Source organism: Triplophysa dalaica, chromosome 5 (genome assembly GCF_015846415.1).
Source record: "Triplophysa dalaica isolate WHDGS20190420 chromosome 5, ASM1584641v1, whole genome shotgun sequence".
Lineage (NCBI taxonomy): Eukaryota > Metazoa > Chordata > Actinopteri > Cypriniformes > Nemacheilidae > Triplophysa > Triplophysa dalaica.
In genome coordinates, this window is record NC_079546.1 from 20,372,143 (window position 1) to 20,433,316 (window position 61,174).

The 61,174-nt window shown below is 39.3% G+C and overlaps 2 protein-coding genes and 1 pseudogene across 2 annotated transcripts; all 3 read right to left on the reverse strand.

Moving 5' to 3' along the window:
* Window positions 1-97: 97 nt before the first annotated feature.
* Window positions 98-3,436, reverse strand: LOC130420951 (C-type mannose receptor 2-like; annotated as a pseudogene).
* A 19,343-nt stretch (window positions 3,437-22,779) lies between these two features.
* On the reverse strand, window positions 22,780-35,096 carry LOC130420415 (C-type mannose receptor 2-like). Its single transcript, XM_056747699.1, has 4 exons — window positions 35,060-35,096; window positions 30,224-30,577; window positions 23,264-23,605; window positions 22,780-23,150 (listed from the first exon to the last, which is right to left on the reverse strand). The coding sequence occupies exons 1-4, from the start codon at window positions 35,094-35,096 to the stop codon at window positions 22,780-22,782; spliced, it is 1,104 nt and encodes a 367-aa protein (XP_056603677.1).
* A 12,751-nt stretch (window positions 35,097-47,847) lies between these two features.
* Window positions 47,848-56,313, reverse strand: LOC130420416 (macrophage mannose receptor 1-like). Its single transcript, XM_056747700.1, has 4 exons — window positions 56,278-56,313; window positions 55,973-56,011; window positions 55,536-55,889; window positions 47,848-48,218 (listed from the first exon to the last, which is right to left on the reverse strand). Exons 1-4 carry the CDS (start codon window positions 56,282-56,284, stop codon window positions 47,848-47,850), a joined length of 771 nt encoding a protein of 256 aa, XP_056603678.1. The 5' UTR covers window positions 56,285-56,313.
* Between the last annotated feature and the right edge of the window lie 4,861 nt (window positions 56,314-61,174).

Here is a 61,174-nt window from a genome sequence, read left to right on the forward strand (position 1 = left end):
TAAATACATACAGAATAAAAGTCCCCTTCACCAGATTTCTTTTCACATCCAGAATATTCTGTGTCAGAGATCAAGCAGACATTTATAAATATGAGAAAGTGCTAAAATAACACAATGAGCTGAAAGACCTAAAGCAGTAAACACACACATCACTATCATCTGTTATTAAACTCATGTCATCCTCTTGACATCCACAAATAAATGTCAGTAATGTAAACACTGGTCCAGAGACATTCATTTTTTCATTTTTATTTATCTCTTTATAAATCTTATATACACATTTAAATCTTAAAGATATTAGTTTAACATTTTGGTTTATTGATTATAAATGTTCTGTTTGTTGTGTTAAAAAACTGAGACTGGAAGTTCTTCTGGACCAGCGTTGTTTACATCATCTGAAGTGATCTACATCACAGAAAGTGACAGACACACATGATTTAATTTTCTTTATTTCTGGTGCAGATGAAGTTGAGTTCTTGAGATCGAGGAAGGCTGATCCACTTATGATCTCCTCCAGACTGAACCGCTCCAGCTCTGTGTTCACCGCTGCAGTCATTCAGTTGAATCTGAACCCCTGGAGCCCAATTCTGATAGCAGACGACCTCTCCTCGTACCCAGATCCAGAGATTCATGAGACAGTAATAGTGTAACCCCATCCACACCTCAGCAGTCCAGATGAAGAACTTCAGTCACCATGAGCTGAATCTTCTCTGAATCAACTGAAACCAGATCCACATGATTCTCTCTGCAGTATCTCACAGCTTCAGTCCAGCTCAGATTCTTCTGGATCAATATCAGCTCATCTGAACACACAATAAACACAAACAACTGAACATGAGAACAAAACACAAACACTGAGACTGAACTGAGATCAGTTTCATCATGAAGAAACTTCTGTCGTCAAACACACACATTGACTTTTATTAACTCACCTTCATGACACACAAAAGTGTGAGAGTTACTGCAAGATACATCATGCCATTTCCCCTCATTATTCACTTTGGTCACTGTACAATCAGTACCAGTATTATTAGGTTGATCAGAGTCCCAGTATCTGAAGGCGGAGTCAGTGTTATCTGACCACTCCCACCAGTCTCTGAACAGACCAATCCAGACAGATGTGTGAGGATCATTAATGATGTTGTGGATCAGTTGATGGTCAGTCTGGTTCCTCACACTGATCAGATCAGTATGATAGTGTCTGCAGAAACTCTGAGCTTCACTCCATGTTGTATTAGAAGTATTAATGATGTATGATTTACTGCTGTCTGTTGAAGAAAAAGGAGTGATGTCACAGGTTACAAACAGTGATGAAAACAGCACACTACTTCCAGTGTATCATCAACACAAACTGACTCCATTTACAATAAAACAAACAATCACAACTAACCAACAAACACATTAATATAAGAGAACAAGAGTCAAGAGGTCCACTGTGTTTTATTAGAATATCTGATTGTGTATTTATATGACATGAATCTGTGTGGCTAGAGTCTTTTTTTCCTGTTCCTGTTCACTTCTTCAGTGGACTCTGATCATGAACAGCAGGTGTCATCACTAAAGATCAATTATCACTTGTAAAGTCAACTCAATTGATTCATTAACTGCATGAATAAATTATCCTTTCACACCAGAAAGACTCTTCTTCAGTGTAAATTTGTACACCCGTAGTGATGGATTCATATATACACCATGCTGTACATTTTTACACCAGGGACTTTGCTGTGCTGAAGGAAACACTAAACACGATGAGGGTATTTCTTCCTATTGTTCATGTTTTCTTCAGTAATTGTGAATGACTCAATCTTCACTTCATTATCTCATTGACTGAATCTGATTTGACTTATTCACTCGTTCATGTGTTCAATAGGGAGACATCTAAATGATTCTGTGCGGGGAGACCCGAGGACTGAAGTTAAAACCCCAGACTTAAACTTAGACTACACTTAAAAGTCTACTTTCATAAACTAGAAGAGGTCAGTTTAGTCCCCAGCAGTATTAAAATAATACACCTACAGGTTCACTACTAGCAGACTGTTAATGATATACTTACTAAATAAATAAATAACACTTAAATACACTTAAACTTTACTCTTGTATAGTGTTTTATAAGGTTTGGTGTCAGTTGGGTGTAAAACTCACTTGGTGGTGCTTCAACACACTCATAAGACACATTCAGGTATTTGTAAGTTCCATCACAAGGATCAGTGAAAAGTGCATTGTTCACAACCATAGAACAATTAGTTTCTCCATCACATCTGTGACAATAAATACAAAAAACAGAAAAAATATATAAAGATGATCTGATAATATCTGATAACTCTTTAATAATGTTTTCTGTTCTCACCGAGTGGCCACCGTTAGAGATGTGTTCAGACTGCACTGAACATTTGAGATCTGGTTATCTGGTCTTCCAGTAGAGCAGGTCTGTCGGTCTGTACGCCCATAATTGGCTGAAAGGACTTTAATAGTTCCCTGATCTGTTGATAAAAAGTCACATTACAGACAATTGTGTTTGACAAATCTTTATTTTCTCATCATGTTATGTGGCCTTTAAATCAGTGAACATGTAAATGATGAACCTCAGAGAACTCACCACAGCTGAGAAGAAAAGTCTGTGAATCACAGATAATGAAATCCTTTGAAACACCTGAAGTCAGAGATGAGAAGTGAATCAGATGTAATGATGCTATTGTGTTACATTGACTGTCTTTGTGTATTTGTTTAAATCAGAAGTGTCCAATCCTGTAGAGTTCAGCTCCAACCTGTTCATCTGACCCACATGTGTTCTGTTTCTTAACTGTGATGTTTATTATTGTTGTCTTATGATCATGTTTTGTGAAGTGAAGGTTTGCTGTCACTCACCATTGTAGCAGATGAATCCCAGCTTATCAATACACTTCTGCTGATGCCATTTTCCATTTCTCATAACAGCACAATTATTTGTGTCAGTTGATGGTTGAGTTTCCCAGTTCAGATATTTCACAGGATCACCCAGAGACCACTTCCATTCATCTGTTCTCTTCAGTCCAATCCAGACAAACTCCAGATTGTTATTCACAGTCTCCTTCAGCTCGTTCATGTCATTGATGTTGTTGACTGTGGCCAGATCTGTGTATTTCTCTCTGCAGTATCTCTGAGCTTCAGTCCAGGTCTTATTAATGTTTATATAGTGATAGCGGCGCTGAATGCCTTCAGATAATGAACAGAGAGCTGAAAGAGAGAGTTTGAGTCTTTATTAAAAACACAGAATCTATTCACATAAATCAAACATAAAAGCAGAAACACAAACTCACCAATGACAAGAAGACTGAAATATAGAATCTGAGCCATTTCTGAGGAAGAAACACATTGAAAACATTAAATGTAAAAAAATTGGTAACCACAATAAATAAATAATAAAAGAATTCACAAAATGTTACTTGTTTAAACTATAATATAATATGTATCAAGTACATGTGATATAAAGGTTATAACACTGTGTCTGTTATGTTTTATAAATATCTCTAAGTGTTAAAACGATCACAATGTTTATAAAACAGAGTCACATCAAAAGGATAATATAAATAGAAATGAGAATGTAAATAGTTCTTAATTTTCATCTCTTGTGTGTTTCTCTCCTGAATCTGCTGCTGTTTCTCTCTCTCTCTGTGTTTATATGTCATTATATTACATCTGATCTTCAGCACCTCACATCATTTGGATATTTCTCTAGGAAGTCTTGTTTCATATTTCATTTCCTGCTTATTTGTATATTTTCCACCTGTTGTGATAATAAACAGAACTGAAATGAGGATAAATGAGGTGTCTGTTCTCATCTTGTTTGCATAGTGTCACATACGAGTCACGAGTCAGTAAAACACAGTGAATAAAAGATATTAGGAGGCTGGTGTGATGTGGGTCTTCAATACATATATTTAAAACACTTATAATTCACTTGAAATAAAATAATTTCTCTAAACATCTTTTATGACCTACAGGTGTAATACAGGTTCACAGGATCATGAGAGAAGTGAGCTGTCTCTTTAAGGGAATGTATGACAGAAATAAAGTGAAAGTGGTCTATAATATGTGAAGGTGAAGTTTGCTTTTTGTTGGTTGTCATCATTGTTGAGTCTTTGTGTGTCCGGGTTCAGATGTTAAAAATATTTGAGGCTTAAAAATAACTAAACCAAGCACTGATCATAATAAGGGTAATGTGTTTTTATATTAATGATTGCAAACACAAAAGTAATATTGATTCAATGGTTCTCATCTGCTCTCTTGTGGTGGTTGTCACGTGTGATGAATATGTAAATATCATTTTCTAGTGAAATTCTGTTTAAACCAGAGACAGAAAACACAAATGAGAAAAGATAACATCAGATGTTGACGTCAATGTGGAAAGTTTCAAAACACATGTTCCCTAGAACCTGAAAAGATGACAAATAATGTAAATATCAATATCCACAGCAACATCTTCACTATTTCATCATGTACATTTTGTGCATTTCCCACTGACGTCATGTAAAGCTCAGAGAAAGAGATTCCAGTTGAAGAGATTTTGAGTTTGTACAGTATCTCAAACAAACACTCTTTCTGTTATCTGCAGATCTGAGCTCAGCTACTACTGGAGGTTCTTGCAGCAACATTAAAGATGAGTTTATCTAAAGTGTTGTGCTCATAAAGTTCATAATATATTGGTGAATAAACACTGTAAACCTCTGAATTAAAAATGTTCTCCTATCAAAGGAGATGATGCGACTTGATCAAAGAATGTTTAGTGTAGAGTGTATTATATTGTGTACACTCATAGGTGCTCGATGTGAGTCCTTTTTCCCATCAAATGTCTTCTTCCTCTCTGGAGATGAGATCTACCCATGAACATTTTGTCATCATTTGCTCACCCTCCAGTTCTTACAAACAATAAACATTTATTTGTTGAGCTGAACATGAAGATATTTGAATGACAGTTTGTAACTAAGCTGTTTTGGGTCACCATTGACTCTCATTGACAAGGTAAGTTTATCTATATAGCACATTTCATAGACAATGATAACTCAAACTGCATTACATAAAAACAATTAAAATAAGCATTTCAAAATAACCACAACAATAAAACATGAAATATAACATCTGTGAATTTAACCATTTAGGAAAAAATATATGTCCATGCAATGCAGTCTATTAACATTGACACATCTGATTATAATATTGATTCAATGGTTTCTTGCTATCATAGTTAGTGGTGAAGTGTACGTGATACACATGTTATACGCCGTATACCCACTAAAGGTCAAGGATTTCCTCATACACACTTAAAAAAGTGTGAGGATACGTAACATCAACGTTTTGTGTCAGCAAAGCACAACGCACTGACTTTTGGACCATTGGTGCATGAAACAAAAGCAGATCATGAAAGGCAAGGATCTTAACTACAGTTTCAGTTTTTGGAAGAGGTGTTACAGAAAATGAGCCCGATGAGTCTGATGCTATACACAGTGTCCCCCTCCCTCTCAATAGTGTCCCGGGGTCACAATTCTGCTCTCTGTTCACCGGTGTATTATACTTTCTGCTGATAACTCACACCACCTTTAAAACCACTGTGTAGTCTTTAATAAAACGAGCACAATTGATATCATAAACATAACTATAAGGGGATTGTTGGCATATTAAATTGTATCTAACTATGTGTGGTGAAACAATACATGAGGGTAAATAATGTTCATAATAATTGTTTTAGATTATAATATGCGTATATATGTATGTATATATATTATATACTAACGTCTCTGTGCTGAGGGTCTCATGCTTCCAGAGGGATATTGAAGCTTGTGCTGTGACTTCCCCCGGACTGACCTGAGGTCATATTTGAGTAAGGAGGTCACATTGAAGAGCGGGTACGGCCCTGCGTGTGAAAACAGATGTGTGGCGTGAGAGCGTGACACCAGAGTTAAATGAGTTAGTCTTACGCCCAATGTGTGACAGCCGGCGGCCCTGAAACATCAAAGTAAATATTGATGTCAACATCTGATGTTATCTCATCTCATTTGTGTTTTCTGTTTCTGGGTCGAAACAATGACGTCAGAGAAGCAAAAAGTGATGATTCTTATATGATGAGGCTCTCAGATCGTGTCCCTGGACTCACTTAGCTTTATTTCTCTTTATTCCATCAGTCCATTATTAATATATTAACAGAAGTTTGAGGTTTCATTATTTCATATGACAATTAATATATTTTTAAATGTCTTACAGTGAATAAATTTAATGGTTATCAAGTATTGCTACCAAACATTAAATCCTCCTCAGACCTTCAATAGAACATATATGTGTCTTAGAAGTGTGTTTATAGGTTGTGGTTAGACTATCTTAAATGCAAATAGCTAAATGTTAATAGGTTAATATTTTTTATCTTAACTCATTTATTTGCTCGAAATTTAAAGGGACATCTCACCTAAAATTGAATGTAAGTTTATTTTAAAAAGATACGTTCACGTGTTCAGCTCTCTTCCTCATTCAAATGAAGTTTGCCTGAAGCTCATTGTTAACAAAAGTGTTGTGTACTAAAACTCTTTCCAGGATATCTGCACTCCTCCTGTATCCAAATGTTGGTGTGACAGGGGTCCTTTCATGCTTATTTTTGTGATGGTGGTTTAAATTATAATCTTTACAAATGTTGTTTCCAAACAAACTAAGAGCACATGTATCTGTGCACAAATGTCTTATATTGTGGTATTTTGTTGTTTTAAACCGTGAAAAAATGTTTGCTTATCTTACATTTTGAGGTTACCTTATTGTTTTGACTCGTTAGGTTTTATTTACTTAATCTTCTAAGTAGCCACCATCATGGTGTTCTGTGTTTCCTTGTGTTTTGCTGTTTTTTTGAGCATGTTATAACTTTGTCTTAATAATGTACTCCAAGTTGTGTCAACTTTAATAAGGCCATCCATCCATCCATCCATCCATCTTCTTCCACTTCATTCTGGGCCGGGTCGCGGGGGCAGCAGTCTAAGCAGGGATGCCCAGATTTCCCTCTCCCTAGACACTTCCTCCAGCTCTTCCGGGGGAACACAGAGGCGTTCCCAGGCCAGCTGGTAGACATAGTCCCTCCAGCATGTCCTAGGTCTTCCCCGGGGTCTCCTCTCGGTGGGACATGCCCGGAACACCTTCCCGGGAAGGTGTCCAGGTGGCATCCAGTAAAGGTGCCCGAGCCACCTCAGCTGGCCCATCTCTAAGGGATCGCCCAGCCACCCTATGGAGAAAGCTCATTTCGGCCGCCTGTATCCGGGATCTTGTCCTTTCGGTCAGTACCCACAGCTCATGACCATAGGTGAGAGTAGGAACGTAGATTGACTGGTAAATCGAGAGCTTCGCCTTGCGGCTCAGCTCCTTCTTCACCACGACAGACCGGTACAGCGACCGCATTACTGCAGAAGCTGCACCGATCCGTCTGTCAATCTCCCATTCCATCCTTCCCTCACTCGTGAACAAGACCCCCAGATACTTGAACTCCTCCACTTGAGGCAGGGACTCTCCACCTACCTGAAGTGAGCAAGCCCTCTCTTTCCGACTGAGAACCATGGCCTCAGATTTGGAGGTGCTGATTCTCATAGTCAATCATGTTTATTGCTCTATCAGGGGGTAGTTAGAGAGATAGATAGCACTACATGGTCTAGCGCCGCAGTATTTGAATGAACTTCTATTGTATTACTGTCCTCCACGTGCATTACGTTCTCAGGCGTCCTGTCAGTTGGTAATACCTAGAATTTCAAAATCAAGTGCAGGTAGTAGATCCTTTTCTTATCTAGCGCCTAAACTTTTGAATATTCTTCCATGCTCTGTCCTGGAGGCAGACACACTCTGTCAGTTTAAATCTAGACTAAAGACGCTAATGATACTAAAGATCTTTTTAATCTTGCATACACTACACTTCCATAATATTAATCCTCAGAGGATCTAGGCTGCATTATTTAGATCAACCGGAACCAGGAACACATCCAACAACAAATGATGTACTTGTTGCATCAAAGAGTGCAGAACAGCACTCTACTCTCAGCCAGTCTTGTCTCTTTGTTCCAAGGTTACCGCAGGATGCAGTTCGTGCCCAGACCTGATGGCAGAGCTGAGAATGGGAAGCGGTGACCTGACAAGTGCTAAGAGGATAGAGCTGGATAAAGGACGCGGCAACTTGACACGGTTTTTCCTACAACATTTCAAATGCTATTAGATCGTTAATGATAATCTTAAATCTATAATTTACCTTATTAAGTTTATTTATTTTTTAGTTAGCCTTGTTGTGCAAGCACTGTTGAGCTTGTGCAGAGGCAGCAGCTTGTGCCAGAGGGGAACTGGAATCCCCTGGTTGGGCCTGGGTCTCCTGAGTTTTTTTTTCTCGATTGGAGTTTTGGGTTCCTCACCACCGTTTGCATATTGTTTTCCACTATTTGCCTGGCCGGGGGCGCTGCTTTAGAATTCAGAAGTTAGACATAATTAATATTGCATTAAAGAATTTATAGTCAGTTTAATATTTGACCTTTGGTTCTCTCTCCTTTATCTCAAATGTGTGCTTTCACTCTGTGTGTGTGTGCGAGAGTGTGTCTGTGTGTGTGTACGTCTATGTCAATGTGTAAGTATGTATGCATATTGGGTGTGTGGAGCATTTGTATGTCTGTCTTTGTTGTTTTCACATTTTTCTTGTTTTTACAGGTATATGCCTTTAGTTGTTTTACTTGTATTCAATCTGTCTCATGTACAGCTGCTTTGTAACAATGAAAATTGTAAAAAGCGCTATATAAATAAAGTTGAGTTGAGTAGATAATACTTTTACTAGAGTAGACGCAGTTTCAGGGACCGATCGGGTAGTGACACGCTTTCATCAATGTTAAAATGGAGGCAAGCAGAGTCCAGCATTGCGAAAGTGAGATTGTTGAATTTCAACAGTATTCTTCAACCCAGATGACCGCAGAAGACCTGGGGGGACAGGAATCTTCATCCACGAGATGTGATGAAACCATGGATGTACAAAAGTCATCTTCTAAGAGCACCAAGGAAACTCTTGAGCCACAGGAGTCTGAGGAACTCAACGAAAAAACACAGTGGCCAAAACACCAGATTCCAGATCTAAGAAAAGTGATTTTCCAAAAAGATTACTGAAAACACGACTTGTGTCAAGAAAAAGACAGAGATTTGATGAAACCATGAATGTGCAATAATCATCTTCTAAGAGCACCGAGGAAATTCTGGAGCCACAGGAGTCTGAGGAATGCAGCGAAGACATAGCGGCCAAAACACCAGCTTCCAGATCTAAGAAAAGTGATTTTCCAAAAAGATCACTGAAAACACGAGTTGTGTCAAGAAAAAGACAGAGATTTGATGAAACCATGAATGTGCAAGAATCATCTTCTAAGAGCACCAAGGAAATTCTGGAGCCACAGGAGTCTGAGCGAGTGAAGATACATTCAAAGTCATCAACTCGACGTCATCAAAGCAAAGCTTTAGGCCTAATCGTCACGATTTGTTTACTATTATCGGGAGATATTCATCCCTGTCCCGGTCCACACCACGCCAAACCAGCGAATATATTGGATTTTACGTCGGACTCTGCTGTCTCTCAGGTACGGACTCCGGGTCGCGGGACTTTGCTGTCTGGTTATGTACAACAAACTAACCTCCCTTGCTTTGGTTCACTGGGTTTTGGTGGCGACGTCTTACCCGGGTGGAGTGCCGTGGCGAGCGGGGAGGTGGTGGTGGCCCAGCGGCTGGGCACTGGCATCGTGGACCGGTGTCGCGCCGTCCCGGTGGATTCCATGTTGGATCCTGCTATCCTTCGGGATGCTGGTGTGGATGCGGGGAGCTTCGCGGCGGAGGAGGCCGAGTTGCTGGGTGTTTCCAGGGCCACAGTTGGTGTTCCGCGGAGTGTCCGTGTGGGATTTTTGGCGTCGGAGGCAGGCCTGGGTTCCCGTGCGGCGAGTGGGAGTGACACAGACTTTCTGACGAGATTGTGTATTACACGACTTTTGGGGAATGAAGGGAATTCTGCTCCGATGGGGTCACCAACTAGTTCAATTTCTATGAACTCTGGTTTAGGTACTTCACAAGCGTTTGCATAGTCTATGCAAAAAGTAGAAAGTAAAGTTGTAAATCAAGGTATTTTAAAAAATAAGAAATGGGGATTTTTTCAAACAGTAAATCAATCAAGAACAATTTGGGATCCTAAAGTCAAGCCTAAGGGTCTCTTAGGTTGGCATTTGAACATACGGAGTATTATATCAAAAAGTGATCAACTTCATCATCTTTTACTAGACTCTAATTTAGATTTTCTTTGTTTATCTGAGACATGGCTTCATGAATATTCTCCGTCTGCAGCATTAGAAGTAGCTGGTTTTAAATTGTATAGGAGAGATAGAGTTGGTTTTAAGGGAGGTAGAGTTATGATTTATGTGAAATCTGGCATCCAGTGTAATGAAATCGCCTGGGCAAATTGTAAAGATTTGGAATGTATTGGTCTGAACCTTGTATTATTACCACAGATGTCTTTTGTATTAATTGTAATCTATCGTCCACCATCTTCTAATATTAGTTTTTATGAAAATTTTAAACAATTACTAAAGCAGTGTGATTTCAACAAAGTTATTATAATGGGAGACTTTAACATTAATTGGGATGATAAAACCGTAAGAAAGAATCTCAAACAGATAACAGATCATTTCGATCTGAAACAAATGATTAATGGGCCCACAAGAATAACTAATTCAACAAGGTCTCAAATTGATTTAATTTTTAGTAATCGAGCAGAGAGAATTTTAAACACTTTTAATATGTTAACAGGCCTTTCTGATCACAATTTGATTTTAGTGGCCAGAAAATTATCTAGCAAGAGATTCAATTCATCCATAAGGAAATATGACTCCTATGGCAAGAGGAGTTTCCAAAACGTAAACTAGATGACTTCCGAAAGGCAGTCCATCAGATTGAATGGGGTGATTTATTAATCGGAATAGATCAGAACGAAGATAGTCAAACATTCTCCAAAGAATTAGAGAGTACCATTAAAGATTTCAGTTTTAAACTTAATCCTCAAAATAAAAAACATACTGTCTGTTACGTCACCATTGAATGCACAGAGGAATGGTATAACATAACACATAAAGAGACCATAGAGACGCAATAGCGGTACCAAAAGTTTGTTTAATGACACAGAAGATTTTGACATAAACAGAGCATGGTGAGAAAATAACAAAAAAACAACACTGACTACACATTTGTAAAGGAACAGATAAACTTGCCTACCTCCCGTCCAAAACAAAAGACAAGTCCTCGGTGAGTCTTCCGGTTCCTCTAGCTGCTTCACTAAACTACCGCTAAAATAAACAATGTGAAACCCATCACCAAAGTCCCACCAGCTCTCAACACAACCCACGAAAGTATAGCGAGACGTAAAAGTCTACCAGTTGGAGCTGATAGTGAGTATGAGCGAGCCCTCCTCTTCCGGACATCAAATAGGGCGTCTTTATAGTGATTGCCCAACCCCCCAATCAGCAATCAGCGGGACGCAGCACGGCCCCTAAGGGAATAGAAAGAACAGCAGCACTTCACGCTGCATGGCGTAACACCTTAAAAAATAAATTTGGGTCAAAATTAACTATATAATTAACAAATTAACACATTTTTTAAGCCTCCACCACCTGTTAACCTGAATAAAATACATATATATATACACACACACACATGTACTAATGTGCAATCAGTACATTTTATATATAAATCCCACAATTTATTTAGAATAATATTTCCCTCAAGCACGAGACAATGCATCGGCAACTACATTGTCACGTCCTCGGATGTGTCTAATCTCCAAACTGTAACCTTGAAGAATCAAACTCCAGCGCATTAAGCGCTGGTTACAATTGCGCATGCGATCAAGAAAAACCAATGGGTTGTGATCTGTATAAACCACAACCGGGCAGGCAGCACCTCCGACATAAACTTCAAAATGCTGGACGGCGAGTACAAGAGCAAGGGCCTCCTTTTCTATTGTCGAATAAGCACGCTGATTTCGATTAAATTTGCGCGAAAAGAAACAGACGGGGTGTTCAAGACCATCCCCGTCATTTTGCAAGAGGACGGCTCCCGCTCCCAAGTCACTCGCATCAACAGCGATGGAAAAAGGCTGGGAGAAATCAGGAGCGGCCAGCACAGGCGCAGTAGTCAGCAGAGCTTTAACAGACTCGAAAGCAGCATGACTTTGTGTAGTCCAGTTGAAGGCGACTTTCAAACTGAGCAAATCAGTGAGGGGTGAGGCAAAAGTAGAAAAGTTTTTGCAAAATGACCGATAGTAACCTACCATGCCCAGAAAACGACGGAGTTCGCGACGGGTTGTTGGAGGAGGATAATTCAAAATCGCCTCAACCTTAGACTGGACAGGACGCACCTGCCCATGGCCAACCACTTTTCCCAAATATACCACAGTAGCCTGGCCAAACTCACACTTAGCCAGGTTAACGGTTAAATTGGCTTCCGACAGCCTGCGAAACACAGTTGCAAGATGGGTCATATGCGAAGGCCAGGTGGCACTATAAATCACCAAATCATCCAAATAGGCCTCGCAATTTGGCACACCATCAAGAACGCCATTGATAAGCCTTTGAAAGGTGGCAGGGGCATTTCGAAGGCCAAAGGCCATTGTTGTATATTATAAAAAGTGGTCTGGAGTCACAAAGGCGGAGACCTCTTTGGCACGGAGTGTCAGCGGGACTTGCCAGTAATCTTTCAACAGGTCAATTTTACTGACAAATACAGCTGAACCCAGGCGATCAACACAATCGTCAATACGCGGTAATGGGTAACTGTCAGGTTTTGTAACGGCATTCACCCTTCTAAAATCTGTGCAGAAATGCATGGAACCATCACTCTTTGAAACAAGTAAACATGGAACAAAGATGGAACACGACCCTCATCCTCCAACAAGGCGCTCGCCACATCAACCTGCTGTGCAGACAGAGAGACATCTTTAGCTGCTTTCACCACCACCAATGAGGGAATAACTTCAACACCACACGTCTTGGACAGCGCCACTTCTATTTCGCGAGCATCAGTTTTGACAGTAGAAGTGCAGGGAGATTTGAGTTCAAAAATGGAACCTTCTCGATCACAATACAATTTCAAACGATTAATATGGCATAGTGTGGTCTTTCTCCTTCGATCTGGAGTGGAAATTACATAATTCAAATCATTCACTCGCCGTTCCACACAGTAAGGTCCACTGTAGCGAGCCTGCAGAGCAGAACCCATCCCAGGAATCAACACAAGGACTTTATCCCCCGGACTGAAGCTTCGAGAAACAGCCTTCTGATCAAACCTCTGCTTCATCCTCTTTTGACAAAGGCCTTAATTATCTTTAGCCAACTGGCATGCACGACTTAGCCTGTTACGCATGTTGGACACGTAATCAGACAGACTAAGACACTCCTTAGGCTCCGTGAGCCACGATTCTTTCAACATCTTTAAAGGGCCACGAACTGTGTGCCCGAAAACAAGTTCTGAAGGGCTAAAACCCAAACTCTCCTGCACTACCTCGCGCACAGCAAAGAGAGCAAGCGGAACACCTTCGTCCCAATCACACTGAAACACGAGGCAAATACTCTTGAGCATGTTTTTCAAAGTTTGATGGAACCTCTCGAGTGCACCCTGAGTTTGCGGATGATACGGGCTGGATGTAACATGGTGGACCGCAAGCTGGCGCATAGCCTTAGCAAATACCCGGGACATAAAATTAGTTCCGCGATCTGTCTGAATGGTTTTCGGAAGGCCAAAAAGAGAGAAAAAACGCATCAAAGCCTTAATGACGGCAGGAGCTGTGATTTTTCGGAGCGGAATGGCCTCTGGAAAACGAGTCACGCTGCACATTATGGTGAGTAACCATTGATTCCCAGACTTTGCTCGAGGCAATGGACCAACACGATCTAAAATAACGTGTTCAAAGGGATCAGACAAAACAGGAATTGGCTTTAAAGGCGCAGGCGGAATCACCTGGTTAGGTTTACCAATAACCTGACATACATGACATGTTCGGCAATATTGCACAACATCTCTCTTAATCCCTGGCCAAAAAAAATGGCGTAAAATTCTGTCAGTGGTCTTATTTACGCCAAGATGACCCGCATAGTGATGATCATGAGCTAGACTCAACACTTTATCACGAAAAGAGCCTGGAATAACAATTTGCGAAAGAACTCTCCACTCATCTTGTGCTGAGGCCATAAGAGGTCTCCACTTGCGCATTAAGACACCATCTCGTAAAAAATAGCCATACGGCGAATGCTCAATGTCTTCTTCAGACTTAGCTTCTGAAAAGAAAGAAGACAAAGATGGGTCAGTTTTCTGTTCCTTAATAAGCTGCTCTCGACTCATAGAAAAATTTGGAACATCAGAAGGAAACGACAATGAAACAGAATTCAAGAGTAAATCACTGTCGTTAGAGAGTGAAGGTCGAGCCATAAAAGTATCGCTAAGATTAAGTTGATCCTCAATTTCACTCTTTTTTTCATTTCTCGCCATAGCACGCGTAACCACGTTAGAGGAAAAAACCTCGGGGAAATTAATTGACAAGTCATCAGGACATGTTTTCAGAGATGCCTGAGACACTATTGGGCAAGGCAGAACTTTTCCACCACACAAATCGTTACCAAGTAGCACTGCTACATTTTCAATAGGTAAGGAGGGGCGTACACCCACGGTAACATTGCCAGTAACTAAGTCCGATACCAGACAAATCTCATGCAGAGGGACATCAACATAACCCATTTCAAATCCACGTACAGTTGTGTTCAAAATTATTCAACCCCCAATGCTGTAAATGGTTTTAGGGAATTTAGTGTACATTTGTAATTGTATTCAGAATGACATCCTACAAGGACTTCTTAAAGAACCATATGCAACTAAAATGACATCAATTAGTTTTGTAATACAGTAGTAGATGTTTCTTTTGTGAATTCTTCATTGACATAATTATTCAACCCCTTAAAGACTACCACTCTGAAGAACAGAGGTTCAATGAAGTGTTTTCAATCAGGTATTGAAAAGACCTGTGGATATCAGGGAGCAGCAATAAAGCCTAATAAGCACCAATTAGGCAGCTTTAAAATGACTGTGATACTCAGCTCCTTCTAGACATTTACTGGTGTGGTTACAAACATGGTGAGGTCAAGAGAATGGTCCAGGAAGACAAGAGAACAGGTGATTACTCTTCACAGGAAGGGCAATGGCTATAAGAAGATTGCAAAGATGTTAAACATACCAAGAGACACCATAGGAAGCATCATTCGCAAATTCAAGGCAAAGGGCACTGTTGAAACGCTACCTGGTCGTGGCAGAAAGAAGATGCTGACTTCGACTGCTGTGCGCTACCTGAAGCGTAGAGTGGAGAAAAGTCCCCGTGTGACTGCTGAGGAACTGAGAAAAGATTTGTCAGATGTGGGTACTGAAGTTTCTGCTCAGAAAATATGGCGCACCCGGCGTAATGAAGGCCTCCATGCCAGAACTCCCAGGCGCACCCCCTTGCTGTCCCCAAAGAATAAGAAGAGTCGACTGCAGTATGCCAAAAGTCATGTGGACAAACCACAGAAGTTTTGGGATAGTGTTCTGTGGACTGATGAACCAAAATTAGAACTGTTTGGGCCCATGGATCAACGCTATGTTTGGAGGAGTTCTATGAAGAAAAGAGCACCATGCCTACTGTGAAGCATGGCGGGGGGTCAATCATGCTTTGGGGCAAGTTTTGCTTCTGCAGGTACTGGGAAGCTTCAGCGTGTGCAAGGTACCATGAATTCTCTTCAGTACCAGGAGATATTGGATGACAATGTGATGCAGTCCGTCACAAACCTGAGGCTTGGAAGACGTTGGACCTTTCAACAGGACAATGATCCCAAGCATACCTCCAAGTCCACTAGAGCATGGTTGCAGATTAAAGGCTGGAACATTTTGAAGTGGCCATCGCAGTCACCAGACTTAAATCCGATTGAGAACCTCTGGTGGGACTTAAAGAAAGCAGTTGCAGTGCGCAAGCCTAAGAATGTGACTGAACTGGAGGCTTTTGCCCATGATGAATGGGCAAAGATACCCGTAGATCGCTGCAAGACACTTGTGTCAAGCTATGCTTCACGTTTAAAAGCTGTTATAACTGTAAAAGGATGTTGTACTAAGTACTAAGATTGAATGTCACTTGGGGGTTGAATAAAACTGATAATGATGTGAGCTCAGAAAAGACATTTGTGGTTATTTCATTATAAATGTTATGTTATATTTGTCTGACCTACACGTGCCTCTTTGATTTAATTGTAAGCAGGATAACTGAATGATCATTATCAATGTCAAACCGACCAAAACGATCAATTTCAGTGGGGGTTGAATAATTTTGAACACAACTGTACAAGAAGACTATCACCAGTAGCAGTCTTTTCACTGAACGGCAACATATCTTGCACGATAAAACTCTGTGAAGCGCCAGTATCACGCAGAATTTTTACTGGAATTTTTAAGCACTCACCCGACCCACCAGGCAAAGAGACAAAGCCATCCATTATAAAAGGCGCAAAACTGTGACGGTCAGTATTAGCATCGTCCCCAATTACGGGTAAGTTCGAAACACACAAACCCACCTCCGATCGATAAGAAGCTGGTTTACTCGCAGACTTATTTTTACGCTTAAGAGAATAACACTCAGCCAGAACATGACCACGTTTCTTACAGTAGGCGCAGGTCGGGACTGTAGCGTTAGATACCGACGAACGCCAGTCTGGCGAGCGGGCAGAAACAGGCGCGTTTTCTCTAAACATCTTAGAGCCATTTGGTGGGCTAGAAACATTTTGTAAAAATTTAGGAGTAGAAGGAACCCGCTTATGTGTGAGTACATACTCGTCAGCAAGCACCGCCGCACGAGCAGGAGTCAAGTTCTTATGCTCACTAACATAGGTAGCCACTGTTTGAGGAAGACCATTTTTAAAATCTTCAAGAATAATTAAATCACGAAGAGATTGGAAAGTTGTTACTTCCTGAGAACTAAGCCAGCGATCAAATAGCATTTCTTTCTCTCTAACATACTCGACATAGGTGAGAGCTTCCGTTTTATAATAACTACGAAACTTTTGTCGATAAGCCTCTGGCACAAGAGCATAGATGTGTAAAACAGCATGTTTAACTTTATCGTAATCTGCTGCGTCTTCAAGAGTTAGTGAGGAATAAGCTTCCTGCGCTTTCCCGGTGAAAACACATTGTAACGTCATAGTCCAAATTTCTTTGGGCCATTTGAATGTTGTCGCTACGCGTTCGAAATGTGCAAAAAACTTATCAACCTCGCTCTCACTAAAAGGTGGAACGAGGCGAATGTTACGAGTTATATCAAATTGATCTGACTGGAATGAAACACCAGCCTCACTGGCTTTCAGCTAGAGTTCTTTAATACGTAATGCTTGCGCAAACTCAAGATCTTTCAATCTAAACTCGTGTTCTCTTTTTTCTCGTTCTCGTGCTGTCTGTCTGTCAGTCTCCCACTTAATTTTTTCGCGTTCCCATTCAATTTCCTTTTCCCTTAACTGTAAACGTTTCAATTCTATTGCTGCTTTACTAGGTGAAGGATCAATAAAAGGACGTTTACCCTGCTCGGGTGACGTAGATACATCCGGAGACACTTTCCCAAACACTCCAAGTTCTCGCAAACCTTCAATAAGTTTTTCCTGCAGATCAGCCTTAGAAGGGCTACCACTCACCTCAAGCTTATAGTGGCCAGCGATTCTAACAAGGTCATCACGTGTAACATTTACCAAAATCTCCTGTGAAGGAGCAAGAATAAACGCGTCTAAATCAAACATTGCAAATGACAAAAAATTCCCTAAACAAGCAAAAAGGGAAAGGAAAAACCACCAAAAAACTACGGCCATAAGGAACAAAAGGGCGATTCAAAACAAATGCGCACTCACAGCACGCAGTGCGACCACCACGGAAAATATTTTCAGAAAAGGAAAATCAGACCAAAACCCTGAACGAAAATGTATTTAATATGGTTCAAAACCCAAGTAGACGAGCCCCCATTTATATGTTACGTCACCATTGAATGCACAGAGGAATGGTATAACATAACACATAAAGAGACCATAGAGACGCAATAGCGGTACCAAAAGTTTGTTTAATGACACAGAAGATTTTGACATAAACAGAGCATGGTGAGAAAATAACAAAAAAACAACACTGACTACACATTTCTAAAGGAACAGATAAACTTGCCTACCTCCCGTCCAAAACAAAAGACAAGTCCTCGGTGAGTCTTCCGGTTCCTCTAGCTGCTACCCTAAACTACCGCTAAAATAAACAATGTGAAACCCATCACCAAAGTCCCACCAGCTCTCAACACAACCCACGAAAGTATAGTGAGACGTAAAAGTCTACCAATTGGAGCTGATCGTGAGTATGAGCGAGCCCTCCTCTTCCGGACATCAAAAAGGGCGTCTTTATAGTGATTGCCCAACCCCGCAATCAGCGGGACGCAGCACGGCCCCTAAGGGAATAGAAAGAACAGCAGCACTTCACGCTGCATGGCGTAACACTGTCCCTTGGATGAATTTAGATAGTTTAGAATTAATGAAAAAAACAGGATCTTGCTATAAAAACTGCAAACAGATCAAAGTTTAGTCATGATAGACAACATTTCGCTATGTTACGGAACAAGGTGGTAAAGACTTTGAGAAAAGCAAAGGCTGATTTTTTCCTGAGAATAATTAATGAGGCCAGAGGTAATTCTAAAACTACTTAAAAGGTGATAAAAAAAGATAGGTCATCACTTGAATTGATGGTTAACGGGAAGCTGACAAACAATCCAGCTGATGTAGCCGAAGCACTCAATTATTACTTTGTTGACTCGGTAGTCACAATTTCACAATGTTTTTCCCCTAAGTATTCAGAAGTTTATACAGTTAATACAGTGGAACAAGCCCTTAATCTTAGGGCAGTCTCTGAATTAGACGTCACAAGAACAATTACTGCTCTTAAACCATCCAGAGCAAAGGATATTTTTGGTATGAATGTGATAATGTTTAAAGAGCTTAGTGAGTCGTTAGTTAAACCTATCTCTAAAATTATTAATCTTTCAGTTTCTCAGGGGATGTTCCCATGTGCCTGGAAGTCATCTGTTATTGTGCCTATATTCAAAAGTGGTGACCCTCACTCTGCTAGTAATTACAGACCTATAAGTAATTTACCTATAGTCTCAAAGGTTGCAGAAAAATTGATGGCTGCGCAAATCACTAATTATCTAAATATTAGTAATTTTGCTTTACATCCTATGCAATTTGGCTTCAGAGCAAACTACTCAACTGAGATGGCAAATTGCTACTTCACTGAAAAAGTCAAATCTCTAAGATAAAGGAGGGGAGATAAAAGAGGTGTTTCTTGACCTCAGGAAGGCCTTTGACACTAAATCATAGAATTATTTTGTCTAAATTACAAAGTTTTAATTTCTCTCCACATACTTTAAGATGGATCGAATCATACTTGTCAGGTCGCACACAACATGTTAGTATACAGAATCATAATTCAGTTGCCCCAAGTATATCCACTGGTGTTCCACAAGGATCTATTCTGGGTCCTTTACTTTTTACGTTGTACATCAATGATCTTCCATCCATCTGTCCCAACACTAACATTCAAATGTATGCAGATGACACTATCATTTATATACACGGAAGTAGTGTGTCACAAGTTGCAAATGAACTTACAGAATCCTTGGTTCATGTTACAGCTTGGCTAGAACAATGCTGCTTACAGTTAAACACCTCTAAAACAGTCTGTATGTTTATCACCAAAACTAAGAATTTCAGTGTAGTGCCCGATGTATTTGTATCAGGGGAAAGATTATAAGTTGTATCTGAATATAAGTACCTTGGTGTTCTGATTGATTCCAAACTTTCATTTAAGGCGCAGGTTAAAAAGCTCTGTAAACGTGTTAGATTTAGTTTATCAAATTTTAGATTTATTCGTGACTATATGTCATCTGAATCCCCTCTGATGTATATGCATTCCATGATTATTTCTCATATTACTGACTGTTTAACTACATGGTCACACGCCAGTATTACTACTTTGAAACCACTAGAGTCTTTGTATAAACAATCACTAAAAACTCTTGATAAGAAATCAGTTCAGTTTCATCATTGCTCAATTTTAAAGAAATAATTTGCTAAGATGGGATAACTTGATCAAATATGTACATATTTGTCTGCTGTTTAAGACTATGCATAGCTTGTCCTCACCACTTAAACAGTTTGTAGATATTAGAACAACTGCTCACGGATCTACAAGAGACTGTATTATTCCTCTCAAAGAAGTAAGTTCAGTCAAAGCTGCAAGGGAATGGAACTCCATTCCATGAACAATTTTACAGACGATTACATACTTTTGGCTCTTTTGCTTTTTTTTATAGATAATTCACTTTTCTTTTGTATTTTAGTAGGGATTTTTCTGATTGTATTTTTAGAGGTATATGTGGGATGCTCTGTCTTTGTTTTTAGGGTGACCTTTTAACATTCTGTCAAGGGTCTACAGATGAAAAATAGCCTTTTCGGCTAATTCCATTCCATTCCATTTTCTACCGCTTATCCGAACTACCTTGGGTCACGGGGAGCCTGTGCCTATCTCAGGAGTCATCGAGCATCAAGGCAGGATACACCCTGGATGGAGTGCTTTTCGGCTAATTGATTATGATAAATTAATTTTCATTTGTAAATGCTCTTTAGATTGCAACAAAAGAGAAGCCTGTAGTGGAAGTAGAATCAGCTGAAATAACTATCAGTGACGATGACACACCTCAATGCATTCTGACTTCTTTACAATGTTAAACATGCTGTCTTCTCATGCTTAACGTGGTCCACTTGTCAAAAAACGAGTTGAGCGTATTACGTATTATTTTTGTGCTCAATACACTCCCCCAGCGATCGTACGGTTTCTGAAAGCTTTTTTCGAACATATAAAACTGATTCCTTTGCATTTTTCTTAGTCCCTTAGACCACCTATTTGTATGTTTTGATCCACAAACACATTCCAAAGTGAATAAATGGTTTAAATGAGGAAAGCTATAACCTAATTGTTGTAAAGCAGTTAAAGTACAAACTAAATAAAATGCATTAACACAGACCTCTGGTCACATGTTGACAGCTCAACCAATAAGAAGTCAAAAATGTTTGTAAAAAATATTCCATGGCTTAAGGATACATATCTTAATTTTGTCCTTTTCAATTATTTCTTTTCAATTATTTCTACTTTGATAAAACAGATACAATATTGGACGTGCCTCTTTGTTAAAGATGATTTTATTGGTTTTCAGACATGTTTCACCGGCCTCGCGGCCATGCCCTCTCTGTCTCTCCATCTCTTTCTCTCACTCTCTCTCTCTGCGCTTCCTAGCGTTTGTGTTTCATGTTTTTGTTTATCGTCGTTATGTTTACCATGTAGAGTAGAGTTCAATGAAACCATAAAGGCATTTGTGATGGGTTCTCTGTGTTCACGCTCACAAACGGGTCCCTTAAATTGTGTTTCGATCTATGCGACCTCTGCTCTTAATTCTGTTTGGTAAAGTCACGTTACTTATGGTCATGAGATAACGTTAGTGTATAAATCATTGATGCATTTGCTGTACGAGTACATATAGGATTTTTATCACTATATTGCTAATCAGAATTGTAAAATATGTATGTGTAATGACGATTATCATACATATTTTCCTTTGAGCTAAAATAATTCCTTGACTGAAATTGACGTTTTTAATAACTAATTTCATATATGTTTGATCTTGATAGATCTGGTGGAGAATCTTATTTGTTGAGTAAACTCATCCTTAATTTGAGATGCAGCTAAAATCGCTACAATACATATGTCAAATCAATACAGTTAAATATTTATTCATGTTACTAGAAAAACAAACACACTATTGTCTTTTTGGCCACATGGGGTCAGGGATTTACAGTTTTACTTCCTCCTTGAGATCAAACAGACTTTGATGATAAACTCTACTGAATAAAACAAATAAACATTTGATTGCTTTTAAAACTATACTCAATAAAAGCATTTTTAGAGTTTATTATGGTTTATTTTTTGACTACATAATATAATGTTCACTTTACTGAGTTGTTTCTGTTTCCACGGAGGCTTATTCTTTTTTTCTGAATTTATGTGTATAAAACCAAATTATTTCAGTTAATTCCAGTCTATTTTGCTAAATTTACGTAGACAGTATCTAGGCACTTTCATATCATATATAAACATAAAGAACTTAAAAAAAATGCAGATGAAGTTAAACGTTAGGAGTTTATTTGAACTGATGCAAATACATACAGAATAAAAGTCCCCTTCACCAGATTTCATTTCACATCCAGAACATTCTGTGTCAGAGATCAAGCAGACATTTATAAATATGAGAAAGTGATAAAATAACACAATGAGATGAAAGACCTAAAGCAGTAAACACACACATCACTATAATCTGTTATTAAACTCATGTCATCATCTTGACATCCACAAATAAATGTCAGTAATGTAAACACTGGTCCAGAGGCATTCATTTTTCCCTTTTTATTTGTCTCTTTATAAATCTTATATACACATTTAAATCTTAAAGATATTAGTTTAACATTTTGGTTTATTGATTATAAATGTTCTGTTTGTTGTGTTAAAAAACTGAGACTGGAAGTTCTTCTGCACCAGCGTTGTTTACATCATCTGAAGTGATCTACATCACAGAAAGTGACAGACACACATGATTTAATTTTCTTTATTTCTGGTGCAGATGAAGTTGAGTTCTTGAGATCGAGGAAGGCTGATCCACTTATGATCTCCTCCAGACTGAACCGCTCCAGCTCTGTGTTCACCGCTGCAGTGATTCAGTTGAATCTGAACCCATGGAGCCCAATTCTGATAGCAGACGACCTCTCCTCGTACCCAGATCCAGAGATTCATGAGACAGTAATAGTGTAACCCCAGCCACACCTCAGCAGTCCAGGCCTGATGAAGAACTTCAGTCACCATGAGCTGAATCTCCTGTGAATCAACTGAAACCAGATCCACATGATTCTCTCTGCAGTATCTCACAGCTTCAGTCCAGCTCAGATTCTTCTGGATCAATATCAGCTCAACTGAACACACAATAAACACAAACAACTGAACATGAGAACAAAACACAAACACTGAGACTGAACTGAGATCAGTTTCATCATGAAGAAACACACATTGACTTTTATCAACTTACCTTCATGACACACAAAAGTGTAAGAGTCACTGCAAGATATGTCATGCCATTTCCCCTCATGAGTCATTTTCGCCACTATACAATCTTCAGAACCACCTTGATTATCAGGTTGAACAGAGTCCCAGTATCTGAAGGCGGAGTCAGTGTTATCTGACCACTCCCACCAGTCTCTGAACAGACCAATCCAGACAGATGTGTAATGATCATTAATGATGTTGTGGATCAGTTGATTGTCAGTCTGGTTCCTCACACTGATCAGATCAGTATGATACTGTCTGCAGAAACTCTGAGCTTCACTCCATGTTGTATTAGAAGTATTAATGATGTATGATTTACTGCTGTCTGTTGAAGAAAATAAAGATTCAAGTCTCATGATTTTCATTCATTCTCATTACACTTACAGTTCAGATGTCAATCTACACAAACATATTTCTTCTATAAGTCTTGATAAATGCTTCACTTGTTCAGGTGCCAGAACAAAAAACACATGAAAGTGGGGGAGGGATGTCACAGGTTACAAACAGTGATGAAAACAGCACAGTACTTCCAGTGTATCATCAACACAAACTGACTCCATTTACAATAAAACAAACAATCACAACTAACCAACAAACACATTAATATAAGAGAACAAGAGTCAAGAGGTCCACTGAAGGAAACACTAAACACGATGAGGGTTTTTCTTCCTATTGTTCATGTTTTCTTCAGTAATTGTGAATGACTCAATCTCCACTTCATTATCTCATTGACTGAATCTGATTTGACTTATTCACTCGTTCATGTGTTCAATAGGGAGACATCTAAATCAGTGGTTCTCAACTCCAGTCCTCAGGGCCCACCATGACAGAATATTTTAGATGTCTCCCTATTGAACACATGAACAAGTTAATTTAGATAATGAAGTGATGATTAAGTCATTCATGATGAACACCTGCTGGTAACAAACACAATCGCTGAAGAAAACATCATCAATAAGAACAAATCCATAATAGTGTTTAGTTTTTCTTTTAGTGGGGCTCTTAACCTTGTACTCTGTACCAGATATGCGTTTTGTCTACCCAAACCTACAGATAGCTAACAGGTGTCAGAAAAAGTCAGACGCAGAAGTAAGGTTGAGAGCTTTTACTGTTATGTTCTTTCCTTTCTCTTTTTTTGTTAAACTGTAACATACAAAGATTACAAATGTCTTGTTATAGAATGTTCACAAACATACATGACTAAATTCACATTGATTACAGTGTTCTTTTAAACTCAACTTATGAATTACATATATATGCATGCATTCATATGAACACTAAAAATAACTTACAGGCAAAGCCATTCCAAGGCACAAACGTAAAGAGATAGAGCTTCTCTGCTAACCGCATGGAAAGAAACCGGAACTGTACGGTTACTTCCACTTTATACCTAATCTAAACAAAGGGAATGTTAACAAACCCCATAAACATTAGTCCTCTGTTGGCATAAGTAGAACAGTCTCTGATATAGGTCTGAGGAATGTTTTGATTATCCCATCTTTTGCAACTCTTAATTCAACCGTTCTCACTTTCCCATCACTGCTGGTGAAAATCTTAGTTACTAGAGCCATGGGCAATTCATTGCACTGGGCTTCCTTAAGAAGGACTACATTGCCCTCTCTTAGGTTTCTCCGTCCTCTTGTCATTTACTGCGACTTTGTAGCGTTGCAAGGTATTCTCACCTCCATCTGTTCCAGAAAGTGTTAGCAAGGTGCTGCACCCGTCTCCATTTTCTGTCCGTGGATATTGGTTTCCTTGAAGTCGCCTTGAGGTGTGAAGTGTGAATGATCCTTTTGTGTTAGAAGTATATTTGGAGTCAACAAGAAAGGTGAGTCTGGGTCTGTAGAATTAGGAACAAGAGGTCTTAAATTGACAATTCCTGTAACCTCTGCCATCAGAGTGGACAACATTTTGTCCGTCAACCAGGAAGGACTGATCTGCTGGAGCATGGAATCCAGTATGCACCTGGAGACTCCTATCATCCGCTCCCAGGCTCCTCCCATGTGGGATGCATGAGGTGGATTGAAGACCCATGAACAACCTTCACTACTCAGGTACCTCCTCACATTAGGTTGCTGAGAATCGGTTAACACAATTTCCAGCTCTTTGCAGGCTCCTATGAAATTGGTCCCGCAGTTCGAGCGAATTTGCTTCGCGGGCCCTTGCAGAGCAAAGAACCTTCTCAAGGCATTTATAAAAGTGGATGAATCCATGCAATCAATCACCTCAATGTGTATGGCACGAGTACTCATACAAGTGAAAAGAACAGCCCATCTTTTGTTTGTCAATCCAGTACCCTTCATTGCGGATAGCGGATACAGTGAACACACGACCCTGATGCTTGAATCGTTCATGGTAATACTTCACCAGTAGTTTTGCAGTGTGACTGTATCCTGGAATGATCAAAGGAAACTTCTCTTTGAGATCCAGAACTGCATTCTTAAGTCAACCTCCTATCCTAAGAAGGCCCCTACCATCTACTTACAGGTTCAGTTTTCTCAGGACACTGCCTCTGGGAATGTCGTTTCCCTTTGTAATGCAGGCAAGTTCCTCTTGGAAAGCTCTCTTTTGTTTGCTCTTGATAACGACTTCCGCTGCTTGTAACAACTCTTCCACAGTATGAGGTTTAGAACAACAGTGCCATGATCTGTTTACCAGAGCCTTAAACAGAACCAACACTGTAGCCTACTGGCTTAGTAAAGAACAACAGGTAGGCAAAATACCGGTTGCCACAAATAGCCATTGTTTGTTTTAATTGTGAGAAACAGAAATACTGTAATAAACAGAAACATTTTACATTCCTTATTTTGTTATAATGTTAAATAACAAAACAAAAACAATACTATCCAATAGTCAAAAATCATCTACAGGACAGATACCACCTCTTTCCATCCCTGCCTTTAGGAGATGTATCTCCATCTGCATTTTTTTCTGCTGCAATTGGGTAAGCATAATTTGTTCTTTACCCAGTTCAATTTGTACTTTTGCTCTTTCGGTTTCCCGTTTCAAAAGCAACTCATAACCGTCACCATCCTGGTTTGTAGCTGAGGATTGTTATTTGATGTATATATCATCAGTAAACATTCATTTTGTGATCATTCACTTAAAATAACCTCTCTGATGTTATTTGGTTCGAAAAATCACAACTGAATCCATCCTTCTTATGGGATCACGATTATCCTATTTTTTTATCAAATGATCCCAAACCGAGTTTAAAGTTTTGAAAAACTCAGAGGGCAGGTTTGATCTAGATCACATGTAAAATCGGATTACATGTTCTGATTTTATTTCGGAATCCCTCTTTTATTTTTGAAAAATCCATTTCCAAAATTTGATCCAATCTGCCATCCGAAATCCCAGTGGATCACTTTTGAAAAACTGGGCCCAGATGACTTATAAATCCGGGCGACATGTATGAGAGAAGCTTTAGCTCTGACTAACGATGTCCAAGAAGAGAATCTCTCGAAACGTTGACATTCAAGATGAGATTCATCAGTAGATAGGACCTTGACAAGAGGACGAACTTCTGCGTCCATTTCTGGTCCGAGGAGGTTGAATTATTTCTCTTCAAGTGGTGGATTCTGTAACCCAGTTAGTCGTGTTCAACAGTGCTGCTGAAACGGATCGAGTGGCATGGTCTATCAGGTTATGCTTTGTAGAGAGGTAGTGCCATTGTTAAGGGCTTGACACTTTGCGGATATGCTGCACTCTGTTTGCCACATATACGTAGATGCGCCTTGTTTGGTTATAAATGTATCCTAAGACAACTCTGCTATCCGTATAAAACTGCATCCAAAGGGAAATCCAGCTCATTCCTGATGGTCTCTGTTAGCTCTGCAGCTAGAAACGCTGCTCCTAATTCCAACCTGGGAATAGTATGAGCAGCTTGTGGAGCCAACTTTGCTTTCCCTAGGACAAACGTGACACGATCCTTCTTCATTGATTACACGCAGATATGCCACTGCTGCATGCTCTGACAGAGGCATCTGAGAAAATGTGAAGTTCCTTTCTCAGAGCTGTAGATAAGGTAGTATGGACATATGGTCTGGGAATCTCCAACTGTTTAAGATCATGCAGAGATTTCCTCCACGTATTCCTAGTTTCTTCCTTTTCTTCTGGGGGAGGAGAGTCACAGTCAAGAGCCTCGTCTGAAAGTTCCCGTAAAAAGAATTTCCCTTCAATGATGATAGGGGCAACGAAACCAAGTGGGTCGAAGAGGCTATTGACAGTAGCGAGTATTCCTCTACGAATAAAGGGTTTCTTGATGTTGGTAGCATAAAAGGTGAATATGTCTCTCTTCACATCCCAACTAAGTCCGATACTACGTTGGATGGGCGTAGGGTCAGCCTCCAAGTTGAGATCCTTGAGTCCCTTAGCATGATCTTCAATTGGGAAGGCGTCCATTACTTCCCTGGTATTAAAAGCAAACTTGTGCATTCTCAAATTTGAAATAGCTAGCTTCTCCTTCGTATGTGTCAACAGGTCGATTGCTTCCGCTGCTGTAGACGTTGAAAAGAGTCCATCGTCGACATAGAATTCTCTCTCTACGAAGTGCTTGGCGTCTGCTCCAAACTCCTCTTCACCGTAAGCCACTGCTTGTCGGAGACCATGAATGGCTACAGCAGGAGATGGACTATTTCTGAACACGTGTACCTTCATGCGGTATTCGAAGATCGCTTGGCTGGTGTCATTTTCCTTGAACCAGAGGAAACGAAGGAAATCTTCCTTTTTCACGATGAAGCTGTGAAACGTTAGTGCCACCAACTCCTTTGAGACGAGGACAACTCTGATCTGACCAGGCTTCTGTGGGTGGTACACACCAAAGGTAGGTAAACAAAAGCATTCCTGACCTTCTCAAAGAGGAGGGGCTGCCTCAGCATGATCACGATCAAAGATGTTCTGCATGATGGTAGTTAAATCTGACTTCATCTCAGGTTTTCTCTCCAGTGAGCGCAGCAGTTTTATTTGGGAGTCGCTGACGAGGTCTCCTGAATGGAAGTGGTGCGACCCAGCTGTTGCTCTCGTCCATAAACATCTCTCTTTCCATGATGTCTACAAAGTGCCTGTCTTCAATAGACAATCCAACTTTGTCATCATCCTTCGACTTCTCAAAGATGGTGTCTCCAATACCGTAGTCATCAAAGATGAGGTTGTCACATGAATTGATGTAGCCACTTAGAAATTAGCTCACAGTTATCGATATATTCTGTAGTTACACCAAACTTCAAAAAGGTGGTGCTAAAAAACCATAAACAAATCTTTGACATGACACCGTGACACAGCCAAACAAAAGATACAATAATTCGGCCCTCTTCCTGCTAGTGGTAAGTGCAGTGGGAGACTTTTTAGCTAAAAGTAGGTTTTTAATATTACAAAAAAAAGTGTTACCAGAATCATTCAGACATCTAGAATCTGTTAATGACAAGCTTCACGCTCCAATGCATTGTGGGTAACAGCATAGGACCGAACTCATCCATGACTCCCCGCATGCATGCGATGAAGAAAAGATACAACTCAACTTTACTTTTGTCACCACTGTTGATGTCTGGAAGATTCAGTAAAACGTTTTAATCTCTTAGATTTCTGAAGCGTTCTTAAAAAACTGTTATATCACAGATACAAATAAGGGGGATTTAAGTCTGACAAAAGTCGAGACACACCAAAAATCAACCAACATTTGTTACCAACACCAGGACAAAATAATTTAGTCTTTTGTCAGGCTCTTATAAATCTGCTTCAGAAACACACTATTTCAACTAGCAAAAAAATGTAACACTATACATCAAGGGAAAGAGCCACACCAGAGGAAACACTCAACACTATTATGGTTTTTATTCTTATTGTTAATGGTTTCTTTAGTGATTGTGTTTGTTACCAGCAGGTGTCCATCATTTATGATCAATTATCACTACATTATCTCATTCACTTGTTCATGTGTTCAATAGGGAGACGTCTAAATCATTCTGTGCGGGGAGGTCCGAGGACTGGAGTTAAAACCCCAGACTTAAACTAAGACTACACTTAAAAGTCTACTTTCATAAAGTTAGAAGAGGTCAGTTTAGTCCCCAGCAGTATTAAAATAATACACATACAGGTTCACTACTAGCAGACTGTTAATTATATACTTACTAAATAAATAAATAACACTTAAAATGCACTTAAACTTTACACTGTAAAGTGTTTTATAAGGTTTGGTGTCAGTTGGGTGTAAAACTCACTTGGTGGTGCTTCAACACACTCATAAGACACATTCAGGTTTTTGTGAGTTCCAGGACAAGGATCAGTGAAAACTGCATTGTTCACAACCATAGAACAATTAGTTTCTCCATCACATCTGTGATAATAAATACAAAAAACAGAAAAAATATATAAAGATGATGTGATAATATCTGATAGCTCTTTAATAATGTTTCTGTTCTCACCGAGTGGCCACCGCACTTAGAGATGTGTTCAGACTGCACTGAACATTTGAGATCTGGTTATCTGGTCTTCCAGTAGAGCAGGTCTGTCGGTTTGTATGCCCATAATTGGCTGAAAGGACTTTAATAGTTCCCTGATCTGTTGATAAAAAGTCACATTACAGACAATTGTGTTTGACAAATCTTTATTTTCTCATCATGTTATGTGGCCTTTAAATCAGTGAACATGTAAATGATGAAACTCAGAGAACTCACCACAGCTGAGAAGGAAAGTCTGTGATTGACAGATAATGAAATCCTTTGAAACACCTGAAGTCAGAGATGAGAAGTGAATCAGATGTAATGATGCTACTGTGTTACATTGACTGTCTTTGTGTATTTGTTTAAATCAGAAGTGTCCAATCCTGTAGAGTTCAGCTCCAACCTGTTCATCTGACCCACATGTGTTCTGTTTCTTAACTGTGATGTTTATTATTGTTGTCTTATGATCATGTTTTGTGAAGTGAAGGTTTGCTGTCACTCACCATTGTAGCAGATGAATCCCAGCTTATCGTTACACTTCTGCTGATGCCATTTTCCATTTCTCATAACAGCACAATTATTTGTATCATTTGATGGTTCAGTTTCCCAGTTCAGATATTTCACAGGATCACCCAGAGACCACCTCCATTTATAAACATCTGTTCTCTTCAGTCCAATCCAGACATACATCGGTTTGTTATTCACAGTCTTCTTCAGCTCGTTCATGTCATTGATGTTGTTGACTGTGGCCAGATCTGTGTATTTCTCTCTGCAGTATCTCTGAGCTTCAGTCCAGGTCTTATTAATGTTTATATAGTGATAGCGGCGCTGAATGCCTTCAGATAATGAACAGAGAGCTGAAAGAGAGAGTTTTTACACATTCACTCAGAGCTGATCTAAGCAGGAGTGTGCTGACACCACACAATCATCATTTACTGACACAGAGTTTGTATTGAAGAAGAAGATTCTGACAGATTTTAGTCTGTTAGTGTCTCACAGAGATGAGCGCTTGAGTCGGCGATTCAGAATCAAATCACATTTTATAACTCGTCAGACTTGCACAATAAAAATGTTGGAGAAAACAAGAAAATAAGTCAATCTCATGCAGTAAGATAAGATAAATGATTGCAGGCTCAATGATTACTGATTACTTATTTACCCAATTTAAATTTGTGCAAAATATTCTGATCTGTTAGATTTCAATCTCTAATCTATTCAATTCTATTTTAATCTATATTCCACCATCAGCAATAGTAACTCTGCATCATACACTTCCCAGTCAACACGTGAGGTCACGCGATGATCACAGTGATGTCACACCATTCTCATACTGTGTCAGTGTGAGTAATATGTGAGCTCAATGTGAATTTATTTTGTTTAGTCACTATTATGGTGAAGAGTGTTTGCTTTTGCTGCATTCTTCACCCTTAACTTTTAGATAATAGATTTACTTTGCCTGCTGACATTGCAGCTTTGTGAATCACTTGTATGGCGAGGACAAAACTGCAGTGCAACCACTCCGAGAATACTGTCCAGTGATAATGATCCACTGATCTCATGTTTAATTTAAATTTTTAGTCTTTATCATTTTTACATATTTTAAAGTTTTGAGGATGAGCAGTGTAAAGCAGACGAGACTTTTGGAAGGATTTCTTAAAAGCAGTCGGGCAACGATGTGTCATGCATTCTGACTTCTTTACAATGTTAAACGTGCTGTCTTCTCATGCTTAACGTGGTCAACTTGTCAAAATACAAGTTGGCGTATTACGCTGCATTTCTGTGCTCGATACACTGCCCCAGCGATCGTACGGTTTCTGAAAGCTTTTTTCGAACATATAAAACGGAGTGAACTGATGTCTGTGTTTTGTTGACAATGGGTGCGCACATGCTTTAGTTCAGCCTACCCCTCTCCCTGACACGCGTCGTGTGTTTTCAGAAACAATCGTAAAGCTGTATCTATCTTTTATAAATGTGATCAAACTAAATAGTCTTTAAAGATACGAAGTATGCAATACTACTCTATAAGTACTCAAGATTAATATGAGATTGGCAGAAACCCGTGTGTTAGAGCCGCTTTAACTTTGCTATAAAGTCTGAAGAGAGCTTTGAGAAACACACATAGAATCAAGAATCAGCATATTAAACTCAATGACGGTGACAAACAGCAGAATGAAAACTTCATGCTGCAGTGCATGCTGGGTCACATCATAGAAACTCATTCATGACTCCCAGCATGCATTGCAGCATGAAGCTTCTCAGTTGATTCTTACCAATGTTGAGGTTCATACACTGAGTCTATTATATAATAGTTTTAATTTCTAATAAAACTCAGAAATAAATCCTTCCAAATTTCTCATTTGCCCAACAGTGCTCAGCCTCAAGCTTGTAAATATGTAAAAATGATAACCAGACTAAAATATCTACATGAGATCAGTATTGTCAATGCTGGTACATTACAGTCTTTGCCATAAAAGTTGTGATTCATAAAGCGGCAATGACAACAGGCAAAGTAAAACTAGTAGCTAAAAGTTAAGGGGGAAGAGTCCAGCATCACCATAATGGCGTCTAATAAAAATGAATTCACATATAACTCACACTGTAACAATGTCAGAGTGGAGTGACATCACTGTGATCATCGCGTTACCTCATGTGTTGACTGGGGGGTCAAATATAAACATTTCCAGGTTAATTTAACCCAGTTTCTGATCCAACAATGAGTTAAATTAACCACTCATTTTTTTGTGATATTTCTTTTTGTGGTGTGGTAGAACAGACCCTAATCATAGAAGTCAATGATGTATATTTGTATTGACATAAACAGATGTTTTGAAGAAGGTTGATTTGGGCTTATTTGCTTTTTCTAGTAAGTGTTGAATAGTAAAACTTCTATTTTTTCATGATTGTTTAAATCGGGGCTCCGCAACTCTGGACCTCTTGATCCAATTTCCTGCAGAGTTTAGCTAAACAAACTCATCAAGATCTTCAGGATTACTTACAAACTTGCAGGTAACACTGATAGCAAGAAAACTGTTGAAAACCATTGAATCAATGATAAAAACTGAATCAATAACATTTTATATTGAAAAAAATAAATGAAGAAAAAATCCAGTGGGATCAAGTGATGATGGTTATTTCTTAGATGTGATGTCATCAATGTGAAATCACTTAACAACTGCTCTTAAAGGGACAATTCTGTTATTATTTACTCACCCCCAGATTACTCTAAACCTTACATTTCTTTGTTCTGCTAAATACAAAGGAAGATAGTTGGAAGAATGTCAGCAAATGGGGAAGGAGATCTGGGGTGCGTCTCCCAAAAGCTCTGTCGTTTCAGTATAGTTCGATGATTCAAATGTTTTCTGAAACAATCGTTCCGACGACCAATCGCAAGCAGCATCGTAAAGTTGTGTGGGTGGAACTACTGGTCTACAGCTGTGGTTAGAAGCTTAGATCCTTCATTATGACATGTAGACTTACATGCATCAAGCTTTTAATTAAAGCAAGCAAGCAACATGCAGTACATTCTATATCCATCAATCGAAATATATACAAAGTCAATTTGACATCTTTTAGTTTGTTAAGAAAAAAGCACTTTTTTTAAGTGTGCTTGATCCTGCGTGCTCTAGGACCCTGGGGAATCCCTGGGCGGAGTGACATAGGAGAAAACTTATGAATGAATGAAATATCGTGAAATAAAACAAGAGATAACAAAAATAAGATAACAAAAGTGCTGTTACAGCAATAATTTGACATTAATTCGATCTGAATGTATTTATTAGTAGACGTCATTACTCCAACACATGTGTGACGTCATCAACTAGATTACTGAACCAACTTGATTCAAACGATTGATCTTCGACAGAATTACTATGGTTTGGGAAACAGTCGTAACTAGATTGATCATTTCCTACTATTATGGCGAACCGCAAGTATTACTGAAGAGACATTCACAAAGGTACTGTACCTTTAAGGGAGTGAGGAGTTAGTTTAGTTGTGGTGTTCCGGTTGTTGATGTGCTGGGTTGTTTAGACCTCACTTGCTGTTCAGAATGTGATTTATTAAAGTGTAGCGTAAAGCTGTCTCAACGCATCTACGTATCTTGTCTAATAATATTATTAATAAATAATATTATCTGATTAACATAATATTTAAGATATATAACGGTTTCATGATCAAATATGGTGATTATCTCTGAATTGGAAATTAATATGATGTTTACCATCTGAATCTAACCATGTCATGTAAACAAATGGACACGTCACCCAGATGTTTACTATCATGTTCATTTAATGTGCGGTGGGGGGGGGATGGGTTGGGTGGCGCAGCAAGCACTTCAGTTGATCTGTTGATCTGAATTATTTTGATGATTGTCAGCATTGATGAGGTTTATATGATGACTGTTGATGTCTACGTGTGTCAACAAAGTGTCCTGTTTATTTTACTAAAGTAATTTTAAATGAATGAACTGGAACCGGGGGGCACGGTGGCTTAGTGGTTAGCACGTTCGCCTCACACCTACAGGGTTGGGGGCTCGATTCCCGCTTCCGACTTGTGTGTGTGTGGAGTTTGCATGTTCTCCCCGTGCCTCGGGGGTTTCCTCCGGGTACTCCGGTTTCCTCCCCTGGTCCAAAGACATGCATGGTAGGTTGATTGGCATCTCTGGAAAAATTGTCTGTAGGGTGTGAGTGCGTGAGTGAATGAGTGAGTGTGTGTGCCCTGCGATGGGTTGGCACTCCATCCAGGGTGTATCCTGCCTTGATGCCCAAAGACTCCTGAGATAGGCGCAGGCTCCCCGTGACCCGAGGTAGTTCGGATAAGCGGTAGAAAACGGATGAACTGGAACCTTTTTATTAGTTATGAAAGCAAAGCAGTTTCTTATTATATATTTATTATTAACTAATATTTTATCACTAAATTGTGTTCTCATTCTCACATTTTTTTGTAATTTCTAAATTCATGATTCATGATTACAAAATCATCACCATCATATGATCCCACTGGATCCTAGTTCTCTTTTCCACAACAAACGTATTTCAATATACATGGATCGCCAATGAACACCTAATATTAAAACACTGATCACTATAATGATGGTTTGTGGAAATCTCAACATTTTATCAACAATAATATTGAGTGCAAAAGTGATATTGATTCAATGCCGTTAACATTGACAAATCAATTTTTTTATCATTGATTCAATGGTTGCTTGCTGTAATAAGTACTTATTACAGAATGCCTCTTTTTCTTCAATAGAACAGTTATTAATAGACAGACGGATAACTCTGGTGTCAATTCTCCTGACATTTAAATCAAACATAAAAGCAGAAACACAAACTCACCAATGACAAGAAGACTGAAATATAGAATCTGAGCCATTTCTGAGGAAGAAACACATTGAAAAGCTCAAATGTTAAACTTCTGTTTGTTCACAAGTTTGGTGTCAGAAACAAAATAAATTGCCAAATTTGAAATCAAATCATTCTGTGAGTATGACATAAAAGTTTAAATCTATAAATGTCAATGAAGTTAAAAGTCAACATTTCCATCACTTAGTGTATTTCTACAGAAAGTCAGTTTCTTGATAAAGTTTCATTAGAAGTTATTTTTAGATACAATGTTTATAAAAGAGAGTCATATCAAAAGGATAATATTAATAGAAATGAGAATGTAAATAGTTCTTACTTTTCATCTCTTGTGTGTTTCTCTCCTGAATCTGCTGCTGTTTCTCTCTCTCTGTGTGTTTATATGTCATTATATTACATCTGATCTTCAGCAACTCACATCATTTGGGTTTTCTGTAGGAAGTCTCGTTTCAAATTTCATTTCCTTCTTATTTGTATATTTTCCACCAGTCTTACTGTCGTCATAATAAACAGAACCTAAAATGCGGCGTTTATATGGTTATTCCTGTTGCAAATATTCACATATACATCTATTAAAATGTGTAAAATATGTTCTGTTTGAGTGTGTTTTGTTGAAATCTTTGTTCATATAAGTAATGTGAGACTTTATTTTGTATTCATTTGAATCCTGAAAAATAATGTATAAAAAGTACACTTTGTGCCTAAGTGTTGGTTTCAAAATGAACAGATATTAATTATGTAGATATAATGAAAACTAAATTAATATTTGATCTAGTAAAATAGAAAGCACTATGCAAATAACTACAAAACAAATCTAGGTTATTTATTTTCTAGCGTTTTCAGATATTGTACTTAGTACATAATACAAAAACTTTCAGTAGCACGATCTGCACTAAACCATTTATGGTTTCGGCCTGAGACTGGCGGTCTGGATCGTGTTTTAAAATGTGTGGCTGCGGGTCTGCTGTTGGATATTGTAGAAAGGTTCAATAACAGGAAGAAATGAGACAGGAACCGGAAGACATTTAAATATAGTTTTAATAAAAATAATAACAGCCGGCAAACAAAACAAACCACAACAAAAAAATACTGAAGTAAAATGTTATCAGCCACCTCACGGTTGACTGCCGAACACAAGAACATACAAACAAACATAAAACATGTTCAGGCCCGGTCCTCTCTCATCGACGGTCCGGTCGCTCGTTCTCTTATACTCCCGATCTCCTTCATGATACAAGACCAGCGCACAGCCAGCGCTCATTAACAATTACTCAACGGTCTCGAACCACGGTCTCGCCCCGCCTACTCCCCTACAAATATATCTCACATTTCCTCTGAAATAAGTGACTTGTGTGAGTCATTTAGTCTGGTCAGAGTATCTTTATCTTAGCTAGCGCTTCGGCTTGGGCTGGCTCTTATAGTGGTTAACCGTGCAATACAATTCATTTTGGTTACATGTGTCACATTTATGTCTGTTTCCCTGTTTAGTTTTCTCCGTTTTTACCCATTGACTATATTTTGCCACGATCCCTTACCTGTACTTTGTTGTTGCACCTGCACCTGATGATCATTCATCATGGACACTATTTATACCCTGTGTGAAATTTGCACACTGTGGATGAAATCTTGAAAAAAGATTTACAGTATGTGTCACGGGGTCCATGCAGGGAAGAAGTGTCCAGGCTTATGGTGAGGGTCTCTCAGCGCATGATTCAATGGAGCTAAATGAGACTCGATCCCATTGGCGATAGCCTCGCTCACACATAGGCGAGGGCTCATTATCAACCGGATAAGATGGATAAACTCCCTTACGGGTCTGTCCCTGAACTCTGGCGACAGACACCGAAGGGAGACCTCATCAAACCTCATTACAATACACGCGTTGATAGATTGGTCATCCACACACGACTCAGTAAAATGAACTCCTCCACATATTTCTCTGGAGAAATGTTGAGCTGCAGGTAATCCATAATTTCTTTAAGGTCCAGTATTCTGTCACAGGGTCCGTGCAGGGAAGACAAAGACGGCATAGTACACAAAAGGGTGGTCTTTAATGGACCGGGAACACAGGAGATACAAGACACCATGAAACATTAACAATACTGGACAAGTAATACAATCAAGGGGAGAACTTAAATAGAACAGATAACAAGGGATAAACAGGTGCAAGGGATGAACTAAATGAGGCACAGGTGAAAACAGGCAAGAGACAAATGAACTAATAAAAGACATCAGACACTAACCAAAACAGAAAACAACCGTGACAGTATGAGCCCGCTAAATCACACAATATTATCACAGGACCTCAGTGTTCATCAGAATATGGCAGGTCATTTGTGGGGGAATTTTAACTTACATATTACAGACATGGCCGATGCAACTGAAAACTATTAAATGGGGACTTGTAATTTTATGTTAGACAAATATAAAAAAAATTGACTTTACTAATCTTTTGACTTTACTAATATAGTGGCAATATTTCCCAGCAACCCAGAAAACGTTAAAATAAGAACCCAGTAAGTTTGTTTTGGTGTGCCTTTCCCTGCAAGCATGTGAGAAATCGAGCCGTTCAGATTTCGCTCTGGTTGTGATGTCAAGGAAACATTAAAATAAACTAAAACTTTAAAGTTTATTGTCATGAAAGGCGGCTTTAAACGAAATGTCGGATAATACAAATAAATTACATTTTATTAATTGAATACGTTTAATGTAGAGAAACTAATTATAATGCAATATTGTTCCCTCTAAAATGACTTTTAAATGTTGTTAAAGGATTTGTTATATAGAGACAATTTACCCCATCTCTTGGTTTAGGGGCTGTGTCCACCGAGGTGTTTCTACCGGCGTATGATGTGTTTTCTCAATGATTTTCAATACGTGTTATACGTGTAAAGGCAGTTAACAGCCGTATGAACGTTTCTTGAGATCAGACACATCTTTGTAGCACTTCTCAGAGCGCGTGTGATCTGACAGCTGAACGTTCCAGAAGCACGACAGCTGATGGACCAGGAAGGGATTCTGTTTGATGACAGTGTTGAAGATGTCCTGCAGACACAATATTATTTTATTGGACATAACAGTCCTACATACATACATACAGAAATATATACCAACAACATCGTTTTCTTTTCCCAACATACCTTAAAGGGACAGTTCACCTCTGTCATCATTTACTCCCCCTCACACAGTTCCAAACCTCATTCATTTTTATCCTGATGAACACAAAGGAAGATATTTGGTAGAATGTCGGTCACCAAACAGATCTCATCCCCCATTTACTCTCATAGTATTTATTTTCGCTACTATGGCAGTAAATGGGGGATGAGATCTGTTTGGTTACTGACATTCTTTCAAATATCTTTTCATTTCACAAGACATTTATTCAGATTTGGAACATCATAAGAGCGAGTAGATCATGACAGAATATTTATTTTTGGTGAACTATCCCTTTAACTTTAAACATCTAATAAAGATTCAGAGTCAAACCTATTTCTCCTTCATCCTCACAAGCTGTATTTACTGTTAGTGATACTTGCTGTCATAGTTTTTTTGAACCGTCAACACTAGTTTGCATATTATTTAAATAGAGTGATAGGAAATGTAGGAACGGGAAGAGGAACAGAGATTAAAGATAAAGTGTTTACCCGATCAGCGAGTGATGTGGACAACATGCTCATGAGCTCTCGCTCCGCTGTCAGTCTCCACATCTGCTCCCACTTCAGTTTCCTCAAACGATCCAACAACAACAGAATCACACCTGTAACACACAACACAACACAACACAACAACAGAATCACACCTGTTACACACAACACAAAAACAGAATCACACCTGTAACACACAACACAAAAACAGAATCACACCTGTAACACACAACACAAAAACAGAATCACACCTGTAACACACAACACGAAAACAGAATCACACCTGTAACACACAACACAACACACGCACCATCAATCCCGTCATTCTCTTGATTTTAGACATTTATTTATCACTATGATTTTCCGTTGTTGACATGGTTTTATTCAGTTAATATTAAATAAATATAATATATTTATATTATTTTCACAGACTGTTCTTTATTTTATGTAGAAAACAGTGAATTACAAAAATAACTCCAGCTAGGTTTTCACAGACTGGGTCACATTATTAACATTATTTAGCAATTAATCTGAATATTGTTGATAATAATCACTCTGTCATTAGCATGTCTGCTACAGGAGAGACTTGGGGTATGAAGAACTGTCTGACTGAGCTTTGATTTATGTGAGTCTCTGTCAATGAGGAATGTTGCTCTCCAGAGGCATGCTGTCACACGTCAGGGGAATACCTGGAGACGCATCTGCCATTGTTTTAAATTACTCCCCCCCCCTTCTCACTGGACAGTTAAACAAACCAATCAAACTAACGATTACATCAAGTATTACCCAATCAAGAGGAAGCATCTTCATTAAATGTGTGTGAGATGATTTGCATGAGACGCCGCTTTAAAACAATTATAAAAAATATGGGACAGAACCCATGACCTGTGCGCTGCTTACACCTTGTGCTTCCAATAACAGGAACGCTAAAAAACATAAAAAAAATAAGTTTTCATGAACTGTACCTAAAAAGCAAATGTACAGAATAACATTTAAGGGCTGTTGAAGTGCATCTCTGGTCAGGGTCATTTTTGTTGCCTAAAACTAAAACTATTAAAATATATCTTTTAACCAAAATCAAATAAATGCCTAAATATAAAAAAACTACACGTTACAGACCAACATTATAAATATACACTTACACCGTGTCTACACCAGATGTGACGGAATATAGCGATACGGCAAAACCTACATGTTCTAGTTACGCATGTTTTTTTATGTTGTGCTGAAATATAAAAATAAACCTAAAGACCACTTATGAAAACGTAAGCCACGAGGGTCTTAAAGCACATCCTGTTCCTGTTTTTAACACTACACAAACGTTTGAACAATATACAACCAATAGACCATTTATAACCAAATCAAAATGTTTAACAAATATCTTCAAGATTTATTCATAGAATATTTATCAAGATTGAATAATAAATAAAAATGAAACTGGACGTGCTTCTGGACCAGTATTTACATCTTACGAAGTGGTCTGAAGCACCAATACTAAATTCTTCCACAGATACTGACAGGCGATTATTTACAGTGATATCAGCCGATACTGATTCTGAAGATTAATTTAATATTTCTTAAATTTGTTTTATTAATTCATATAATGACTATTAATATTGAACATTGAACTGGAGATGTTTCTTTAGATGTTTTATATACATAGAACAAATTCTTAGCATGTTCGTGTCCTCTTTTGAATGACAGGATATATATCGGCCCTGATCATCAGCTGTTTATAAACTATTAGCCGATAGTGTGAAAAAACTTCTTTCATAGGATATATTGTTCAATATAAAAATCAATATAAAAAAATGACGAATTCATTAAATTAAACTGCTTAAACAGCGCCGGGATGATATATCATGTATATGCTCAGTTTCTCAATGTATTAGGGTTAAATGCCGCCACATCTGAAAGCCAGAGGGCGCTCTCGTGCAGAAACTCTAAATATGGGACACAGAAGAAGAACCATTTACGAGTTGCTCCAGGAAATGCCAATGGTCATATAGTTTGTGGCAATTTCACCCTTTGTCAAACACATGTAGTCTGTTGATCAACTCCAGCTTCTGAAAGACTTCCAGAAAGAAGGCAAACTTCTCCTCTACCTCGATGCAACTGGAACTGTTGTGGCCAAACCTAAAGACTGCAAAAGTGTACTGTATTATGCACTTTGGTGTCCAGTTATATCCACTTCAGAAACATTAGTTGTTGCTGTAGCAGAGATGCTCTCTTCTGACCAGAGCACACCTACAATACAGCACTGGCTTACTTGTCTGTCACGTGAAGATTGTAAAATGTTCAGACAGCACCTCCATCCTCAAAAGGTTGAGACAGACTCGTTCACTGTTGTGCACATATGTGCAGCACACATGGTAAAAATACTGTCCTGTATGGTGTCTAAAGTAAAATGTGGAAAGCCAACAAAGGACCTCTTCCTTTACTCCATGGCACTGCTGCAGAATACCTCAACACTGGATGAGATAAAAGCTCTTCTAACCGACATTGGAACAGTTTTTACTGAGGCCACACATACAAACTGCCAGGAGAGTATAAATAACCTGAAGACTGCAATTGAAAATCAGTCTTTTATTGCCGAACTGAAATAACACCAACAGAAGAAGCAGACCTTACAGGCACAACCCCGAAAACAATCAGGCATGACTCCCCTTTTGTGAGATGCTTTGAAGATGTACTCTCAGGTACAACAAGAAAGAGACAGACAAGGAAGAGCTCCCCCCAATCCTTACTATTGCCCTGGTTTGATCGACATAGTCAGTCAATACTTGGAAACTCTGCCACTTTGGACCGGAATTATGTTACACCAGTGTAAGGCTGGTGCCAAGGTGTCCACACCAAAAGGGCACCATATCCCGGGAAACACAGAACTTCATCCAATACAATGATCTCCCCACAGAGTTTGCATCTCCATCTCAGACAGCATGTAACAATGAATGATGATTACCAACTCACACCTTTACATCTGTTCTCTTCTCCCCCTCTCATCTCTCTCCAACTGAACTCAGAGCAATTCAAAGCTCACCCATGAACTGGATTTGACAAAAACCATATCTTATATGAACAAAGTATCTTCATATCCATATTTGGTATCATTTGAAATGTCTCAGTGCGATTGGTACCATGGTCTCATATCCACAACAGTAGAGCAGATCATAACATAGATTTGAGGGTTTAAAGATATTCTGCTCACTGTTGAGGTTGTGTCTTCATGCAAATGCCCTTTTCTGGCCTGATCAGATCCAGGACAGAGTCCTTTACAATGTAAATTGTTGTTGTATGGAGGAAGGGTATTCTGGTCTGGGTATTTAAGTGAAGGTATGCGTCTTAGACTCGTAGACTTTGAGGATTTGATGTTTTGTTTTCGTATTCTCTGAATTGAATTGAATTGTAACATTTACTTGACTAATAAATTGTCATGTTTGAAATTGTTCTGCAGTATTCTGAATTTATAAACACATTCTCATGTTATGTATTCAGTATAAGAATTATATTGTATCCTGTTACATCCTTGTTACACAAATCCCTGCTCAGGTCAGTAACGGACTAGAATCCTGTCTAGGTGGCACAGGCACACCAGCTGAGGATTTAAGAGATCCGGCTAACAACTTGGCATTAGTTTAAGTGTACTTAGATCTGAGAGGCTGTTAATGTGATTTTCCGTTTAGAACAACACAAGGGTCGTCTGGTCAATCTAAATAGGGTAAGTGTCACACTCTGATTACAGTAATATTATTCCAGTGTACATGGGAAACCATGGCATGATTATATAAAGCTGACATTAGAGAAGGTAAGATTGGTTTATCTATCGCTGTGGAGTGGTCATGACCTCTGGATGAGAATAATTGTTGCTTGTGATAAGGTGTAAATAATCTAGGCTGACCAAAAAAGGTGCGTTTAGCAGTGAGTTGCAGGCGGCAGCCACCTTAATGCATGACAATTAGATTTCATCAATGGGCAGAACAAATACAGGGTAGTACAAATACAGTAACTGCAAGAAAATACACTTTTATCAAAAACTATTTTAAGACAGACTGTATTATACAGGATGTTATTTAGAATAGAACTTATATCCTTATATATGTAACCGACTCTACTCACAAACTGGCGTCCCTTTAGAGGCTGAAGCCAATGACTGATAGCATCTGTCAGCGGTTACAGTAGGACCAGTTACATATGAAATGTTGGCCATTAAATTGCTATATTTATCAATTGTGTTGTGCACAGAAATAGAAAGGCATGTCCGTGTAGAAGGACTTACACATCCAGGAAGTTCATTCATTGAGTACACTGTAAAAAGTAATACCTAGATCTAACTTATAAAAATTGAGGCAAGTGGCTGCATTGGACTTTTTAAGTTGAATCAACTTGTAGCCTTTTTTAAGTATAATAAACACTTTAATATTACTTAATACAAACGCAACAAAATCAAGTTGTGCTAACCCAGATAGCAAATTTTTGCGGCCCAAATCTGGCCCACACTTTACTCCCCATACTTTACTCATCTGGCCCACATATGGCGTGGAATGATGGCCCTTGTGCGGTCCGCTCCAGATTTGGGCCACAGGCATGCCAAAGCTATGCCACATTTCAAACATCAAAACAAATAAAGCAGAACTGAACCAAATATAAACAACAGTTCATTTCAATTCTGGCCCAGATTTATCCCAAAACCAACACCTTTCTGTGCTCCAGTTTGACAGAATTTGTATTGAGTTTCATTATTATTATAGTGATGATTGATTTATTAGTGATGAACATCTGCTGTTAACAAACAGCGTCACTGCTGAAAAGTATTTACCCATAGAAACATAACAACTACAACCTGAAATACAGCCTGGAATACAACCCAGCTAACAAAAATGTGTTATAAGAACGTTCCTTAGAGGTTTTTCACATGTTTGAATACGTAATAAAATGTTTTAAGCGTTTTAAGAAAGTTACCGTCATGGTGATCAGTGTTTCCTTGAGTTGGGATCTTGACCCCTGAGCAAATGTATGTTTGAACTGCTGAAAGTGCTCATAAAGTGCACTTGTCACGGCAGAGCAAATATGAACCTAAACAAATGGTATTGGTAAAACCTCTGTGATGTTATAGCTTGATTCAGTACTCATTTAGGTTGAGTGCTATGCTAGAGATCCTGAAAGGACATTGTAAAATTGTTTTTAGATATCTAGAAAGATTTGTGAAAAACGGATGTATTTTTATCAAACAACATTTTAGAATCACACAGATATCAAGAATCAATGTATGAATCTCAGCAATGGTGAGAAACAACCAACTAACTCAGATTAGCGGATCAACCGCAATGCATGCTGGGAATTATTAATTAGTTTTGTGCTATGATGTTACCCAGCATGCATCGCAGCATGAAGTTTTCTTTTGTTTATTCTCACCATTGTTGAGATTCATAAACTGATTCTTCATGTCTGTGTGTTTAAATTCTGAGTATTTTCTTTTTTCAAAAAAGCTTTTGAGACTGAAAAATGTAATCAAACTCCCAGATGTTTTAATGTAATTTCAAGATCAGCAGGACAGTAATTTATTTAAATGTAAACATGGTAGATATCTCACTGACCACCAACCAACACCATTACTCAGAGCATCATTTCAATTTCTTTGAAAAATGTACTTAAAAGTACATCTATGTTCAAAAGTAAATGTCAAGGGTCACGAGCCCAACTCAAGGAAACACTGATCACCATGATGTTGACTTTTGTCAGCTGGAATTTATCTTAAACATTTTGAATATTTTAAAAGGAACGTTCTTATAACAAACTTTTGTTAGCTGGGTTGTATTTTAGGTTGTAGTTGTTGTATTCCTCTGGGCAAATATTTTTATATTTTGTGTACGTGTGTGGCCACATTTATTGCCTCTTTTGTAGTCGTTGACATTTTATAAATGTTATTGTCTTCGATCTATCTTCCCATCTTTTTCTTCTTCAATTGAATTTGTAATTGTCATTGACAATGTCTGTTTATGTAAAGTTAATTACCGTAGTGCTAAGAATATAGACATTAAGATTTATTTTTTGATGTTATAGCCAGGACTCAATTAAAATGTTTATTCACATATGATTAGTTTAATTTTACTAAGAAAAATTAATGTTCATAACACCTAAATAAAATGATTACAGGTTACTTGTAACAACCCATAAATAAGTTCCCTCTACCAATAAAAGTAGGTTTATCTAACTGAAGAATACTGGTACTATTAGTTAGCTCAACTTGATTTTGTTGCGTTTGTATTAAGTAATATTAAAGTGTTTATTATACTTAAAAAAAGGCTCCAAGTTGATTCAACTTAAAAAGTCCAATGCAGCAACTAGCCTCACTTTTTATAAGTTAGATCTAGGTATTACTTTTTACAGTGTGATACGTTTTAGTATAAAACAAATAAAATTAAGTAGATTAAAACCATTTAAATTAAATAAAGCCTACTTTGTGAGTGAAGCACTTTTTACAGTGTACCTTGTTTTGTGATCATTGCTGTTGATCAGTGGATTCTTCAGTGGAACTCTTTAATGAAAGGCAAGACATTCATTTTTTTTATTATGAAATCCAATAAACAGCAATACTTCGACTCTACATTTGTAGATTATCAGTAAGATGCCAAATTAAACATAAGTAACTAAATTAACTAATATGTACAAATAATGTTAAATTATAGTATTAAGTTAATTTTTTTAATTATTGGACTATTTATTTCATTTTTTTATATAGCATAATGTAATTACATTCCTGTGTTCACAATCAGATACGAACATGTCGCTGTGACGTACCATCTTGAGTCAAAAATCATTTCATTTCATTGTCTCACTGGAGAACATTTTAATTTTTATGACGGGATGAACTGCTTCACTCAGGCTATGGGGACCGTCAGGCATCTGGCAACATTTTCAGAAGTGTATTCTCAAAAAAGTGTACTGTGGGTCATGTTGTACTTGTAAAGGTAAGTAAACACTTTGCTGAAAGCATGTAACACTACACATTTATTGGGTAATCTTCATGGATGCACATAAATAAATACACTTTATATTTAGTATCATGTTTATTGCTTTATCAGGGGGTAGTTAGAGAGATAGATAATACCTTTACACAATAACTGTAATTAACATGATAAATTCATTTTCATTTGTAAATGCCCTTTAGATTGCAACAAAAGAGAAGCCTGTAGTGGAAGTAGAATCAGCTGAAATAACTATCAGTGACGATGACACACCTCCATGCATTCTGACTTCTTTACAATGTTAAACGTGCTGTCTTCTCATGCTTAACATGGTCCACTTGTCAAAAAACGAGTTGGTGTATTACGTTGTATTTCTGTGCTCAATACACTCCCCCAGCGATCGTACGGTTTCTGAAAGCTTTTTTCAAACATATAAAACTGATTCCTAACAATTTTTTTTAGTCCATTATTGGACAATTCTCCCTGATGACTGAAGCTCCAGCGGTGACAGAGGTTTCACTGGAAAGTCAAAACACCGATGAGTGTTATTTAAACGTGTGTGTTTGACTGACATGTGTTTTGCGTGTCGTCTTACCGGTGAAGTTTGCAGATGACAGATAGATCCAGGTGAGGGCCGGAATAAAGAGCAGCGCGACAGAGGCAGCCAGGAACTTCCTGCGGCCACGGCACATTCCCAGCATCCTCTGCTGCCAGAGGGGGTCTGTTCAGAGACGTCTAGGTGGGCATAAGCTGTTTGGCTGGGGGATGCATGGCACACTCCTTAAAAACAAAGAACAAACAAAAACATAGCAACAAAATAAATAAAAATACAAATATTGTGCAATCTAACAATACTTTACAATAATATCCTCTATACCAGGTGTTCTTAAAGTTTATATTCAAATGTCTGAATTCTGAATTCTTGTCAATGTCAAAGGTCCGGTACAATTATTATTACAAAACTTGCTTTTAATAAACATTTAAAACAACTTTAAATAAATTGAAATAAAACAAATCAACTCTATATGAAGAGTTTATTTGAAGAAACAGATAACAGATAAAGTTTAATTTTTGATCATGTTTTTATTGTGTTGTATTTTATATTATCACCTAATCAAAAGAACACAAATACAGTTTCATTGATATTATACATTGTTTTTGAACATCTTGTGTACAAGTTATTTTTTTCATCATAGGCTAAGGTGGGTCTGGATCCATATTGGAGTCCCGACTTTGGGAAGAGCTGCTCTATACTGTATTAAGAAAACCACAGATGACAGCAGTCACATTTCCATTATTAACTTAAAGAGACATGAAATATTGTCTGTGAGATTCTTAAATGCAATTAAAGTAAAAAAAAATCTAAATTCAGTGTTTTCAAAACTTTTATCAAAACGACTTTACCAATTTTATTTGAAAGAAGAACAAATGTACCACCTATTACATTCTAGAGTGAATAAACGGTTTAAATGAAACAAATAGGAAAGCTAAAACCTCTATGAGAGAATTGTTGTAAAGCAGTTAAAGCACAAACTAAAAAAAAATCATTAACACAGGTCACATGTTGACAGTTCAACCAATAAGAAGTCAAAAAAGTTTGTAAAAAATATTCCATGGCTTTAGGATACATATCTTAATTTTGTCCTTTTCAATTATTTCTTATAAATAAGCTTTGATAAAACAGATATAATATTGGAATCTATATTTTTTTAACTTTCATAAAGATGATTCAAACAAACAAATGTAAACTATACGGAGCTACATATTCACCATGTCCTCGTCTATTAATAATTAATATCACTACTTATTGCTAAGTATTTTGCTCAAATTATTCCAAAAGTGTGTTTTTATTTATTACCCACAGTCAGCAATGTGACTCTGTAAATCTTTACATTTTATTTGGAATGTTGCTATAATTTCACAATCAAACAAAAGTTATAAAACATGCATACATATAAATCTATATATAACATCTCTTTATAAATCTTATATACACATTTAAATCTTAAAGATATTAGTTTAACATTTTGGTTTATTGATTATAAATGTTCTGTTTGTTGTGTTAAAAAAACTGAGACTGGAAGTTCTTCTGGACCAGCGTTGTTTACATCATCTGAAGTGATCTACATCACAGAAAGTGACAGACACACATGATTTAATTTTCTTTATTTCTGGTGCAGATGAAGTTGAGTTCTTGAGATCGAGGAAGGCTGATCCACTTATGATCTCCTCCAGACTGAACCGCTCCAGCTCTGTGTTCACCGCTGCAGTGATTCAGTTGAATCTGAACCCCTGGAGCCCAATTCTGATAGCAGACGACCTCTCCTCGTACCCAGATCCAGAGATTCATGAGACAGTAATAGTGTAACCCCAGCCACACCTCAGCAGTCCAGGCCTGATGAACCACTGATGTCACCCAGAGCTGAATCTTCTCTGAATCAACTGAAACCAGATCCACATGATTCTCTCTGCAGTATCTCACAGCTTCAGTCCAGCTCAGATTCTTCTGGATCAATATCAGCTCATCTGAACACACAATAAACACAAACAACTGAACATGAGAACAAAACACAAACACTGAGACTGAACTGAGATCAGTTTCATCATGAAGAAACTTCTGTCGTCAAACACACACATTGACTTTTATTAACTCACCTTCATGACACATAAAAGTGTAAGAGACACTGCAAGATAGATCATGCCATTTCCCCTCATTATTCATATTGGTCACTGTACAAGCATCAGTACCAGAATTATCAGGTTGACCAGAGTCCCAGTATCTGAAGGCGGAGTCAGTGTTATCTGACCACTCCCACAAGCCTCTGAACAGACCAATCCAGACAGATGTGTGAGGATCATTAATGATGTTGTGGATCAGTTGATTGTCAGTCTGGTTCCTCACACTGATCAGATCAGTATGATACTGTCTGCAGAAACTCTGAGCTTCTCTCCATGTTGCATTAGAAGTATAAATGATGTATGATTTACTGCTGTCTGTTGAAAAAAATTAAGGTTCAAGTCTCATGACTTTCATTCATTCTCATTACACTTACAGTTCAGATGTCAATCTACAAAAACATATTTCTTCTAAACGTCTTGATAAATGCTTAACTTGTTCAGGTTCCAGAAAAAAAAACAAATATGAAAGTGGAGGAATGATGTCACAGGTTACAAACAGTGATGAAAATGTCTCGGGTTACTTGGCTGTAACCCTGTTCCCTGAAAAAGCAGGAGCGAGATGCTGCGTTTCAAACGCTATGGGAGAACAGTCTTTGTTCGACCGGCTGTGAAGCACGAGTGTCAAACACGCCCAAAATTATTTTGGCTTTAAATAACCTCGGCAGGTGACGTGGCTAATTACACCCGCACCTGCCGGTTATAAATACGTGTGAATTCGGACGCGTCATCAGGTTCCAACTTTGTCTGAAAGGACGTCCGGGCACGCCTATAGTGCGGAATTGAGGCGCAGCATCTCGTTCCCGCTTTTTCAGGGAACAGGGTTACAGCCAAGTAACCCGAGACGTTCCCTATTTAAAGCTACACTCGATGCTGCGTTTCAAACGCTATGGGAACGAGAATACCAACGGCAACGTACTGGAAGTGTCTGGACCCCCCAAGGTTGTGTGACGTGTGTGCACAATCCGAGAGGAGGCCTCAAGCACGACTCTGGGATGTAGACTCCAGGACACGTGAGCCGGGAGTGGCATGGACATCCAGACTATAAAAACGGAAAAAAAAATGTGTGCGGAGAGGACCAGCCCGCCGCATCACACACTTGCTGCAAGGGGACACCTCTTGCTAAGGCCATAGACGATGAAACCCCCTTGTGGAATAAGCTCTGACTCCTAGAGGTGAAGCTTGACTGCGCGCCTCATAGGCCAGAGCAATAGCATCCCTCACCCAATGTGATTTTGTTTTTTGGTTGCAGCCGTTGCAGACGCAAGTCTGAAGAGCATGTACTGGACACAGTAGGTGTAATCGTTCCTGCTCCAGCGTTGTGATTGGCGGAGGGCAAGAGGCCTTTAAGAATAACCGGATGCACAGTGGTGAACGGAACTTTAGGCAAATAACTCGGGTGAGGATGCAGTATAGCTTTGACCATCCCAGGTGCAAAATTTAAACAGAACGGCGAGGTTGAAAGCGCCTGCAAATCTCCGATTCTCTTAAGAGAGGTGATTGCCATTAGAAAATACATTTTAAAGGTCAGAAGAGGTGCTGACTCCATAGGTTCGAAGGGGGCGCTAACTTGACCCTCGAGCACTGTCGCTAAGTCCCATGGAAGGACTGTCCCTCTAGAAGGAGGCATCAGCCGCCTCGGTCCACAAATAAAGCGGGTGACTAAAGGGTGCTCCCCACAGAAACCCCCTCAATCAGGGCGTGGCAGGCCGAAATGGCGGCCACATAAACCTTGAGTACCGGGGCTTGTCCCTGAGGACAGTTTATCTTGCAGAAAATGCAGCACTTAAACGATCTGGCAGTAATTGGGTCTGCATGGTGTGCCATGCACCATCTGTCAACATCGCTCCATGTTAGGGCATAGCTCCTTCTAGTGGAGGGAGGCCAAGCAATTAGAATAGTCTCCGCTACATAAGGCGGAAGCTCGACATCTCTCAGCTGGTGCCCTTAAGTAGCCAGGCATGGAGGTTCGAGAGCTCAGTATAGGGATGAAACACTGTCCCCTTCGCCTGAGACAATAGATCTCTCCTGACTGGGATCGCCCATGGCGAGTCGTCGAGGAGGGATACTAGGTCTGAGAACCAGATTCTGGTTGGCCAACGGGGAGCCGTCAATAAGAGGCGCGAGCCCTGTTGACAGACCTTTGCCAGGACTCCAGGGAGCAGAGCTATCAGAGGAAATGTGTAAAGACGAAGTCTGGGCCACGTATTAGCCATCACGTCCAGACCCAGGGGAGCTGGATGAGTCAGAGAAGTAGAGGGGACATTGTGCCGTCTCCTGCTTAGCAAAGAGGTCCATATCCGCTTCATAAAATCTTTCCAGATATGTTTGACTTTTTCAGGGTGGAGTTTCCATTCCCCATTTATCACAGCTTGTCTGGACAGCAAGTCTGCTCCCTCATTCCTATGCCCCGGGATGTAAATTGCTCTGAGGGACAAGAATTTGACCTCTTCTCAGGGCAGGATTTGCTGGGCCAGTTTGTTCAGGTGGCAATACCGCAACCTGCCCTGTTGATTTATGTACGAGACTACTGAAGGGTTGTCCCCCCGCACTAGGACATGGTAGCCTCGTAACTACCAGAGGATGTATTTAAGGGCCAGAAGTACAGCCATCATTTCCAGGCAATTGATGTGCCAATCGAGAAGATGACCTCTCCAGATCCCTTGGGCTGGACAGTCATTTAAGACCACACCCCAACCCATAAGGGATGGGTCTGTCGTTAGCACCTTGCGACGACTACACGGACCGAGAGTGGGACCTAAAGTCAGAAACCGAGGTCTGTACCACATAGTAAGGGTGAGAAGCCCCTGGCACATCACCCTTGTCTGCCTCTGGGGGTTGGCCCTTGAATAAAACCCCCTGGCTTTGAGCCACAACTGAAACGGTCTCTTGTTCAGGCATCCCAGAGGTATCACCGTGGAAGCCGCCACCATGAGACCTAAAACTCTTTGAAAGTGGTCGAATCCCATATTATCCCTAAATACATTGTATTTTCCGTGAGAACGCTCTTTATGGCGTTGAGTCTTAACCCGAGAGCTTTGAGATGAGATCGGATGACATCCCGATGTCGAAGCGCTAACTCGCAAGACTAGGCAAAAATTCACCCAGTCGTCTATGTATTTCAATTGCAGATACCCTGGAGTCGCAGGGTGCATTTTGTGTATGTGCGGGATGACAAGGCAAGGCCAAATGGAAGAACCCGATACTGGTAAGCTTCGCCCCCGAAAGCGAACCTCAGGAATTTCCTGTGTTGTGGCAGGATCTATTTATGAAAGTATGCATCTTTCAGATCGTTCATCACGAACCAGTCGTGGGACTGAATGTAAGACATAATCATCTTGATCCCCCATCCCTTTTGGGAACTAAAATATACCGGCTTTAGTAGCCTAATTCTTTGTCTGGTAGGGGAACACGTTCTATGGCCCCTTTAACAAGCATAGCATGTAATTCTTGTGCCAACACATTTGCTCTCTCCGGTTGCGTGGACGTGAAGACCACGCCGTTCGCGGAAGGCGATATGCAAATTTTATCCTGCAGCCCTGGTCTACAGTTCTTTCATCGCATGGAGAGATACCTGGCAGTAGTTTCCACGCTGCCAGGTTTTCTCTGAAAGGCGTATCAATTTTGGCACTTCTCGTTGGGGGGGTATACCAGATGTATGGCGTCCTGAAATATGGTAGAAGTCAACCGAACATCTAGCATTCTTTTTGAGCCCGCTATCCCCGAAAGGCCCAGTGACGGCGGAGATTGCAAAGCGGCCCTTTGAGGGTACCGAATGGGAGCCTCCAATTTCTCTTGGAATTTTATGCACCCCACCTCGGGGGGGACACACCCCCACAGTCCCGTGCACACATTTTAGGATCTCTTGTTAGAAGAGATGAAGCGCCTCAGGTCTGGTCCTCCCGAGGCAGCCTGAGGGCACGGTGGGCCACTCCCCTGCCTCTGCGAGGGGGGGCTCGACTCGCCACACTCTCCCTGAGGACCTCACGCCTCAGGTAGACTGTGTGCCCGGTCGGGACTGGGGAACCGGTCCGGAGTGGGTGGCAGACACTCCAGACGCTTGAGCACAGCGAGGTAGATATTTGACAAATGCCTCCTCGTGACGTCTCGCCTCCCGGAACCTGGTGACAACGGTATTAACCGCATCTCCAAACAGTCCGGAAGGCGAGATAGGGGCATCAAGGAGGAAGGCTCTGTCCCTGTCCTTGATGCCCGTGAGGTTCAACCACAGGTGTCTCTCAACAGTAACCAAAGCAGCCATGGAACGGCCGATAGCACGGGCCGTTTGCGTGGTTGCACGGGGAGACAAATCTGTGGCGCGGCGTAGGTCTGAAAACCCTGCTTCGTCAATCACCCCGCCAGTGCTGACATCATCCAGTAGGTCAACCTGGTATGCCTGCAAAACCGCCATGGTGTGCAGTGCAGCACCAGCCTGACCCGCTGCCTGAAAAGCCTTTCTCACCAGCGCAGATGTTACTCTGCAAGGCTTGGTGGGAAGAGAAGGCTTTTTCAGGGACGACGATGTCCCAGGGGAGAGATAGCTAGCCAGCGTCTCTTCCACCCTGGGCATCGGCGTGTATCCCCGTGGCCTCGCGCCAACGATGGTCGAATAAATCGTCGTCGATGGCACGAAAACACGGGAGGAGTGAGCCATGAGCGAGACAGTTCGCCGTGGAGATCCTCAAAGAAAGGGAGAGCCCGATTTTGGGGCTCATCCCTCCGGCCACCCGACAGATATCTGTCGTTGAGCTTTGAACCCTTGTGAGCCTCTTGTTCCTGCGGCCAGTCGAGTTTGAGCCTGTCGACTGCCTTGGTTACCGCCCCGAGTAGATCCTCAACCGCTTTAATATCACGAGAGGAACGCCTCGTGGCGGATCTATCTAACCCCGCAGAAACAAGAGAAACCTCATCCTCCGCCGGCTCAGAAGAAGTGCCGGGCACGCTTCAAAAGCGGAGGCGAGGAAGTCGCGGTTCAGTGAATTTACGGGAGAAGCAGACGGATCCGTCTCCCGCACCTCAGCAAAAACAAACTGCGAATCACAGGGTTAGGAAGAGGTGGCTCTGTCTCGTTTAAAAAAGGCGAGCCGAGCACGCAGAACTCTGAACCCAAAACCATCACAGAGTTCACACTTTCCCTCAAGTCCCTTGGCGGCATGGTCAGCCCCCAAGCATTCAAAGCAAAACTCATGCTTATCGAAATCGGAGAGCATCCTCTCACAGGGAGAAACAAATCTCCGATCCGAGTCAGTCATGGTTTTATTTTATTTTGCCTTATTTTTACACTAGACTAAGTAACTCAGAGAGTGCTTGGTCACTAGTGTAAGAATCTTGGTAAAATCTCTTTTATAATAAAGGCTTTGAAAACAACAAAGAGGGAGACTTCTCCCTCACAACACAAGCACACCTTGAAGTCCTTGAAGACAAAAGAACCTGATGAGGCGTCCGCATTCACACGTATTTATATCCTGCAGGTGTGGGTGTAATTAGCCATGTCACCTGCCGAGGTTATTTAAAGCCAAAATAATTATTGCCGTGTTTGACACACGTGCTTCACAACCGGTCGAACAAAGACTGTTCTCCCATAGCATTTGAAATGCAGCATCGAGTGTAGCTTTTGATAGGGAACAGCACACTACTTCCAGTGTATCATCAACACAAAATGACTCCATTTACAATAAAACAAACAATCACAGCTAACCAACAAACACATTAATATAAGAGAACAAGAGTCAAGAAGTCCACTGTGTTTTATTAGCATATCTGATTGTGTATTTATATGACATGAATCTGTGTGGCTACAGTCTTTTTTTCCTGTTCCTGTTCACTTCTTCAGTGGACTCTGATCATGAACAGCAGGTGTCATCACTAAAGATTAATTATCACTTGTAAAGTCAACTCAATTGATTCATTAATTGCAAGAATAAATTAACATTTCACACCAGAAAGACTCTTCTTCAGTGTGAATTTGTACACCCATAGTGATGGATTCATATATACACCAGGGTGTACATTTTTACACCACGGACTTTGCTGTGAAACACTAAACACGATGAGGGTTTTTCTTCTTATTGTTCATGTTTTCTTCAGTGATTGTGAATGACTCAATCTTCACTTCATTATCTCATTGACTGAATCTGATTTGACTTATTCACTCGTTCATGTGTTCAATAGGGAGACGTCTAAATGATTCTGTGTGGGGAGACCCGAGGACTTGAGTTAAAACCCCAGACTTAAACTTAGACTACACTTAAAAGTCTAGTTTCATAAACTTAGAAGAGGTCAGTTTAGTCCCCAGTAGTATTAAAATAATACACCTACAGGTTCACTACTAGCAGACTGTTACTTATATACTTACTAAATAAATAAATAACACTTAAAATACACTTAAACTTTACTCTTGTGTAGTGTTTTATAAGGTCTGGTGTCAGTTGGGTGTAAAACTCACTTGGTGGTGCTTCAACACACTCATAAGACACATTCAGGTATTTGTGAGTTCCAGGACAAGGATCAGTGAAAACTGTATTGTTCACAACCATAGAACAATTAGTTTCTCCATCACATCTGTGATAATAAATACAAAAAACAGCAAAAATATATAAAGATGATGTGATAATATCTGATAACTCTTTAATAATGTTTTCTGTTCTCACCGAGTGGCCACCGTTAGAGATGTGTTCAGACTGCACTGAACATTTGAGATCTGGTTATCTGGTCTTCCAGTAGAGCAGGTCTGTCGGTCTGTAAGCCCGTAATTGGCTGAAAGGACTTTAATAGTTCCCTGATCTGTTGATAAAAGTAACATTACAGACAATTGTGTTTGACAAATCTTTATTTTCTCATCATGTTATGTGGCCTTTAAATCAGTGAACATGTAAATGATGAAACTCAGAGAACTCACCACAGCTGAGAAGGAAAGTCTGTGATTGACAGATAATGAAATCCTTTGAAACACCTGAAGTCAGAGATGAGAAGTGAATCAGATGTAATGATGTTACTGTGTTACATTGACTGTCTTTGCGTATTTGTTTAAATCAGAAGTGTCCAATCCTGTAGAGTTCAGCTCCAACCTGTTCATCTGACCCACATGTGTTCTGTTTCTTAACTGTGATGTTTATTATTGTTGTCTTATGATCATGTTTTGTGAAGTGAAGGTTTGCTGTCACTCACCATTGTAGCAGATGAATCCCAGCTTATCAATACACTTCTGCTGACGCCATTTTCCATTTCTCATAACAGCACAATTATTTGTGTCAGTTGATGGTTCAGTTTCCCAGTTCAGATATTTCACAGGATCACCCAGAGACCACTTCCATGTAAAAACATCTGTTCTCTTCAGTCCAATCCAGACAAACTCCAGATTGTTATTCACAGTCTTCTTCAGCTCGTTCATGTCATTGATGTTGTTGACTGTGGCCAGATCTGTGTATTTCTCTCTGCAGTATCTCTGAGCTTCAGTCCAGGTCTTCTCAATGTTTATATAGTGATAGCGGCGCTGAATGCCTTCAGATAATGAACAGAGAGCTGAAAGAGAGAGTTTGAGTCTTTATTAGACACACATAATCGATTCACATAAATCACACATAAAACCAGAAACAAAAACTCACCAATGACAAGAAGACTGAAATATAGAGTCTGAGCCATTTCTGAGGAAGAAACACATTGAAAACATTAAATGTAAAAAATTTGGTAACCACATTAAATAAATAATAAAAGAATTCACAGAATGTTACTTGTTTAAGGTATAATTAAAGATGTATGAAATAAATGTGATATGAAAGGTTGTTATACTGTGTCTGTTATGCTATATAAATATGTGAAAAAAAAGAGTTAAAACGATCACAATTTTTATAAAACAAAGTCATATCAAAAGGATAATATTAATAGAAATGAGAATGTAAATAGTTCTTACTTTTCATCTCTTGTGTGTTTCTCTCCTGAATCTGCTGCTGTTTCTCTCTCTCTCTGTGTTTATATGTCATTATATTACATCTGATCTTCAGCACCTCACATCATTTGGGTTTTTCTCTAGGAAGACTTATTTTCATATTTTACATCCTGCTTATTTGTATATTTTCCACCTGTTGGTATAATAAACAGAACTGAAATGAGGATAAATGAGGTGTCTGTTTTCATCTTGTTTGCATAGTGTCACATCAGAGTCATGAGTCAGCGTCAGTAAAACACAGTGAATAAAAGATATTAGGAGGCTGGTGTGATGTGGTTCTTCAATACATATATTTAAAACATTTATAATTCACTTGAAATAAAATAATTTTACTAGACATCTTTTATGATGTGCAGATGTAATACGGGTTCACGGGATCACGAGAGAAAGAAAATAATCACAGAATTGACATTTTTCTCTTTAAGGGAATGTATGACAGAAATAAAGTGAAAGTGGTGATAGTTCATATGGTGTCCCGGCCTAAGGGGGAAGGCTGCTCTACCCAGCCCAACCCTCAGGGGGTGCTTGCTTAGTGATGGATGGAATGACGGTTCTTAACCAGTGTTTGGGTAAGAAGGAAGGTTGGTGAGACACCTATTCTTAGCCATATGTTTGGGTAAGAATAGAGGTAGATAGCGAACTGACCCAACCTACTGGAGGGTGGAAAGGTACTTTCGCAGGCATACCTTCCTTTCCAATGGGGAGAGCCCCGGAAGGGAGTAGTGAGAACTTTTGGGCCGGCATCCGGGCCTGGGTCTCAAGATAACGTGAGAGTTTCCAGGGCCGAATTCAAGGCATTCCGGGGACACGGAGAAAGCTTGGAGGTCACCTACCCTCTTGATGGAAGCGAGCGCCATCAGGAGGGCCATCTTACTCGTCAGGTGAGGAAGATCGGAACCTCCAAGGGGCTCTTGGGGGGCCCAGAGGCTACATACACATTCAGTGTGGAGGGGAGATATCAGTCTCCCGTCTCTTAAGGAGGACAACACGATCCTGATCGAGCACCTCAGTGAATCTTTCTCGTTGAGAGTGACACCAGGATGAGAAGAGGCGCCGTCTAGAGACGTATAAACCCCTAGTAGATGGGGCCCTAGCTTGGGTGATGGTCTCCGCCATAGAGGGGGAGTAGCCAACTCAGGATCTTCTCGTCCCATCTAGAGACGAGACATGGTGTTCCAGAGGACTGATCTGGGGTGACCATTGTCTGAGGCGTCCGTCTGGAGAAAAAAAGGGCAGCCGCAATCTGGAGCGTACAGGACCGGTGACGAGGTTAGGGCTTGCTTCAGAGCTCGAAACACTGCTTCTGCCTCAGCCGTCCAGTCTCTCTGGATGTCCTTTCTTCATCAGGTCTGTCAGGGGGCTGGCTATCGAAGAAAAGTGGGGTATAAAACACCGATAGTAGCCCGCCAACCCTAGAAATGCACGTACCTGAGTTAAAACTTCTAGACAGACATCATGAACCAGCATATGAAGCTCAACAATGGTGACGCTCAACAAAATGCTTCAAGCTGCAATGCATGAAAAACTCCCATCATGCAATGCAGTATGACTTATAATTGTCACCACTGTTGAGGTTCATATGATAAATGTTCATGTCTAAAAGACTGATCCATATAGTGAAGCTGTATTGTGCCATTGATTTAGGAGGTTTTTATATCCAAATGCAGATCATAAACCTAGAGAGATTTAAACCAGAAATACAAACTATTCTGTTCCTTCAAGATTTGATTCAGCATTGAACAAATATTGTAATTAATTTAGCAAGTATCTTTGAATAAATAAGCCATTTATATAACGCTCGCTTGTGTATTCCTGTACACCTAAAGTGCTTTATAACCATAAGTGGGGAGTCTGTGTGACCACCAGTGCGCTCACGACATACCAGCATTCGGTTGAGAGAAGAGACAGAAAAAGACCCACAACCTATTACTGAACGACTCAAGAGCACAACTAAAGCAAACACTGACCACAATTATGGTGAATTTTTTTTTTTTTCAGCTGATGTCATCCAAGGCTGTGGCTGAAGTCAGTTGTACTTCTTGTGTTTCTCTTTTCTTCAGTGATGTTGATTGTTAACAGCAGGTGTTCATCACTCAATCATCATTAAATTACTCACTTAATCATCTCATTAACATTAACTCTTTGAGGGCTTGAGATTTGACTTGTGACTTAAAAGGAATGTTTTGGTTCCTCCGCTGGTGAAATCAGCTGCTAAGTTCATGGGTGAAACAAAAATATGGCAGGACTTTTACTCTTTGGCCCCAGGATTGTCCACCTCTGATTGGTTCTCAAGGGCGAACCCCATCTGTCGTTCTCGACACAACGTCGAGAGACTGACAGAAAGGGAACTATCAATGTCAATAATAGTCACAACTTGTACTCATAGTGTGACCCAGTGTGTGAAAACTAGGCTGAGTTAAAAAATGGTGGTTCATTAATGGTAGTTTAATGGTAACGACCAGAATGTATGTAAGTATATTTTTTATCAGTTGGGTTTTCTGTTTAAATAGTTCATCACAAATAAATGATCTTATAGCTGGTTTTCAAATGGATCTCAAAAGTGCTTTGAAAATTGTCAGCTGATAAGACCTGTGCTTTAGGGATTGTATACATGTACTAATGTAACTCTTCACTGACTGAGTTAAACAGATTAACAAAACCAGAAAGTCCCCCCAGCTGTCATTGCTATTAAAATCTTGCTTGCTATAAATCTTTCATGCTCTTGATCACATATACAGTATATAATATACATTAGTAAGTGTGTTGTGCTCATGGTGTTGATCACATATACAGTATATAATATACATTAGTAAGTGTGGTGGTGCTCATGGTGTTGATCACATATACAGTATATAATATACATTAGTAAGTGTGGTGCTCATGCTCTTGATCACATATACAGTATATAATATACATTAGTAAGTGTGGTGGTGCTCATGGTGTTGATCACATATACAGTATATAATATACATTAGTAAGTGTGGTGCTCATGGTGTTGATCACATATACAGTATATAATATACATTAGTAAGTGTGGTTGTGCTCATGGTGTTGATCACATATACAGTATATAATATACATTAGTAAGTGTGTTGGTGCTCATGGTGTTGATCACATATACAGTATATAATATACATTAGTAAGTGTGGTGCTCATGGTGTTGATCACATGTACAGTATAAAATATACATTAGTAAGTGTGGTTGTGCTCATGCTCTTGATCACATGTACAGTATAAAATATACATTAGTAAGTGTGGTGCTCATGCTCTTGATCACACATACAGTATATAATATACATTAGTAAGTGTGATGGTGCTCATGGTGTTGATCACATATACAGTATATAATATACATTAGTAAGTGTGATGGTGCTCATGGTGTTGATCACATGTACAGTATATAATATACATTAGTAAGTGTGGTGGTGCTCATGGTGTTGATCACATATACAGTATATAATATACATTAGTAAGTGTGGTGGTGCTCATGGTGTTGATCACATATACAGTATATAATATACATTAGTAAGTGTGGTGCTCATGGTGTTGATCACATATACAGTATATAATATACATTAGTAAGTGTGGTGGTGCTCATGGTGTTGATCACATATACAGTATATAATATACATTAGTAAGTGTGGTGCTCATGGTGTTGATCACATGTACAGTATATAATATACATTAGTAAGTGTGGTGCTCATGGTGTTGATCACATATACAGTATATAATATACATTAGTAAGTGTGGTGGTGCTCATGGTGTTGATCACATATACAGTATATAATATACATTATTAAGTGTGTTGTGCTCATGGTGTTGATCACATATACAGTATATAATATACATTAGTAAGTGTGGTGCTCATGCTCTTGAACACATATACAGTATATAATATGCATTAGTAAGTGTGGTGGTGCTCATGGTGTTGATCACATATACAGTATATAATATACATTAGTAAGTGTGGTGGTGCTCATGGTGTTGATCACATATACAGTATATAATATACATTAGTAAGTGTGGTGGTGCTCATGGTGTTGATCACATATACAGTATATAATATACATTAGTAAGTGTGATGGTGCTCATGGTGTTGATCACATATACAGTATATTATATACATTAGTAAGTGTGGTGCTCATGGTGTTGATCACATATACAGTATATAATATACATTAGTAAGTGTGGTGCTCATGGTGTTGATCACATATACAGTATATAATATACATTAGTAAGTGTGGTGGTGCTCATGGTGTTGATCACATATACAGTATATAATATACATTAGTAAGTGTGGTGCTCATGGTGTTGATCACATATACAGTATATAATATACATTATTAAGTGTGGTGGTGCTCATGGTGTTGATCACATATACAGTATATAATATACATTAGTAAGTGTGGTGCTCATGGTGTTGATCACATGTACAGTATATAATATACATTAGTAAGTGTGGTGGTGCTCATGGTGTTGATCACATATGCAGTTTATAATATACATTAGTAAGTGTGGTTGTGCTCATGCTCTTGATCACATGTACAGTATATAATATACATTAGTAAGTGTGGCGGTGCTCATGGTGTTGATCACATGTACAGTATATAATATACATTAGTAAGTGTGGTGGTGCTCATGGTGTTGATCACATATACAGTATATAATATGCATTAGTAAGTGTGGTGGTAATCATGGTGTTGATCACATATACAGTATATAATATACATTAGTATGTGTGGTGGTGCTCATGGTGTTGATCACATATACAGTATATAATATACATTAGTAAGTGTGATGGTGCTCATGCTCTTGATCACATATACAGTATATAATATACATTAGTAAGTGTGGTGCTCAT

Excerpts from the sequence above, each read along its gene's own strand:
- LOC130420416 (XM_056747700.1), bottom strand. Across the intron at positions 55,890-55,972 it reads TTTCAGTCTTCTTGTCATTG|CTCTCTGTTCATTATCTGAA; the intron begins GTGAGTTTTTGT and ends TCTCTCTTTCAG. Across the intron at positions 48,219-55,535 it reads GGGATTCATCTGCTACAATG|ATGAGCTGATATTGATCCAG; the intron begins GTGAGTGACAGC and ends TTGTGTGTTCAG.
- LOC130420415 (XM_056747699.1), bottom strand. The coding sequence starts at position 35,096 with ATGGCTCAGATTCTATATTTCAGTCTTCTTGTCATTG. Across the intron at positions 30,578-35,059 it reads TTTCAGTCTTCTTGTCATTG|CTCTCTGTTCATTATCTGAA; the intron begins GTGAGTTTGTGT and ends TCTCTCTTTCAG. Across the intron at positions 23,151-23,263 it reads CACTTTTGTGTGTCATGAAG|TTGAGCTGATATTGATCCAG; the intron begins GTAAGTTGATAA and ends TTGTGTGTTCAG.